We start from the raw sequence: 63711 nt of genomic DNA on the forward strand, positions 1-63711 counted from the left end.
GAGACCAATGTGAATTCAGCTCAGATGGCTTTAAATCTTGAAACCACGCTTACTTTATCTTATATGAATCCTGATTCTGAATTATATTTCTTTATGCTTTTCCAATTTATTTAACAAAATCTCATAAAGCTCTTAATATACAATGTGAAAGAAGCTGAGGAATAAATAAACATCCTAGCAGCAATATATTTATTTTTGTTGGTCTTGGCCACATGTAGATGTCATTAGAATCTTATCTGCAAGAGAAATTGCTTAGAGGGAGGGGTCAGACAAAAAGTCTTCTTAGATTCTTCCTAGATTCTACTGTGCTAATCAGGATCATGAAGGAAATGTATATAGAAAAATGGGCATATTGGCTCAGTGATAAAAATGAAGTAGCCTCCCTGTGGGGGAATACAATCTTTATACATGGGAAAAACAGAAAAGATGCCAAAAGAGCACACACTAGTCTACCAATCACTATGATTAAACATAAACTATTGTTAGACTAACTAAAATATTAATTTATTACCAATTCTGTAAAAAAAAAATCCTTGTCAGGGCTGTCACTGTGGAGTGGTGGGTAAAGCCACCTACAGTGTGGGCGTCCATATGGGCAATTTGAGTCCCAGCTACTCCACTTCTGCTCTAGCTCTCTGCTATGGACTGGGAAAGCAGTGGATGAGCACCTAAGTCCTTGGGCCCTGTGCACTCACATGGGAGACCTGTAAGAAGCTCCAGGCTATTGGCTTCAGATCAGCCCAGCTCCAGCCATTGAGGACATGTGGGAGTGAACCAGCAGATGGAAGACCTCTCTCTCTTCCTCTGTCTCTCTGTAACTCAGCCTTTCAAATAAATAAATAAATCATATAGAAATAATTTATAATATTCATCACAATTGTTCAAATAAGTAACAGTACACCAAAAAAAATTATGATTTCACTAGAATCTATATTTCATAGAAAATTACTCAGGCAGTACTGTTTTCCTTAAGACATCTCTTGCTTTTATGTATCTCAAATTCCGTAAAAGTATCCAGCTTGAAAATTTGTTTTTGGCCACAATTGTATGTACAGGAAAAATTAACAGAATCTACTAGCACAGCTTTCTGTAACTTCCATGTGACACTCCTCCCTGTATCCAAATCTTGACCTAATTCTCCACCACACAGAACCCTGACATTTTCTAGTTCACTTGATCTAGCCCATGAGATGACCATAAATATGATATCAACATAGTTTGTAAAGTATTTTACCTTTGGGAGTGTGCCTTCTTGTATAGTAATCATGTGGGGAACCCTGAGACTTACCTGATGGACACCTGGGGCCTAGGTCAAAGCTGTGCAAATCAGGCATTGGAAGGGTAGGCATTAAGATGCAGTAGGCTTACCTACTTCTCTGGACATACCACATCACAGAGTGCCTGGTTTGTGTCCTGGCTATTCCACACCTCCAACTCAACTTCCTGCAAGTGTTGTTTTTCAGTTTTTTTTTTTTAAATATATTTATTTATTTACTTGAAAGGCAGAGCAACAGAGAGGCAGAGGCAGAGAGAGATAGGCCTTCCACCTGCTGGTTCACTTCCCAAATGGCCATATGGCCAGAGCTAAACAGATCCAAAATCAGGAGCCAGGAGCTTCCTCCAGGTCTCCCATGAAGGTGCAGGGGCCCAAGGACTTGAGCTATCTTCTACTGCTTTCTCAGGCCATAGCAGAGAGCTGCATTGGAAGTGGGCAGCCAGGACTGGAACCAGTGCCCATGGGATGCTGGCACTGCAGGTTACGACTTTTCTATTACAGCACAGCACCAGCCCAAAAGTGTTCTCTTGAGTCAACAGATCATGGCTCAAAAACTTGGTTTCCTGCCATCTGAATGGGAAACCCACATAGAGTTCCTACCTCCTGGCTTTCTTAGATATAACACTCGCTATTGTGGGCTTTTGCAGAGTGATCCAGCAGATGGAGGACCTTTTTCTCTGCCTTTCAAATAAACAAATCAGTAAAAAATCTTCAGTATGTGATATGGAACAATGGGTCACTACCACCACTGGTTAAAGCCAGAGTTGCTCCACTTCCAATCCAGTTCCCTACTAATGCACCTGGGAAAATATCTGAAGACAGTCCAACTACTTGGACCATTTCTATCCACCTGGGAAACCCGGGTAGAGTTCCTGTCTTCTGGCTTTGGCTTGGTCCAGTCCTAGCCACTGAAACCATTTGAAGAGTGAACCAACAGAAGGTATTAGATAGTAAGATAGATCTGTCTATCTATGAATCTGCCTTTCAACTGAACAAATAAATAAATTTTAAAAAATATATTGGTGTGTGTGGGGGGAAGCCTTTGTAATACATAAGCTGTACTTTGGAAATTTATATTCATTAAATAAAAATATATATATATATATATTGGTGTGAGTTAAGCAATCTTGAAGGCAACAGCCTCAATTAAAGCAGTAGCTAACTAAAACCTCATTTGTGATTCCAGATACCACCAGCATATGGATGGCCTAGCAGAGGCCACCCCAAAATGCTTACTAAGAATTACAAATGAAATGGTTGAATTTTATACCTGCACAATTTTTCTCCATTTTGAGTGGCAAGAGCCCAAAAACTTGGACCATCTTCCTGTTTTTTCCCAGATTAGCAGGGGGCTGGATCAAAATTGGGGCAGCCAGGACATTAACTGGCACCATATAGGATGCCAGGGTCAGGCAGTGGCTTCACCTGCTCTGCCTCAACACAGGCTGCAAAACTTTTAATCTTATACATCTATTTGAGCACTGTACTGCGATTTATTTGTATTTTACAAACCAACAAGCTGTAAAAGTGTGATTTATTCACATGTTAAATAATGGAAAATAGATTCACATTAAATTTTGTAGCATATAAGTAGCTGATAATAAGTGTGAAAAACTTATATAATGCCCACTTTTGGATACACAATCCATAGAGATTATTAGGGAAACAGTGTAACCATGAACAAGGAAAAGTCTTCCAAAACAGTGTTTGTTCCAAATCAACTGTGGTTTCTGAAATGGGTCTCAAAATATGACTTTTAAAATAAATGTGGTAAATTAAATAACACTATTCAAAAATAAATAAATAAGCCAGAGTTTGTGACATCTACAAATCATTTGATATTTGCCAATGCACTTCACCATAGCTCTAGATATCAAATATGACAAACTACATTTCACATTAATTGGAAAACAATAATTTTTTTAAAAAAATCACAGTAGACAACACACACACCCTGGTATTTGATGTGAGCATCCCAATCAGCAGCTTAAACTGATGCAGCACAATCCCTGCCCCACAGCTCCTGGTTTTGATTTAGTGCAGACTCAGTTGTGAGCCTTGGAGGATGAAAGCACTGTATCTGTGTCTCTGCCTAAAAGAAATAAAAGAATAAATTAAAGAAATTTACTACGCCCCTCATAAGCAGGATGCAGCTACAGAAGAGATGTTGACTCTACGCCCCTCAACGTCCCTTAGGATTAAGAGAATGGGGTCTCTGAGGGGAGAATGTTGTAGGCAGGCATATAGAATAAAATTGATTAGGTAGGTGAGCTAAAAGACCACACTTTCACCATGCCCCTGTGTGACCTCAAACCCCTACCTGGCCACACCTGTGTACCCACCAGCCAATCAGGTTGATTAACTGCTCCCCTTTGGAAGTGGATTAAAAGTCTGGGACACGGTGTCCTTCTCTCTCCTTTCCTTGGCCTTTTGCCAGTATGGGGCTTGCTACGGCCCTGCACCTCCAGGGCTCGTGGCCTTTGGGCCACCCACCCCATGCTTCCTGGCCTAGATGTTCCTCCATGTGGCTGGTTCCTAGTACTCAGCATGAATCCAGATTTGCTTCTCTCTTGTAGATAGGGTTCTCACTCTCCTATGCATTTCTTTCACTAAATAAAAGCTTAAAAATGTAAAAAAAATTTGGCTGCCTTCTGCTCTTTTCCCTATTTCTAAACTTTGCAATACAAGCAACCACAAATGTGCTCCATTAAAATAGATTTGCTTATTGTGGACATTGCAGGGATGTTTGAGGGTAAGAAATGCCACTCATGAAAATGTCATTGCATACTGGAGTGCCTTGTTGGAGCCTGCTTATCCTACCTGACCCATCTTCCTGCTAATGTTCATCCTGAGATGATTCAAGTACTTGAGTCCCCCCCATAAACATGGTAGCTGCAAATGCAGTTTTTGGATGCTGGATTTATCCTGTCCTAGCGACAGCTGTTGCAGGCCCTTGGGCAGTGAGCCAGCAGATGAGGTCTTTCTGTCTCTGCCTTTCAAATAAATGAAAATAAATAAGACATTAAAGAAAAATGACAACAAAAAAGAACAATTAAAATATGCTATTTTAATGAATTCTACTATATAAATTATTGTGTTCAATGTGGATTATCTAAATATACCAATTAAAAGAGGTTGAAACAGGCAAAATAAAACCAAGACCAAACTATGTGTGATCCATAAGGAAACCATTTTAAATATAAAGACACAAAAAGACAATCTGATTCTGGGTTAATTAAAGAAAAAAATTGGATGCCAGCATTATAGCGCTGTATCAAGATTAAGTTCCTCCTTATGATGCTGGCATCCAACAGAGTATCAACTTAAATATCAGCTGCTCTGTTTTCAATTGAGCTCCTTTCTAATGTCTAGGAAAGCAGTGATGATTGTTCAAGTACCTGGACTCTGCCACCCATGTGGGAAACCCAAATGGAGCTCTGGTATCCTCCAGATGAAGAGTTAGGGTCCTGGCTTAGGCCCAGCCCAGTCCAGCCCATTGCAGCCATTTGCAGAGTGAACCAGAGGATGGAAGATCTCTTTCTCTGTCACTCTCCCATTCAAATAAATAAATATTTAAGAAAGAATAAATTTCACTTGCATATGAAATGTGAAAGATCTGCATTACAACATGGTGACTCTGCTATGAATAATAACTTAGATTAGGTTTTAAGTGTTCCACTATCATCAAAAACAACTACATGATAGAATGCATATGGTGGTGAGGTTTATTTCACTTCTACATATATATTTATCACCATTAATGTGTTAAATTATTCCATTTTTTTCAACTGAAAATATATAAGAACATTAAGAGTAGGATAAACACAAAGATAGCTTCAGTTCTGATTAGGATTTAGGTCAGAAAAATTTTAAGTGTTACACAATGAAACTTAAGGCAGTTTTCCAAAAGGGTAGTACACTGTTTCCTTAGCATCAATCTATGTAAAGTAAAATCCATACAACTGAATGGGCATTACAGATACATCAGTGGTAATCAGTACAAATAAATATAAAAGTGGAAATACCAAATCACTGGAAATTGGTATTTAGTAATGAATAATCAGAGATGCCAGTTACTACTAGATGGAATAAGGAAATAAGTTTATCCCAGTGTTGACAAATCACAAAATACACATCAGTGAAAATTTGGTTAATCCCTCCACCCTATGAATACTTCATATAAATTTGAATTTATCCACAACCTGCAGCCTAATATTTTTCTCAGTTATTTAAAATATTTGCCATGCATTAGCACTGGTGGGGAATTTAAAAAAGTAACAGTCACAGACATCGAATAATAATCCAGAAGAAAGCAATGTTCCATAACTCCTGGAACCACTGACATGAACTGCCTGAACTACAAGCTAGAATAGAAACATCTGGGGAAAAAGCACTCAATGCAAAAAAGGAAAATATCTTTTTAGTGTAAAATATCAATAGTTAGTATCAGCATTATGAAAAGTTGAAAAGCCAAGAGACAAACACAAGCAAAATTCTTCTTTGGAAGAAGTAGATCGTAAACTACAAAAAGAACCACAAAGAATTAGACCTGGTCACTTCTGAGGGCAGTGAGGGAAGAAATCAGGAAGACACCTGAACTGACAAATGCCCATTCATTCACTTGGGTAAGCATTCTGTGGGTGTTTATACTTTTTATGTAAAGTTAGCAGAAAACAAGTGCTACTGAACAAATAATCAGGCCCTTGCTTTTCGACAATTGGATTCACCAGAGAGGAAAGCGTATATTTCCAAGAAGCTGGCATCTTGGGGAGAAAGAGATCTCTTCATCTAAAACATGCTCTTTCCACCCAACAAGCCAGCAAGAGCTGTTTCTAAGAACATGGGTCGAGGGGCAGACACTGTGGTATATGGGGTAAAGGCACAGCCAGCAGTACCACTGTCACATATGGGCACCAGCTGCTCTGCTTCTGATCCAACTCACTGTGAATGCAGCTGGGAAATCAGTGGAAGATCACCCATGTGCTTGGGCCCCTGCCACCCCCTTAGGAGACCTGGGAGATGCTTCTGACTCCTGGATTTCATCTGGGCCAGCTCAGGTGATTGCAGCCATGTGGGGAATGAACTAGCTGATGGAAAATCTCTCTCCATCTCTTCCTCTCTCTCTCTCTGTACCTCTTCCTTTCAAATAAAATAAATAAATCTTTTCTTAAAAAATGGGTAGCTTCAGATGGAGGTTAGAAATCAAAGTGATTCTATTTAGTTGACAATTTGGCAGCTGTTCAGGCTTTGCTCTAGTAAGTGCTCATCTGGGGAAAGCCAAGGCATCAACCAGGTGAAGATGTTTTGCTGGGGCTGAGGCTCCTTTGTTAGCTGGGTCAAAGTCTGCTATTCTGGGCTGGTGCTGTGGCACAGCAGGTTAAAGACCCGGCCTGTGGCATTGGCTCCTTTTCTGATCCAGCTCTCTGCTGTGGCCTGGGAAAGCAGTAGAAGATGGCCCAAGTCCTTGGGCTCCTGAACCCATGTGGGAGACCCAGAAGAGGCCCCTGGATCCTGATCAGCTCAGATCTGGCCATTGCGGTCATTTGGGGAGTGAACCAGTGGATGGAAGACCACATAGGATCCCTGATCATTATGAGATAATAATCACTTACATAATATTAAGTCAAATTATGTATAAATATATTAAGTATATTGAATATTTAATCAATAGATACCGACATTTAAAATATATTAAAATCTCAACTCTTAAAACAGTTTTCTAAACCCAAAGTCAGAGAATACATGAGATAATCTTGACAAAACACAAAATTTCTTTCCCTTCTGTAATAACCAAAAGGTAAAGAAAATTCTTTTGTGCTGTTTTTCTAATGGGAAGCTCCTCCAGATTACTTAGAAGTTAAACCCAATGGAAAGGTACCCAAACTTAGACACTGGAGGCTGTGAGCATTCAACATTATAAAAGAATGAAAAAACTTAGAAAAGATTACACCTGTTGCCGGTATTGTGGCTTAGCAAGTAAAGCCACCGCCTGCAGTACTGTGATCCCATATGGGTGTCAGTTCACATCCTGGCTGCTCCACTTCTGATCCAGCTCTCTGCTATGGCCTGGGAAAGCAGCAGAAAATGGCCCAAGTCCTTAGGCCCCTGCATCCCTGTGGGAGACCCAAAAGAAGCTCCTGGCTGCAGCTCAGTGCAGCTTTGGCCATTGTGGTCATCTGGGGAGTGCACTATCACATGGAAGACCTCTCTCTCTCTCTCTCTCTGCCTCTCTGTAACTCTGCATTTCAAATAAATAAATACATAAAAATTAAAGAAAATAATACACATTAGAAACAAAAGCAGAAAAAAAAATCCCATAGAACAATTTAAATATATCTAGAAAAGTCAGGTGTAGGGGCCAGTGTTGTGGCGTGGTGTGTAAAAACCACCACCTGTGACACAGGCATTCCACATGCACACTGATTCTAGTCCTGACTAGTCCATTTCTGATACAGTTCCCTGCTAATGTGCCTAGAAAACCAGTAAAAAATGGCCAAAGTCCTTGGGCCCCTGACAGTGAGGTGGGAGACCCAGAAGAAGTTCCTGATTCCTGGCCATTGTGGCTCAAGTTCAGCCATTGTGGCCATTTGGGGAATGAAGCAGTAGACCAAAGATCTCTGCCTCTCCTTCTCTCTGTAAAGTCTGCCTTTCAAATAAAAAGAAAGCTTAAAAAATATTAGGTGTAGGGGTTGGTGCTGTGGTGTAGCAGGTCAACCACTGCCCGCAATGCCAGCGTCTCATATGGGCATTGGTTTGAGTCCTGGCTGCTCCACTTCCTATCCAGCTCTCTGCTATGGCCTGGGAAAGCATCAGAAGATGACCCAAGTTCTTGGGTTTCTGCACTCACTTGGGAGACTTGGAAGAAGCTCCTGGCTCCTGGCTTCACATCAGCACAGCTCTGGCTGTTGTGGCCATCTGGGGAGTGAACCAGCAGATGGAAGACTTGTCTCTCTCTCTGCCTCTCCTCTCTCTGGATAACTCTGACTCAAATAAATAAATAAAGCTTTTTAAAAAATTAGGTGTAAAGATCAAGTACTCTTACTATCCCTAGTCTCCTAAGATAAATATTTCTCTTTTTTAAGATTAATTTATTTCCAAGGTAGAGTTACAGAGAGAGAGAGAAAAGTCTTCCATTGGCTAGTTCATTAGCCAAATGGCCACTACAACCAGGACTGGGCCAGGCAGAAGCCACTGCCAGGAGTCTCATCCAGGTCTCCTGCATAGGTGCAGGGTCCCAAGGACTTGGGCCAGCCTCTCCTGTTTTCCCAGGTGCATTAGCTAGGAGATGAATCAGAAGTGGGCCATGAGGAATCAAACCAGTGTCCACATGGGTTGCTGCCATCACAGGCAGCATCTTAACCCGCTGTGCCACAATGTCAGCTGTAAGGACAAGCATTTCTCATGACAGGCCATAACTAAACAATAAAGGAGGAGAAAATAGCTTGTAAGAGATGGCTAGTTGTTGGAAAGGAGTCAATCAAATGGAAACTGTAAGAAGCTGCACTTGAGAAGACGGTTGAAAATGTTATTAGAGGGGCCAGGCACTGGAGCATAGTGGGCTAATCCTAGGAAAGCAGAGCAAGATGTGCTTGAGCATGGGGGACCCACAAGAAGCTCCTGGCGCCTCTTGGATTGGCTCAGCTCCAGCCATTGCGGCCATTTGGGGAGTGAACCCGTGGATGGAAGACATTTCACTCTGCCTCTCCCTCGCTCTCTTTCTCAAAATTTTAGGCACTGTGGTATAGAAGGTTAAGCCTCCTCCTCAGTGCCAGCATCTCATATGGACTCCGGCTCAGTTGAGTCCCAGCTGCTCTACTTCTGATCCAGCTCTCTGATAGTGCACCTGGGAAAAGCAGAGGAAGGTGGCCTAAGTACTAGAGTCCCTGCACCTGCGTGGGAGACTCAGCAGGCGCTCCTAGCTCCTGCTTACGGGCTCCTGCCTGACCCAACCCGCACCCATTGAGGCCATTTGGGTAGTGAGTCATTGGATGGAAGATCTCTTTCTTTTCCTCTTTCTCACTTTGTATCTCTGCCTTTCAGATAAATAAATCTTTTTTAGAAAGTCATTAGACTTTAAAGTCAAATATTAAAAACCTCTAGCAAATACTTATCATTAATATTTATATTTTCTAAAAAAAACTTGACTGATTTAACATAGGGGACTAAATCTTAGTTTTATTTATTTGAAAGACAGAGTTACAGAAAAATAAAGACAATGAGAAAGAGATTGTCTATCTGGTTCACTCCCCAACTGTCTACAACAGCCAGAGCTGGGACAGAAGCCAGAAGCCAGGAAAGTCCAAGTGGTTCTCCTACATGTGTGGCAGGGGTTCCAGCACGTGGACCATCTTCTGCTATTCCAGGCACATTAGCAGGGTGCTGGGTTAGAAGCGGAGCAGCTCGGACTCAAAGAAGCACTCATATGGGAGGCAGGTATGATAGACTGCATTTAACCTATGATGCTGTCCCCACTTTGAAAATTTTTAATGTCAAGGCCAATGTTGTGATGTATGGGTAAGGCCACCACCTGTGATGCTGGCATCCCATATGGGCACTGGTTCATATTGCAGCTGCTCTCCTCAGATCAAGCTCCCTGCTAATGGCCTGGGAAGAGCAGAGGAAAATGGCACAAGTGTTTAGGCCCCTGCTACTGATGTAGGAGACCTGAATGGAGCTCCAGGCTCCTGCCTTCAGTCTGGCCCAGTGCTTGCTTATTGTAGACATCTGGGATTGAACCAGTAGATGGAAGATGTTGGTCTCTGTCTCTCTCACTCAGCCTTTCAAATACATAAATAAATCTTTCAAAAATTCTAAACTTTGGGATGTTGACTTAGAATTATTTCTTATTGGGGTTGGTGCTGTGGCATAGTAGGTTAAGCCTCCACCCGCAGTGCTGGAGTGCTGGCATCCCATAAGGGCACTGGTTCAAGTCCTGGTTGCTCCACTCCAATCCAGCTCCCTGCTAATGACCTAGGAAAGTAGTGGAAGGTGGCCCAAAGTCCTTTAGCCCCTGCACCCATGTGGGAGAGTGGGAGGAGGCTCCTGGCTTCTGGCTTGAGATCAGCAAGTTCCAGCCATTGCGGCCCTCTGGGGAGTGAACCAGTGGATGGAAGACTTCTCTCTCTCTCTCTGTTATTCTGCTTTGCAAACATTTAAGTAAATAAATATTTAAAAATTATTTCTTATCCTTGGTAACTTACTGTTTAGTGGAAACTTGGCAGGTAATTTTGAATAGTTATATGTTAACAACTTATGAAAATATTTACCAAAAGGCCCAATGCCTTCTATATATTTTAAGAAGCCAAGAGTACATGTATTTAGAAAAATCTATCTTTTACATTTAGCAATTCAAAAAAAGTCATCCTACTGCAGAGTAGCCCTTGGTCTCTCTAGCTGCTACACTGCTTTATCTCTCTTCAGCCACTGTAAGTCAAAGATGCTCTTATCCCTGGCAGGAAAACCTGAGGTTTATTACCTCATGTCAAATTGGATAGGGCCCCCAAATCAGTAATCCATCCCATGATCACCTTGAGGAGAGGATCTGGGTTGTGCAAGGCACAAGCATCATGAGCCATCAGGGGTGGGATTCCCTTTGTACCCAGACATCCTCCCCACCTTGCACAGCTTGTACTGGGCATTCTCTTCAGTGTGTGTTCAGTTTGTATACCACCTCCAACTCATGTCTGCCACCACGTGGCTTCTGCTGTGATGTAGTAAACAGCAAGATGGGCCCGTGGTGTCAAAGATTGGCAGAAATGCTCACCTGTCAGCTTGATGCTGATGTTTGCTCCAGCTCACACATATCCATGAGTCCAGCAAGGCTTGCAGCATCAGTTTGAACCTTGCTGTGGATTCTGACCCAGCACTGCATACATTATCTTCTCTACCTCCTCTCCAGTCAGTGTATACTTGAGTCTTTCTCAGGAAGATGATGAGAGGGAGACATTCCTTAGGTTGTAGGGACCTGATGATGCACAAGGTGCCACAGCAAAGACCACCAATTCATTTTTTTAGCAATTATACTTACATTGCTTGAGAAACTAAAATATTAGAAAAGTATGGTTATTCTCTTAAGTCATGATCTTGCCAAAGAACAACTTTAAATTGAACTTCATAGGAAGCAATGAATACTGCATCATTCTTCTCATCTATTGTTTGTGCTTACGTGAAAATTACGTTTTGATTTTAAATAACACAAATAAGCACAACAAACTTACACATACAACAGTACACACATATAATGCATAGCATACATTATGACACAGAAAATACAGAAATCTCTGCAACGGTTTTTACATCTTTTAATCAGGCCCTATGGCTCGCCATGTGGGTAGCCAACTGCACAGGGATGAATGTTGATAAGAGGAAAGAAAGAACTTATTTCTAGAAGCTGGCATCTTGAGGAAAGAAATTTCTCTCTTTTTTTAAGATTTTACTTATTCATTTGAAAGACAGAGCCACAGAGAGTGGGAGAGCCAGAGAGAAAGGTCCTCCACCAGCTGGACCCCCCCCCCCCAAAAATGGCCACAATGGCTGAGGCTGGGCTGATCCAAAGCCAGGATCCAGGGCCTTCCCCATATCTCCCACATGGGTACTGGGTTCCAAGCCCCCCTGGACATCTCCCACTGCATTCCCAGGCCACAAAGCAGAGAGCCAGATCAGGAGAGGACCAACAGGGACATGAAATGGTGCCCACATGGGATGGCGGCACTACAGGCGAAGGTCCAGCTCTATATGCCACAGTACAGCCCCAAGAGAGAGCTCTTGATATAATATGTTCTATCTCTGTTAAAGGGTTGGGTTAACTTTTTTAAGATTTATCTATTTATTTGAAAGTCAGAGTTACACAGAGAGAGAAGGAGAGGTAGAGAGAGAGAGAGAGGTCTTCCATCCAAAGGTTCACTCCTCAATTGGCTGCGACGGCCAGAGCTGTGTCAATCCGAGGCAAGGAGCCAGAGATTATTCTGGGTCTCCCACTTGGGTGCAGGAGCCCAAGGACTTGGGCCATCTTCTACTGCTATCCCAGGCCATAACTGCTAATGGGTCTCTTTTCTTTCTTTCTTTCTTTTTTTTTTAGATAGGCAGAGTGGACACTGAGAGAGAGAGACAGAGAGAAAGGTCTTTCTTTTTTGCCATTAGTTCACCCTCTAATGGCTACTGTGGCCAGCGCACCATGCTGATCCGAAGGCAGGAGCCAGGTGCTTATCCTGGTCTTCCATGGGGTGCAGGGCCCAAGCACTTGGGCAATCCTCCACTATACTCCTGGGCCACAGCAGAGAGCTGGCCTGGAAGAGGGGCAACCGGGACAGAATCTGGCACCCCAACTGGGACTAGAACCTGGTGTGCTGGCGTCACAAGGTGGAGGATTAGCCTAATGAGCCGTGGTGCCGGCCTAAAGGGTTTCTTACAGGACAAGGGTAGCTTCAGGAGGAGGTAAATAAAACAATGAGTCAGCTTAATTTACAATATGTAAATGTCCAAGCTTTTTTCTGATGAGACCTCTTAACCAGGGGGCTCAGCAGCAGTTGGGTGAAGGCTTCTTTGTTAGCTGGGTCAAAAGTCCACCATTATACAAATGATACTATTCACCAGAGTACTTCAGGCAATATACAATATCAGTAATTACACTAGAACACCATTTTTTTCTTAGTCATAGGATCATAACTATAAGCTGCCCAATCAGCCATGATGCAACTCAAGGTGATTTTGGATGGAAATTAAATTGAACCACTCATATTTCACCAAAGGGAAGAAATTCCCATACAAACAACCAAGTGAGTACTCTTCCAAAAAATATCCAAATTTCCTCACAGGGAGACTGAAGTAAAAATCTTAGAATCCATCTCCCACACACCAGAACCACAAAAATGACCTAAACCAGGTCCAAATGCCATGAACCCAAAGAGCAGAGACAGAAATTTCAGGTATGCCCCTGGTTCAACTTACCCAGTCTCAGAGCTGTAGACTCTGTACACAAAGGGGAGCCATTGACTCCCTGCAAGGTAGCTAATGTCACAGCAGGAAGAGAAAGGAAAGTCCCGGAGAGGAAGTGCTCTCAGAAGCTGCTGGGATGTCCCCAGAGTCCCCTCCAAAATGTTAGCTCAAAAGCAGCTCTGGCATGGAGATACAAGTGACCATTGCCCTCCTTACTAATGTGAAAGGGTTAAGCCACTTGAAAAATATATTCCAGGGGCCAGCGCTGTGGCTCAGTGGGTTAATGCCCTGGCCTGAAGTGCCAGCATCCCATATGGGCACCGGTTCTAGTCCTGGCTGCTCTTCTTCCCATCCAGCTCTGTGCTATGGCCTGGGAAAGCAGTAGAAGATGGCCCAAGTCCTTGGGCCCCTAACTTGCATGGGAGACCTGGAAGAAGCTCCTGGCTCCTGGCTTCAGATCAGTGCTGCTCCAGCTATTATGGCCAATTGAGGAGTGAATCATTGGGATGGAAGGCCTCTCTCTGCCTCTCCTCTCTGTGTAACTCTGATTGTTGAATAAATAAAATTTAAAAAAAAGAAAAATACCTCGCAGACTTCTGGGCTAGCTCACCGATGTTGTTTGCAGACAATAATCCGGCTCCTGATGCTCACAGCTTTAATTCGCCACAGCTGAGTGCTGGCCAGAGGAAAGGCTGTATTTCCAGAAGTCAGCTGCAGTCTCCGGAAAGAAAGTCCTCCCAACCCAAAGAAGCCTTTTGCTACCAAACCACGCAGCACAGAGCGTGTTTAAAGGGACAGGGTAATTGGAGCACCAGGCTTCAAATAAAACAAAGAGTCTATTCAATTGACAGTTATGCAGATTTTCAGGCTTTGTTCTGAGGAAGGTCTCACCTGCCAGTCAGGGGAGTCCAGGGTGTCAGGTGGGAGGTGCTTTCTGCCTCAGCTGGGGGAGGGTTCTCTGTCAGCTGGGGCAAAAGCCTGCCCTTCCAAATCATCTCCTTTTTTTCAGTAGGCTTCTGAAATTCTTCTGCAAATATTACTCACAGGATTAGGGGAAGGTAGGGTGCCTTCATTAGGACTACCATGCTGTTGGAGGAGGGTGATTGGGGGTTTATAAAGAGGTTCTAAGGCAGGGGGTGCTGGTGTTAGGACTAATGGGGAGTCCTTGTAAGAGTAGACAAGATGCTTGTTTCTCCCCAGAACCTGTCTATTAGCAAGACAAAAGTAGCAATGCTCCACCCTTCTGAGCTTCTAGTTTTATCATGAGAATAGAAAGAATTGGCCTATCCTACTAATTGGCTGGATTTTTGTTTTCACAAGAGCAAGCTAGGCAGGATTATTGATGGGTTTTGTCCCCAGCCTCTGACTGATTGTTAGCTGGTATTATTCTGCTCATCCAAATTGCAGTTAAAAGACTCCACTCCATTTTTCAGGTCTCCCTCTCTTGGAAACCCCCTAATGGCTGCTGTGGCAAGAGGTTTCTGACTTAAATAAATCTTGCTTTGCTCACTGCATGTCCACATGGAAATCCTTGTGAGACAAGCACCCCAGGCACCTTCCTTCATCACCATTCCCCCACCCCCATTACTTTGGTGTGGTGAAGTCATGGAAGAGTTGATGGTCTCTGGTTTCAGGTGTCATGGCTTGTTGCTAGACTGATGACTAGGCTTAAGTTCTGTGATTCCTCCTGATGGTCAGCACCTGTGTCCTTCAGCTCTGCCTCAGCCTAATGGTAGAACAGAGACCTGGGGCTCCCCTGCTCTCTTAAAAACCTACTGTACATTTCCACAGATTCCCCTGATGAAGTTGATTGTGAGGAGCAAAAATTAACAATGGGATTTCTTTCTTTCTTTCTTTCTTTTTTTTGACAGGCAGAGTTAGTGAGAGTGAGAGACTGAGAGAAAAGTCTTCCTTTTTCCATTGGTTCACCCCCAAGTGGCCACTCTGGCTAGCATGTTGTGGCCAGTGTGCTGTGCCAATCCTTAAGCCAGGAGCCAGATGCTTCCTCCTGGTCTCCCATGTGGGTGCAGGGCCCAAGCACTTGGGCCATCCTCCACTGCCTTCCCAGGCCACAGCAGAGAGCTGGACTGGAAGAGGAGCAACTGGGACAGAATCTGGTGCCCCGACTGGGACTAGAACCCGGGGTGCTGGTGCCACAGGTGGAGGATTAGCCTAGTGAGCCATGGCACTGGTCAATAATGGGATTTCTTTTTTTCTTTCTTCTTCTTTTTTTTTTTTTTTTGACAGGTAGAGTGGACAGTGAGAGAGATAGGAGAAAGGTCTTCCTTTGCTGTTGGTTCATCCTCCAATGGCTGCCGTGGCCGGCATGCACACACACACACACTCCTCTCCTGGACAAAAGATTTCCCAGGTACAAAATTAGATAATATTATCAGACTCAGTAGCCTTCTTTGCACCAAGCAAACAGTGTTTTCTGGGTGTGTGTTTATTGGAGGGGAAGACTAGGACCACCTACGAAGTTATTGGGATAAGGCAGGACTTTGTAGGATAAAATACTGGGCTGTTTCCCAAGGCATGCTTCTGTAGGCAGCCCATAAGCAAGTCATCGACAAGTCAAGGTCCATCTCGGCTTGTGGAATTCCTGGGATAAAAAAAGTCACATACTCCCCTGTTGAAGGGGAATGATGAAACAAGAACACTCTGCTAAAATTAACTGTGTTATGACTGTGTTGCAGAAAGCCTGATAAGTTGCTTATGTATGCTGTTATCCTCTGTGTTGCCTTGAGCTATAGCTGGTTATGCATAAATATTGCTGAGACACGGGAATAAACAAGCCTTGTCTTGGCTCCATTCTCTGCACCCTCATCCCTCTTTTCATTCCCATGCCCCCCTTCAGGTTCTGTTTGGTGAGGCTGGCCTGCTCATGCTTCTAAGACTACTGCATTCCTTCTGCAGAGCACATGTTTTATTTCCCATGGCTGCTTTCATGCACATAGGCTAACTTCTACCTTCCTATCTAAAAATATTATTGAAGAACATGAAAGCCTTGGATAGAATACCCTTAGAAACAAAAGCTGAAGGAATTGTCTGATTACATGGGAAAAATTAAACACATTAAGGAATTGTCACTGGAGAAGAAGCTAAGGGTCCTTGTATTCATGCAATAAAGAATTCAGGTGTGAGACAGAGAGCAGTGGAAAGCAAAGTAGCAAAGTTTATTAGGGTTGGGACGTACATAAGAATGGATGGGCACCTCTCCAGACAAAGCAGAGAGAGTGCCTAGTTCACATTTAGGCTGGGGTTTTTAAGGGGCTGAGTCTTGCCTTTCCACCTTTTTGCTGTCTCCTTCTCCAGAACAAAGGACTTCTTGGGTGTAAATACAAAAAATTCCTTTCGGAGTTTCCCACTGAAGTCAGACAGGGGAAGCCTGGCTAGCTTGGCCAAGGGGTTTCTCTCTAGGGTGCCCACCTTAGAGGAAGGATGCTTATCAGGCCAGGTAGAAGGGGCAGGGCCCCCTGGAAGGTTGTCAGGGTCTGAGGGCAGGACTTGGAAGTGCAGATACTGGACAGCACCTGGAATGTTTTTGGGTGACTTTGAAATGTGAATGCTGGACTGCTGTAGATGTCCCTTTCCTTAGGCCCTTGTCACACACATAGGTTAATTTCTGACTTCTTACCTAACAAAAAGACAGAAGAATCAAGTTATCCTTGTAGGCATAACCTTAGGTTTCTAAATAAAACAGTTTTAATGTCAGGTCACAACAGTCAGAACCAAGGAGGAAGAAATAACTTACAGGAGATGCCTAGAAATTTGACAAAGAAAATCATCAATTAAGTAGAAGCTACTAAAAGGGAAATTGAATTAAAAATAGATTTCAAAATGAAACATTAAGACTTATATATATATAAAGTATATATGACTTATTACAGATATGTATACATATACACATATATGTATATATACATATATGTATCTTATTAACTTTATTGCTTTAGCATGTTGCCCAAATCCATAGTTCTGTCTTTGTACTTATATAACATGAGAAACTCATAGAAATAATTTCCTTCGGAGATGCCAACATGGCAGCGGTTGGGGTTGGCGGTTCCACCGCGGCGGCCGGACCAGGGGCGGTCTCCACGGGGGCGTTGGCAGCTGGGACCGCGAGGGCGGCTCACAGACACCTCAAGTACATATCCCTAGCTGTGCTGGTGGTCCAGAATGCCTCCCTCATCCTCAGCATCCGCTATGCCCGCACGCTGCCTGGGGACCGCTTCTTTGCCACCACCGCTGTGGTCATGGCCGAAGGGCTCAAGGGCCTCACCTGCCTGCTGCTGCTCTTCGCCCAGAAGAGGGGTAATGTGAAACACCTGGTTCTCTTCCTCCACGAGGCTGTCCTGGTGCAGTACGTGGACACGCTCAAGCTTGCGGTGCCCTCCCTCATCTACACTTTGCAGAACAACCTCCATTACGTTGCCATCTCCAATCTCCCAGCGGCCACTTTCCAGGTGCCGTACCAGCTGAAGATCATGACCACGGCACTGTTCTCAGTGCTCATGCTGAACCGCAGCCTCTCCCGGCTGCAGCAGGCCTCCCTGCTGCTCCTCTTCACTGGGGTCGCCATTGTCCAGGCACAGCAAGCTGGTGGGGGCGGCCCACGGCCACTGGATCAGAACCCCAGGGGCAGGCCTCGCAGCTGTTGTGGCCTCCTGTCTCTCCTCGGCTTTGCAGGCGTCTACTTTGAGAAGATCCTCAAAGGCAGCTCAGGTTCCGTGTGGCTGCGCAACCTGCAGCTGGGCCTCTTCGGCACAGCCCTGGGCCTGGTGGGGCTCTGGTGGGCTGAGCGCACTGCTGTGGCACACCGCGGCTTCTTCTTTGGGTATACACCTGCCGTCTGGGGTGTGGCGCTCAACCAGGCCTTCGGTGGGCTCCTGGTGGCTGTCGTTGTCAAGTATGCTGACAACATCCTCAAGGGCTTTGCCACCTCCCTGTCCATTGTGCTGTCCACTGTTGCCTCGATTCGCCTCTTTGGCTTCCAACTGGACCCATTATTTGCCCTTGGCGCTGGGCTCCTCATCGGTGCCGTCTACCTCTACAGCCTTCCCCGAGGTGCAGCCAAAGCCATAGCTTCTGCCTCCTCCTCTGCCTCTGCGTCCGGGCCCTGCACTCAGCAGCAGCCGCGGGGCAGCCACCGCCGCCGCAGCTGTCTTCCCACCGTGGAGACCTCGTCACGGAGCCCTTTCTACCAAAGTCTGTGCTGGTGAAGTGAGGGCTGGAGGCAGCGGGGGGAGAGAGGGAGGGGGGCTGGGGCGGAGGGTGATGGGCATCTGCAGGACCCAAGTCACCTCCAGGGCCTGGCTCCTCTCGGGTTGGAACACCTTGGTCTTTTCTCCCAGGTCGTTGTGGCTTCCAGAGGGGTTGTGGGACTAGGGCCAGGTATCTGTGAACCCTTCCTAGTAGGCTGAGCCCCCTCCCCTTGGCGGAGGCGGGGCCATGTTTAGAGCTGCCTTCTCTGCCGCAGTCTGGCCTTTTTGAAGGACAGGGTTGGGAATGTTGTCATTCAAGGCCTTTTTTCTCTGTTACCCTCTGCTGGAGGTGTCCTGTGGCCCGTGCCTGGGAGACACCCTCCCAGCAGTCCCTCCACATTTGTAAGGACAAACTGGCCAGAACTTGTGCAGCTCTTTGGTGATGACTAATGCCTATCCTGTGGGGTTCAGTTTCCCATTGTTCGAGGCCTTCTCTCCCTCCCCCCCACCCCTGCCGGATCATATTAGCAGCTCTGGCTTTTGTGTGGCCTTCCCTGACACTGAGCACCTTTTTCGAGTATCCAGGGCATGAGAAAGAGGTGAAAGCTGAGACTTTGACATCAGGTTGTCTGGGGGAGGTCACACAGCAGCAGGGCCACCTTTGTTTTTGTTTTGTTTTGTTTTTTTAGCAGGTTTGGGATTTGTGGTGTAACAAGGTCATTAACGATCCAGGTAGTGGGGAAAAGTGTGGAGGGGCAGTCCTGGAAGTGACTCACTCACTGAATTAAAGACACTGGCAGCTGCTGGATGCAGGGTTATTTGGGGAAGTCACCCAGAGAGGGCAAATAAAGCTGCCAAGGCATACTCTGGGTACCCCATTGGCTGCAGGAGATACCCTCACTATGTGGGGGAAGGGGTCTTAGAACCAGAAGACCCATGGAACCCGCCTCCTGCACTGCCCAAAGCTTATTAACCCCTTAACCATGTCCTGGGGGGTGGGGGTATGAGTGCGCGCAGGGGAGATGCCCGGGTTGGCTCTGCTATTTGTAAATATGGCCATTGAATCTTTATTTTTGATTAATTGTTTTGATTTTTTTTGTTTTCTAAGGAACTGTAATGAAAAAAAAATGTCAGGATACCCAATGCCAAATAAAGATGTTGTATTTATTAAAAAAAAAAAAAAAAGAAATAATTTCCTTCTAAACTCAGCCAAAGAAACCTCCCACAAAATTATCTGCTACAAATCTGTAACATTCTTATATTCCCTTATATTCCTTAAGTTATTTGTTCTGCTTTGTTCCTCTCTCTCCTTGCCAAACACCAGTTTTATTTCAAGTTAGGACAAAGATCACTTGCATTCTTTGCACAAGGTGTCCAGTGTGTAAGAAATCTTCCTAGTCAAATGAATCAGTTTACAGGTTTTTATTGGGATTCCCCTCCTGGGCAAGGTGCACCAGTTCCAACAGAGTGGGGGCCAGGGAAGTCGCACTTCAGAGGTTGGGAGGGCTCCTTTTATAAATACAGGGCATGGGGGTTGAAGGTTGAGGTGCCTCTGATCCTCATTGGTTGACCTTTAGGTGCACAGGGGACCTTGGCAAGGACTTTTTGTTCCTGGAAGAGTGGGCCTTCTCTCTTGTGGATCCCAAAGCTACCACTTTGTTATTTGGAACACATCTTGGGTGCCAAGACACATTCTCATTCTCATTTTTCCCTTCCCTATCTATTGGCTCCTTAATATGCATTTTGAAATAATCCTCTAAAATAAGAGCAAAGTATTTTAATAAAAGAACATGTAGAATTTCAAATTATTTTAAAGTAGTCTAAAATGGTTTGTCTTATATCAATGATTTATGTAAACCAAAAAGTCCTTTGTCTTTTACAATTTTTAAAAAGCAAACAGTACAGGGGCCGGTGCTGTGGCACAGCAGATTAAAGCCCTGGCCTAAAGCGTCGGCATCCCATATGAGCACTGGTTTGAGACCTGGCTGCTCCACTTTTAATCCAGCTCTCTGCCCCAGGGTCAGCTCATATCCAGCAACCACAATATGAGAGCCTCACTCCCTTAGGAAGAGCTGTGCCAAGAGGACTGGGTTGTGGATTTAGTGACCTGATTCCTAACTGAGGGGAATTACATTATCCAGGAGGAAAAACAAGGGACAGGGGATCCCACAAATCAAGGCTTATCACCCAAATTTCATGCATGAAATCTGGATTCTCCCTGAGAACCTGTGCATCCTAACCACACAATTTGGAAAAATACAGAACTCTAGGGCTGAACCAGTCACAACATTTAGGAATGAAAAGATATCCAGTGTCCCATGCCAGATACCATCCTGCAAGCAAGAGGCAACTAACCCCACAAACTCCCCATATTCCAGATTCCAGGCATCCTTCTGATGGTTTTTGTAGTGAGAGAACTTCACAGATGACAAAGACTGAGCCTCGTGGAACCCCTATAAGCAGCAGACTGGAGAAGCTGTATTTAGCAGCACGAAGAAAAAGACCCCAGGTTGCTCTTCATTGTTGATCCAGTGTGTCTGATTGGACAGTTTGCTGAGCCAGTGAGAAGGCATCATGTCAGAGAAGATGCAGCCAATCAGAGTCACACCTACTAGATTTCTGTGAGGGGTGGGGAGAAGGGGTGCCATTCATCCAGGCTGTGGCTGATGGGGGTAGTGAGGGCTGAGTCTTGGGCTCAGGTCTGGAGGAGCTCACCCCCCTGGGGCCTCGCTCTCCTAAGAGCAGGGGCTGTTGTCACCTTCCTGATGACTCAACCTCATGAGATTGGGGATCTCTCCCACCCCCCAATGTCTGTGATTCTGCTGGGATCTTATGACCTGGAGCTTCCAATAAACTCCTTTACAAGAGATGAAATTTACTCAAAATTTAATGAATTCTGAGCTTTTCATTTTCTTCATGTTTTTGACTTAGTTTTGTTTTAGGTCATTTTGCTTTTTTAATGATTTCAAAAATATTTAAAGATACTCTATAGAAGTTTTCTAGTCTGTATTTTGTCCTTTAAAATGGCTTTCTATTTTTTCCTGCTGCTACATGGAAAGCCACTTGATATATATTGATCTTATACTCACTAATATCACTTAATTCTCTTGTCGGTTTATAGTTTGCTTTGGATTACCTCTGTAGATTGTAGAGTCAACCACATATATTGAAAATTTTGTTGTTTAATTGGGTGTAGAAGGGACATTCCTCAAGACAATCAAGGCAATTTATGAAAAAGCCACAGGCAGCATCATAGCGAATGGGGAAAGGTTGGAAGCATTTCCACTTCTGAGACGCCAGAGCCATGCCATGACAGGCTTCTCACAAGACAAAAAAACTGACTAGGCCCAGGATGCCCCTGGTATGAGAAGATGAAACCTGACACCGGGCAGTCCTTGGTCCTGTCCACAGGACCAGTTGGAGGCAACCAATAAGGTGGGCCATCCTCGCTCCTGCAGGGCCAGGGGAAGGAAGGAATGCAGATGTAATATTTGTTTGCCTGGGAACTATAAAAACCCTGAGAACAGAGAAGGGGGTCTTGGTCTCCCAGCACTGCATTTCATGGGAGGCTGGGGCCCCAGCATGCTGGAGCTACAAATAAAGTCCCTTCATTCTTTGCATTACAGTGAGTCTCACTGGTTCTTTCTATCTGGGCAATCTGGAACACAACACACTGAGATCTGGTACCAGACAGCAATGCCCACTCTCTCCATTGCTATTCAATATAGTACTGGAAGTTTTTGCCAGAGCCATTTGGCAAGAAAAAGAAATTACAGGGATACAAATTGGGAATGAAGAACTCAAACTGTCCCTCTTTGCAGACAATATGATTCTTTATTTAGGGGATCCAGAGAACTCCACTAAGAGACTATTTGGAACTCATAGAAGAGTTTGGCAAAGTAGCAGGATATAAAATCAGTGCAAAAAATCAACAGCCTTTGTATACACAGGCAATGCCATGGCTGTGAAAGAACTTCTAAGATCAATACTATTCATGATAGCCACAAAAACAATCAAATACCTTGAAATAAACTTAACCACGGATGTCAAAGATCTCTAGGATGAGAATTACAAAACTTTAAAGAAAGAAATAGAAGAGGATACCAAAAAATGAAAAAAATCTTCCATGTTCATGGATTAGAAGAATCAATATCTTCAAAATGTCCATTCTCCCAAAAGCGATTTATACATTCAATATGATGCCAATCAAAATACCAAAAACATTGTTCTCAGATCTGGAAAAAAATGATGCTGAAATTTATATGGAGGCACAGGAGACCTCGAATAGCTAAAGCAATCTTGTACACAAAAACAGAGCTGGAGGCATCACAATACCAGATTTCAGGACATACTACAGGGCAGTGGTAATCAAAACAGCATGGTACTGGTACAGAAACACATGGATAAACCAGTGGAACAGAATAGAAACACCATAAATCAATCCCAACATGTACATCCAACTTATATTTGATCAGGGAGCTAAAACCAATTCCTGGAACAAGGACAGTTTGTTCAACAAATTGTGCTAGGAAAACTGGATTTCCACATGCAGAAGTATGAAGCAAGACCCCTACCTTTCACCTTACACAAAAATCCACTCAACTTAGATTAAAGATCTAAGCTTACTACCCGATACCATCAAATTATTAGAGAACATGGGAGGCACAGGCAGACTTCTTGGGAAAAACCCTAGAGGCACAGGTAGTCAATGCTAAAGTTAACAATTGGGATTACAGCAAATTGAGAAGTTTCTGTACTGCAAAAGAAACAGTCAGAAAATAAAAGAGGCAACCAACAGAATGGGAAAAAATGTTTGCAAATTACACAACTGATAAAGGATTAATAACCAGAATCTATAAAGAGATCAAAAAACTCCACAACAACAAAACAAACAACCAACTTAAGAGATGGGCCAAGGACCTAAACAGACATTTTTCAAAAGAGGAAATCCAAATGGCCAACAAACACATGAAAAGATGTTCAGGATCACTAGCCATCAGGGAAATGCAAATCAAAACCACAATGAGGTTTCTTTTTGCCCCAGTTAGAAAGGCTTTCATACAGACATCAACAAACAACAGATGCTGGTGAGGATGTGGGGGAAAAGGCACACTAATCTATGGTTGGTGGGAATGCAAACTGGTAAAGCCATTATAAGACAGTTTGGAGATTCCTCAGAAATCTGAATATAGCCCTACCACATGACCCAGCCATCCCACTCCTTGGAATTTACCCAAGGGAAATTAAATTGGTAAATAAAAGAGCTATCTGTACCTCAGTATTTATTGCAGCTCAATTCACAATAGCTAAGACATGGAATCAACCTAAATGCCCATCAGCAGAAGACTGGATAAAGAAATTATGGGATATGCACTCTATAGAATACTACACAGCAATTAACAAAAATCTGGTCATTTGCAAAAAAAAAAAAAAAATGGAGGAATCTGGAAAACACCATGCTGAGTAAAATAAGCCAGTCCCAAAGGGACAAATTTCATATGTTCTCCCTGATCTGTGACAACTAACTGAGCACCTAAAAGGAAGCCTGTAGAAGTGAAACTGACACGATGAGAAACAATGACTTGATAAGCCCTTGTCCTGACTGTTGAGGAATAGCTTACTATTTTATTCTTTTTAGTATTTCATTTTTCTACTTAATACCATTGATTGAACTCTTTAATTAACATAGGTGTTTAAATTCAACTGAAAATTGATCCCTGTTAAAAACAAGAGTGGGAATAAGAGAGGGAGGAGAGGTACAGTTTGGCACATGCTCACTCAGACTTACCCCTAATGGTAGAGCTAGAAACATGCCATGGGGCTCCAAATCCCATTAAGTTGGCAGGTACCAATGCCATCTTACTAGTCAAAATGATCAGTTTAAGTTCATAATTGATCATAAAGATAGGATTAATTGTCAAAGGGATCACATAAATAAGATCAGTGCCTGCTAATAATAATTGAAAAAATTAAAAAGGAGAGAATGATCCAACATGGGAAGCAGGATACACAGCAGACTCATAGAATCACAAATGCCCTAAACAGCACTCTGGCCTCAGAATCAGCCCTTAAGGCATTCAGATCTGGCTAAAAAGCCCATGAGAGTTTCTCAGGCATGGAAAGCCAAGAGACTGTGGCAAAAAATGACCTAAATGAAAGATCTCTGTGAGTGAGATTCCTGTGAAAAGAAGGGACCATCAAAAAAGGAGGTACCATTCTCTGAAGGGAGGATGAAACTTCCACTTTGATTATAGCCTTGTCTAAATAAGGTCAGAGTTTGTGAACTCAAGAGATTTCCATAGCCTTTGCAGCTCATGACAAGAGGCTCGGGTGATAACTGACATCATAAATAAGAGTGCCAATTGTTAAATCAACAATAGGAGTCACCCTGCACTTACTTCCCATGTAAGATCTGTGTCCTTAATGTTTTGTACTATGTGAATTAATGGTAAAACTAGTATTCAAACAATACTTTACACTTTGTGTGTCTGTGCAGGTGCAATCTGTTGAAATCTTTCCTTAGTATATACTAAGTTGACCTTCTGTATATAAAGATAATTAAAAATGAATCTTATGAAGAATGGGATGGGAGAAGGAGTAGGAGATGGGATGTTTTGCAGGTGGGAGGGTGGTTATGGGGAGAAAAACTGCTATAATCCAAAAGTTGTATTTTCAAAATTTGTATTTATTAAATAAAATTTTTCTAAAAACAAAATAAAATTTTGTGGTTTAAAATTTGATCCATTTATCTAATGCTTCCATTTTGTTGTTTCCTTTTCCTGACTGTACTTCTAGTACAATGTTGCAGAAATAGAATGGAAGGAGGTAGCTTTGTCAGGGCAAACTCCCAGGAAAAGAGCTTTCATTGTCTTATCTTAATGATACTGTTTGTTATAGGCTACTCAAAGACAATTTTAATTATAATAAAAAATTCTGATATTTTACTTCTCTGCTAACAATTTCTTTAAAGCTTAGATGCTGAATTTAATCAAATGCTTTCTAGCATTAAGCTTAAATATTTATGCATTTTATTCTTTTATTTTTAATGATTTATTTGAAAGGTATACTGATAGAGAACTTTCATCCATTGGTTCACATCTCATATGATGACAACAACCAAGCTGGACTTAGCTGAAGCCATCAGACAGGAATACTAACTGGATCTCACACATGAGTGTCAGAGACTCAAGTATTTGGGCCATTTTCTGCTGCTTTCCCAGGTGGAACAGCAGGGAACTGGGCAAAATGTCAATCATTCAGAATTTAATCTAGCACTGTGATATGGGACTCCAGCATCACAGCTGGTGGGTTAACCCACTGTGCCACAAAGGTAGCCATTGATTTTGAGTGTTTTTCTTTTTCTTGTTTTTTTTTTTAGGCAGTAGCTTGATGTACTATATATATACATACATACATATATATATTTGAAAGGCAGAGTTACAAACATACACACACACACACACAGAATCTATCAGTGATGGCTAGGTCTGGGACAGATTATAGCAGGAGGCTTGAACTCCGTCTGGGTCTTCCACAAGGGTGCAGAGGCCCAAAGCTTTGTGTCATCTTTCACTGCATTCTTAGGCCTATTAGCAGGGAACTAGATCAGAAGTGCAGAAGGGGCTGGCGCTGTGGTGTAGCAGGTAAAGCCACCACCTACAGTGCCAGCATCCCATATGGATGCCAGTTTGAGTCCCGGTTGCTCCACTTCTGATCCCGCTCTCTGACTGGGAAAGCAGTAGAAGATGGCCCAAGTCATCAGGCAGCTAGCCTTTAGTGGGAGATCCAGAGAGAGTTCCTAGCTCCTGGCTTCGGATCAGCTCAGCTCCATCCATTACAGCCATCTGGAGAGTGAATCAATGGTTGGAAGACCTCTTTTTCTCTCTGTTTCTGCCTCTCTGTATATCTGCCTTTCAAATAAGTAAATAAATCTTTAAAAAAAAGAAAGAAGTGTAGCAGTTAGTACATGAAGCAGTCCCTATATAGGATGTCATCATTGCAGACAGTGGACCCGAGACATTTTTAATAACTGTAATGCTTGATATCTTGGGGATATTTGAATAGGTAAGCACACACATAAATGGCATACATCCCAGTGTTCATCCTTACCTTTTGGGTAGGGCTAAACATCAATGGCTCCTCAGCACTCCAATTCAGAACCACTCTCAGAGGGCTTATACACTGCACTGATGAGTAAACTTGCTTTGGGTGTTCCACAAAGAGAAAGTACTGAAATGTGTCAACTGGACTCTCTAGGGAGCAATAGTGATGTGCAGTGAAACTCCAAATCCAGTGAATTGTTGGCACCTGTCTGTTGGGTCTTGTGCCTACTCATATGGGTTAAGGGAGCCACAGGAAGGCTGTAAAGACTGCAGCTGACAAACCTGTCATTTGGAGGTTCAGAAAAGGGAGCAGCAGCATTTTTCTGTAACTTGGGGTCCCAGCAGGGAAATCTTGTGATGTTTCCTCCCAGTAGCACAGAGGCTGCTTCTCTCCTCTGGAGTCAGGCCCCAGATTTCAGGTCTCTACAAAATTTAAATGTTCTTTTGCACCCCCAGCCAGTGCTGAAGTCTTCTATGACCCCTTGCTAGCTGACAGCTGCTGTCATCTCAGCATCCCTTGTGACCTGGAGGATGGATGGTCTTTTGTGGCAACAGTGTCCTGTTCAGAAACTCAATCTCAGAGGAAACAGGTTTGGAGGGGTGGTGACTCGGTTTCAGAATATGAGGGACACTCGTAACATGTTGAGGTACTGAAGAGTCTGACACATACAAACCCCTTGACAAACACTTGCCATCCCAGAACACTCTCAAAACATTGGGGGGAGGACACTGTTGTGGCATAGTGGCTTAAGCCACTTTCAGTGATTCTAGCATCCCATGTGGGTGCCAGTTTGAGACTTGGCTGCTCCATTTCTGATCCATTTCAATACTAGTGTGCCTTGGAAAGCATCAGAAGATGGCCAGGGGCCAGTGCTGTGGCATAGCAGGTGAAGCTGTAGTGCTGGCATCCCACATAGGCACCAGTTCGAGTCCTGGAAGCTCCACTTCTGATCCAGCTCTTTGCTATGGCCCAGAAAAGCAGTGGGAAAATGACCTAAGTCCTTGGGCTCCTGCACCCACATGGGAAGACCTGCAGGAAACTCCTGGCTCCTGGCTTCAGATGGGTGCAGCTCCAGCCATTGTGGCCAACTGGGGAGTAAACCAGTGGATGGAAGACATTTCTCTCTCTCTCTGCCTCTCCTTTTCTCTCTGTGTAACCCTGACTTCCAACTAAGCAAAATAAGTCTTAAAAAAAAAAAGATGGCCCAAGGACTTGGGCCCCTGCCTGCCATGTGGGAGACCTGGATGAAGCTCCTGGCTTCTGGCTTCAGCTTAGCCCATCCCTGGATATTGCAGGCATTTGTGGAGTGAACCAGTGGAAGAAAGGTCTCTCTCTCTCTGTCTGTCTGTCTCTCTCTTCTCTCTCTCTGCAGCTCTATTTCAAATAAATAGATTTTTAAAAAGACTTAGAAAAAACCTACCAAACATTCTACATGCTGGGCACAGGATCAGTTCCCAGTGTCTGGGTCCCCATTCATTGTAGTGTTGTTATCACACCATTGCATTCATTGGCTAGATGATTTCACAGACACAACCAGGAAGATACTCAAAGATTTATTTTTTAGAAATAGATTGATTTATTTATTTATTTGAAAGGCAGAAGGACTGGCTTTGAGGGGTAATGGGTAAAGTTATCACCTGTGATGCTGACATCTTATATGTTTATGTTCTGGCTGATCCATTTCCAGTCCAGCTCCCTGCTAATGGCCTGGGAAAAGCAACAGAGGATGGCACAAGTGTTTGAGCTCCAGCCACTTGCATGGAGACTGGAAGAATCTCCTGACTCATGGCATTAGCCTGAACCAGCACCAGCCATTGTAGCCATCTGGAGGGAGTAAAGAAGCAGATGGAAGATTTCTCCCTCTGTCTCTGTCTCTTCCTCTCTCTGTGAAACTCTGACTTTCAAAAGAAACAAATAAATCTTTAACATATAGAAGGCTGAGTGACAGAGAAGGAGAAAGATAGATAGTTGAAAGAGAGAGAGAGAGATCTTCCATCTATTGGTCTACTCTCCAAATGGCCACAATAGCTGAAGATGAACCAGAACAAATCCAGGAGCCGGGAACTCCGTTCAGGTCTCCCATGTAGGTGAAGGGGCCCAAGTACTTGGGTGATGACTCCACTGCTTTCCAACATGTATTTATAGGGTGTTGGATTGGAAGAGGAGCAGTAAGGACTCAAATGAATGATCATACAAGATGGTGGCATGGCAGGTTGAGGCCTAATATTTGCACCATTGTGCTGGCCCTGACTTTCACAGATTTCTATTGGTCATGATGGATGTCACATAGAATGCTTGTTTTCTTGGAAATAAGCAGTTAGACAGTCACTCCAGAGACACCATGCTAATCTGTCATACAGATATAGATGTACTAGAAATCTCACATCAAATATGCCCACTGTCACAGAATTTCAGACAACAGTAACATTTACTATGACACTACAATGGATGTTAAGCAATTTAGAGTTTAAACCAAACTTTGAAAAGTTGATGAATGTTGGTGAAGAATGAAGACCTGGATAGTAGAAATTCCTGTAATTTTAGTATTTGTCTAAGAAAGATACATGCTTTCAACAGCTTGAATTAGAGCAACTCCTTTAGTCTTTTTTTTTTTTGACAGGCAGAGTGGACAGTGAGAGAGAGAAACAGAGAGAAAAGTCTTCCTTTTGCCATTGGTTCACCCTCCAATGGCCACCGCCGCTGGCGCACTGCGACCTGCGCACCACGCTGTTCCAAAGGCAGGAGCCAGGTGCTTATCCTGGTCTCCCATGGGGTGCAGGACCCAAGCATTTGGACCATCCTCCACTGTACTCCTGGGCCATAGCAGAGAGCTGGCCTAGAAGAGGGGCAGCCGGGACAGAATCCGGCACACCAACCGGGACTAGAACCCGGTGTGCTGGTGCTGCAAGGTGGAGGATTAGCCTATTGAGCCACAGCGCCAGCCCTCCCTTAGTCTTATCTTTCTGTTGAAAGGATTCTGGGATGCAACAGTGACATCACTGCTGAGGGTTTGCAATATACTTAGATTCTTGATCCACAAATCTACACATCTCAGCTGAATGGCGTGTGACTTGTCTGTGGGCTTTTTGTTGGGTCAGTCCATGTTGGGCTGTTTTGTGGCACTGGAGCTTACCCATGTCATGCAAAAGCTGGAAGTGATAAGTGATATCACATGGAGGCTGCTAAGGTGGCATGTGTGGCACTTTTCCTGCACCAAGCCAAAAGCCTATGCCCTCATTTACACAATGAGGAGAGTTAGAGACAGTGGGAGGATGTTAATAGGTGAGGAAACAAGAGCCCTTGGAACAGACAATCCAGAGAGGGGAGCACAAGGAGACTAATACATCAAAGATCCTGAGACACTGGATCATCTAGAAGAAAAGTCAACCAAAGAAACAACCTGAGATGTGTTAAATATCCTCCAGGAACAAGTCTGAGTGAAACCTACATTTGTTCTCAGGAAAATAAACTTTTCTCTGCCTTCTACTGCAGTTTAGTTCACAGGTTCAACACAAAAATGGAATAGGAAATAATCATCAAGAATATAAACATAAAACTCAGTTGCTGGGACTGGCATTGTGGCACAGCACATTAAACTATCACTTATGATGCCTGCATCCCCTATCAGAGTGCCAACTTGAATCCTAGCTGTGTTCTTTCTGATCCAATCCTCTAAACCTGTGCCTAGGAATTAGCAGATAATGGCTCAATTGCTTGATTCCTTGCCACCCACATGAAATACTCAGATGGGGTTCCTGACTGCTAGCTTCAGTCTGGCCCAGGCCCAACTGTTGCAGCCATTTAGGGGAGGGAACCAGTGAATTGAAGTCTCTCTCTCTCTCTCTTTCTCTCTCTCTCTCTCTCTCTCTCTCTGCACTCCTCCTTCATGTCTGTGAATCTCCTTCCCTGTCACTCTGCCTTTCAGCAAAATAAAATCTCCCGTCATGATCAAGCATCTGGGGATACTACACTTTAGCAGGAAATGGATTGATTTGTTCAGAGTGCTCAAAGCAGCTCTTTTATATCCCACACTTATGTTTTTATAGCACTTATTATGGCATCAGTGTGTTTTATTCATTTTTTCGTATCTAGTCTGTGACCTATTAAAAAGCAGCCTTTCTGATTGTGTCTTTTTGCTGCTCCATCCCAAATACTTAGAATAGTGTCTAGTGCCTGACATGTAAAGAACATTTGTTGAATGAGCAAACTGAGCTATTTACTAAGTGTTATGGGGGAGCTCATGTATAATCAATCCATTTATAAAATAAAGCTCAGCAGACTATGGAATGTTTATATTATATATAAAATATATATGACTTTGCAGTCTGCCTTTGAACTTGGTCATAAGCATCAGCATCCTGGTCTCCTTAATTTGTTGTGGGCAGTAAGAAGATTTCTGTCCGCTCTGTTTAAAGATCTCCATGGTTCTCAGTGTTCAAAGAGCTTTTCTGCTGGTGACCTTCCATGTCCACCTGGTTTCTCTTTGTACCCAAGCATGGACATGAGGATTGTGATTGTTGATATGGATCCCAGCTCAAAACTCAAAATAGGGACTGGTGCTGTGGTGTAGTGGGTAAAGCCACCACCTACACTGCTGGCTTTCCATATGGGTACCGGTTTGAGTCCCGGCTGCTCCACTTCTGATCTAACTCTCTGCTGTGGCCTGAGAAAGCAGCAGAAGTTAGCACAAGTTCTTGGACCCCTTCACCCATGTGGGAAATCTGGAAGAAGCTCCTGGCTCCTGGCTCCGTATTAGCTCAGCTCCGGCCATTGTGGCCATTTGGGGAATGACCAGCAGATGGAAGACCTGACTTTCTGCCTCTCCTTCTTTCTCTGTGTAACTCTGCCTTTCAAATAAATAAATAAATCTTTAAAAAAACCTCAAAATATACTCACTAAAATATTTTTTATTTCCTTTTTCATTTCACTTCAAGCCAATGGCAGTTTGACAGTGTGGATTGAGATCCACATATGTGTGACTTTTCCAGTTTTTCTCAAATAGATTTCTATTTTTATTCTATTGGGTTAGGAAAGACAATGGTATGACTTCAATTTTCTAAAAATTGTTGACACATTTTTTTCTGAATTAGATGATCTCACCTGGAGAATTTTTGACAGCTGTTGAGAAGAACACATGTTCTGCTGCTGTCGGGTAGAATGCTCTCTGGGTAACTGTTAGGAAAAATTGATTTACAGTGTTCACATCTACCACTCTCTATTGATTTCCCACCTAGATATTCTCTTTTATTTTGTAAGTGGTGTATCGGCCTCTTCTGTTTGTTCCATTGCTGTTTATTCCTTCAGAGCTGTCAACATTTGCTTTACATATTGTAGTGCTCTGTGGTTGAGTATACATGTTGTTCAACCTAGGAAAGTACACAGGTGAGCAACTCAATATCAAGAATAATATGGGAACAAAATGAGGAATTCAAAATATACATAGAACCTTGAAGAAGAATCAATAAATTTTCAAGATGTAGAAAATGATGAATAAAAAGAAAAAACTTCTATTCCAAGGAAACACAACAGAAGAAATATTTTGTTATACAGAAATGGGGTTGGGCTTGTATGATCCTCAAGCTCTGATGCTTTTCCCTGGCACAAATCCATGTCTTCTACTGAGAGCATCATCCCAGGATTTCTTCAGGGAGTGATCCATCCCACCTGTCAGTGCAAGTGGTAAGTGAGGACAGAACTAGCTCCTGCTGCAGGGGCAAGGGTCATGCTTGTTCTTCCTGCCGTGGCATTGTTGGTGCATGAGGAGTTGGGGCTCAAGTGTGCACATTTTATGAGGAAATGCACAGGCCCCAGGATTTAGCCCTGGCTGTGAACAAATGGTCTCTCTGTTCAGCACAAGGCACACCTGCTTCCAGCTAGTGTAAGATGCCAGGGGTGACCAAATTATGTTTCTCTCAAACACAGCCAGGAGGGAGGGGAGCCAGGCCTCACTCACATTAAGCATGGCTTCTGCTCTTTGTCATCAGTGTCTTTAGTGATGGAAGATGGCATCTGCTGATTCCTATTAAAAAAAATCAACATAGCAGCTCATCAAAATGGAATCAGAAAGGTTGTGGAAATGGGCAAATATAAGAGATTGCACAAAATTAGTAAGTATTAACTGCACTTCTGAGAAAGCATAACATAACTTTTATGAGATGTGTATTTGACTTTTTTCACATCAACAGTTTTTGTTTTGTTTTGTTTTAGAGATTTGTTTTGTTTATTTCAAACATAAAGTTAGAGAGGTAGAGACAGAGAGATCTTCCATCCACTGGTTCACTCCCCAAATGGCCACAATGGCCTGAGCTGGGCCAATCTGAAGCCAAGAGACAGGGGTTTCTTCCAGGTTCCCCATGTGTGTGCCGGGGCCAAGTACTTGAGACATTTCCCACTGCTTTCCCAGGCACATTAGTGAAGAGTTGGATGGAAAGTGGAGCACCCAAGACTCAAACCGGCAGCCATATAAGATGTAGGCATCACAGGCTGGAGCTGTGCCATAGCTCCAGCCCCTATTTGAACACTTTTTAAATGTACTGTTAGTGTGGTACTGACAAAACAAAATATAACTGATGAATTTTATTATTTAAGCATTTCTAAGTGTATGTTGAGTAGTGTTGAGTATAAGCATTGCTGTGTGACCAATATTCAGAACTGTTTTTCCTTATGAGAGTGAAACTCTGCCCAATGAATGAAAATTTCCTATAATTCCACTATCCCTAACTCCCAGCAACTGCCATTCTACTTGCCATTGCCCAGGCTACAGAGTCTTTAGGAGGTACAGTGATTTTTCAGGGTCACATAACAGCATTTAGAGAGAACCATGTTGGAACTCAGTTCTGTCTCTGCAAAGCTGGGTCCTGATTGTACCCAGCACTCCCTGGGGTTTTTGGATTCAGCTATGTGATTATGGACATGGCATGAGGCAGAAGGAGTATGAGACTTTGGAGAGTCTTTTCTGCTGAGGAATCCCATGAAATAGGATCCCAAGAAATGAAATTAATTTCTTGGTGAAAGTCAACAATAGAACCTGGAACTCATTGTGTCAAGCTTTCTTTGCTGAAGCCCCACTGGAGAAAGCCATCTGTTCTGCTGCTCTGTCCTGACTTTCCAGGTGCCCAGACTCAAGAAAACCTGCAGATATTGGCTCAGCTCTCACTATTGATATCCCGGACATTTGGGCAGGAAGGACCCCATGGTGACATGGGTTGTCCCAAAGAAGGAAACTCTAGGCAAGGTCACCACGCTGATCCCACTTGGGCATTGCAACACTACTTCCCCTTTTCTGGGTATTTTTTGGGAGCCTCATGTAGGCTGTCCTGTCTCATATAGGAACAATTTATTGGAAGAGTTAAAATCTGGGTCAGCCTGTTAGGTCTACACTCTAGGTCATGGCAGACAGAATGGGAAGAAGAATGATGTGGTGGTGCTCATCTTTTATGTGAATCGTAAGCTAGAGAAATGTTCAGATAGAAATATGTGCTTGACCTTGCTAACAGAAAATTACACGGAACAGAAGCAGTATTGATAGCCAGATGGGGTTATGATACCACCAGACCTACGTTTAGGACCATTGCACAGGGGCCGGCACTGTGGCACAGCGGGTTAACACCCTGGCTGTGAAGTGCTGGCATCCCATATGGATGCTGGTTTGAGTCTCAGCTGCTCAATTTCTCATCCAGCTCTCTGCTATGGCCTGGGAAAGCAGTAGAAGATGGCCAAAGTCCTTGGGCCCCTGCACCCATGTGGGAGACCTGGAGGAAGCTCCTGGCTCATGGCTTTGGATCGGTGCTGCTCTGGCCATTGGGGCCAATTGGGGAGTGAACCATCAGATGAAAGACCTCTCTCTCCCTCTCTGCTTCTCCTTTCTCTGTGTAACTCTGACTTTCAAATAAATAAATCTTAAAAAATAAAGAACCATTGCACGAAGTTGAAAATATACTTAACAGGATCGTATACTTCTCCCTGGGTGAGGAGCAATTGCACCACACTGACAACGAAGCCCAATGCTGAATCACTTTGAGTGCAGATGCAAAGAGATCTTCATAACCATGGCCTGCAAATGGCCAATAAGATCTCCTGCTCCTGTTCTTTAAAAAAATGGAACACCCAATTGTGTTGGTGAAGATACAAAGATTTTCAGCCACATGTGCATTGTTGGTGGTAACGTAAAATGGCACAACCACCACAGAAAACAGTGTCTCTTAATTACATTAAAAATAGAATTTTTATGTGATCTCATACTCTCACTTCTGAGCATACATCTAAAAGTATTGAACGTTCAACATAAGCAAAGTATAAATGTTATTCACCACAGCATAATTCACTGTAGCCAAGATTTCTAGTGTGGCCTGTACTCAGTGAAAAGTTACGCAGGCACAGAAGAAAAGGAAATCCTGTGACATGGATGAACCTTGAATATATTTTACTAAATGAAATTAGCCACAAGTATCAGTCCCCAAAGGAAAAATACTGCAAGATTCCAATCATATGAAATAAATAAAGTAGTCAGAGGGACTGGCACTGTGGGGCAGTGGGTTTAAACTCCTGCCTATAGTGCCAGCATCCCATATGGGTGCTTGTTCTAGTCCTGGCTGCTCCACTTCTGATCAAGATCTCTGCTATGGCCTGGGAAAGCAGGAGAAGATGCTCCAAGTCCTTGGGTCCCTGCACCTGAGTGGAAGCCTGGAAGAAACTCCTTCCTCCTGGCTTCAGATTGGCTCAGCTCTGGTTATCTTGGTGTTTTGGCGGGTGAACAAGTGGATGAAAGACCTCTCTCTCTGGCTCTACCACTCTCTGTAACTCTGTCTTTCAAATAAATAAAATAAATCTTTAAAATAAATAAAATAGTCAGAATACTAGAAACAGAAAGTAGAAGAGTGGTTATGGATGGTAGGAAGGGTATGCAACTCAGTAGAAATGGAATTTTTAGATGAAAAAATCCTAGAGATCTGGTGTGTGTGTGTCGATACATGTATATGTCACTTACCTTAGAATGACAACTGCCCTTGTGAGATACAGTAGTCAAGCCCTCTTCTACCTGACCCTGGATAAGAAAAGGGCTCCCTCTCTTGGTTATATGTCACTCTTCAGGTGCTTGAGGTGGGGCTGGTGGCACACTATTCCCAAGTGAGTAGAGTCATGACTGGTGTTACCTAGGAATGTTGGGAAGATTGCAATGATGTCTCCTTTCTCTCTCCAGTTTGGTCCCCTTAGTTATCACACTCTCTTTGGGTGAGAATACAGGAAGATACACCAGTCTCTGCTGAGTTTATGATGATGCAACTGCAGTTGGGGCCTATGAATTCATCCTCCTTTGTAAGAAAATGGGCAGCCTCTCATCTTGGCCCGAGACTTTGAAATGCATCCAATAAATAAAGTTCTAGCTTTATTTTGGTAGGACCCTGGTTCAGGTTTTAGCAGACCAGAGGATGATCAATAATATCTTTCCAACATTTACATTAACATTTCTTTCTCCATGAAGAATTTTCCTTTAGATAAAAAACATGAAAGACTGATTTTTCTCTTCTATATCATGGAGTTGCTAAGGAAATAATTCCCTCATTAACCATTGGAGTGATCGAAGTGAATTTAAGTGAGTGGTGAACACAGAAGATAGAGCTGAGTGAAGGCAGAAGTTCACAGTGCAGTGGGGAGACAGACACTCCTGCAGTGAGCTCAATCAATGCTAGAGGTACTGGGAGAGGCTGAGCAGCATTGAGTGAGGGAGAAATGAGAGGGTTGGATAGAAGAGCAAGATGGAGTTATCCATTTGTGGTCACCAACTTAAACTTAAAAAATTTATGGGATATATGGGGACATTTGGATAAATTCTTTTTTCTCTTTCAATATTTCCTTTATTTTATTTGCAGTTTGTATTCAATGCAAATCAATTATATAACATGAGGAATTACTATGAATCAAAGCATAAGCACACAAACATATATGCAATCTAAAATAGAGGAACAGCATTTAGATATGAAGTAAAAAGTCACGTTCATTCACACACACAGTAAACTCAGATCTGGTCGACCTGGTTGTTTCCAGGCAGGTTTGTAAAGATGATAAAGTGTGACTATGGAGAATAAGATTTCTGCCAGAGCACTCTTAGTGAAGACATTTTCTTCCTAGAACACAGAGTGTGACCTCAGGTACTGATTAAGGATAGCTTATGACTACTAACAAGAAGAGCATTAGCCCTTGTGAGAACGTAGGCTTCACAAGAACATGCAGCTGTTTTCTCAGACATGCTTGTTAGGGTTTGCAACCATGATGGAGAACTACAACCAAGACCATGCTTGTTCAGGCCTGCCACCTGGGAACGGAACCTGAAGGAGGGAGTGGGAATGAAAAGAGGGACAAGGGCTCAGAGAATGGAGCCAAGACAGCAAGGCTGATCAAGGCTCATTTATTCCAGTGTCTCAGAGATATTTATGCATAATCAGCTGCAGCTCAAGGCAACTCAGAAGTTAACAGCAAATGCAAGCAACTTATCGGGGTTTCTACAACACAGTCAGAACCTAGTTAATTTTAGCAGAGTGCTCCTGTTTAATCATCCTCCTTCAACATGGGAATACGTGACTTTCTCATCCCAGGAATTCCACAAGCCATGATTGACCTTGACTTGCCTATGGGCTGCCTACACATGCTGAGCAAAGAAAAAGTTTTATTAGAGTCAAGAACTGCCAGGAGTATCCTCAGAGGGAGAGGCTCTCTGGGCTCAGGTGTAGGGCTGGGGTGTTAGAGGGAACTTGTCCCAAGGGAGGTGGGAGATAGGTTGGAGAAGCCAAACAAAGGGGTGTGGGATGTGGGCTGGAGCAGCTGGAGAAGGTACCTGATACCAGGAGGCACAGGATGTCAGCCTGATTTATAATAGGGGCAGTTGTGGGAACAGTGAGGCACAGAGAGTCTCTCAGGCCTGATTTTGGGAATGATGAGGCTCTCCATAAGCACAGCACCTCTGTGTTTTTGCTTTCCTGATGCCAGAAAAGACTGGCGGAGATGCCTCAGACCAGTGTGCATTCAGGACTCTCACAATGTTTATCTAATATGTCTTGCTAAATGTGTTTCAGAGAAACCTTAGTTCTATGAACACATGCACGTGCTCTACAATAGGCTGTTATAATCTTTATCAGTAAAGAAACCACACCGGGCTAGTCTGTGCACACTTTTTGGAGGAAGAGACCCCTTGTCCTGTTTTTGCTTTCATTTGCACACCCCAACATGTGACCTTGGTTATCCAGACTACTGTGACCAAATTAGATACTGGAACATCTAAGCATCAGCGTGTGAGCATGCAAACTATAGATCTGAGCGCTGGTCTGGTTTTGAAAAGATTTCTGTGTATCAAGGTAGTTGTAAAAGATTTGTTGCAGAATAAAGGCAACTATTAGGCTTAAAGTTCCTTGTCATTGGTTCACTCCCCAAATATCTGCAATGGTCAAAACTGTGCCAATACTTAAGGTGGGGTCAAGAACTCTATATAGGTTTCCCAAATGGGTGGCAGGAACCCAGTTAGTTTAACCATCACCATTGCTTTCCAGGGTCTGCAGTAACAGGAAACTGGAGTATGGTTCTGGATGAAGATATCAAACTTATACACTGTAATGTAGGATTCAGGCATGTAACTACTAGACCTGCCTGCTCCTCTTATCCATATTTTTTAAATACATATAATATATGAAGAGTAATTTTATTTAGTTTTAGCTGTGGATTTAAGATTTTGTAAAATAATTATTTATTTATTTGAAAGTCAGAGTTACACAGAAAAAGGAAGAGAGAGAGAGAGAGCACAAGATCTCCTCTCCACTGTTTCACGCCTCAAATGGCCACAATGCTCTGGCTGCAACCAGGAGTCAGGAGTTTCTTTCAGATCCCTCACATGGGTACAGGGGCCCAAGCACATGGGCTATCCTCCACTGTATTTCTGGGCATATTAGCAGGGAGATGAATTGGAATTGGAGCAGCTAGGTCTTGAACCAGCACCCATAAGGGATGCTGGTGTCACAGGAAGTTTCTTTACCCACTATGCCACAATGCTGGCCCCCTGGCTGTAGATTTAAAAGGCATGTAACTATAAAAAATAATGTTACATGACAATTTTTGGAATGAATGTTGAGATGACATTAAATTGGAAATATTCTATTTCCCATTTAGCAGATAGACTGGATTAAGAGACAAGAAAATGGGACTGGCACTATGGCATAGGAAGTTAATCCTCCTCCTGTGGTACTAGCATCTCATATGGGTGCTGGTTGATGTCCTGGTTGCTCCGCTTCTGATCCAGCTCCCTGATAATGGCCTGTAAAAGCAGTGGAGATGGCTCAGGTGCTTGGGCCCCTGCACTCATGGGAGACCCAGAGGAGATACTGGCTCCTGGCTTGGGATTGGCCCAGCTCTGGCCATTGTGACCATTTGGGGAGTGGACCAGATGATGGAAGAGCTCTCTCTCTGTCTCTTATCTCTGTCTAAAATGTTGCCTCTCAAATAAATAATAATAGTAACATATACAAGGAAAATAATAACTGATGATTGGAAACCCCAGAGAAGAGAGAAGGGAGTCCTCACCACAGAAGAAATCAGGCTAAGATCATCATATTGCAGCAGTTCAGGAATCCGAGCTTGTCTGGAACTGCTTATATGTGACAATGAACACAATGGTGAGATAGAGGTGAAAGAGCTGCACCTGCTGAACCCCAGGTTTGTATTTAGACTGTTCAATCTGAATAGTGCTGGTCACTGTTTCATCATCCTCTCCACCTTAACACAAACAGACATAAATCCCATTTATTATTTGCTACATAAGAAACACCATATACTTTAGCTCTTCACCTCTTTCAATGTTCAGTCATTTTGTGGAGGAACCTAAGGTTCATATCAGAGAATAGTTAACTCATGGTCATAGTTGATATGTCAGAATTAATTCATGTTTAGCTGCCTCATAAGGAGTTAGGAGATGCATTTGAAACTGATAAGGAAATAGTTTTGTATTCTTAAGTTCAAAAATTTATAATCATGTATAATTTCCCACTTTGCTCAGACATTTACAGGTTATTTCACAGCATAGCTGTGACACTCCCATATACTGAAATCACTGACTGTTCAGACTGTGTACATATCCCAGTGATTGTCTGGGAAAGACACATGGAAGGCCAGCACAGGGAAATACTTGAGGGTAATCCCAACCATGGTTTAAATTTTCTATCAGGGCCGGTACCATGGCTCACTTGGTTAATCCTTCACCTGGGGTGCTGGCATACCATATGGGCACTGGGTTCTGGTCCTAGCTACTCCTCTTCCAGTCCAGCTCTCTGTTGTCACCCAGGAAAGCAGTGGAGGATGGCCCAAGTGCTTGGTCCCTGCACCCACATGGGAGACCAGGAGGAAGCACCTGGCTCCTGGCTTCAGATCCACACAGCACGCCAGCCATGGCAGTCATTTGGGGTGTGAGCCAACAGAGGGAAGACTTTTCTCTCTGTCTCTCTCTCTCATTGTCTAACTCTTCCTGTCAAATAAAAAAATTTCTATCCATAGAGCCTCCTGCTTGGTACAGTTATGACCTTTTCTCCTAACCATTGGTACAGATGGCCTTGGCTGAGTAAGGATGTCCATATTTTAGGAGTTAGTCACATTCAAGGATATGATTATGGACGTCACCATAGAAGCTCAGGCCCTGCTTGGGACTTCTGAGGGAAAGCTGTAGAGGATGTGATTCTGAAGAACATCTGCTTCATGAGTATTAAGACATATGGATTCTAGTTCAACAAAGAGTTTTTAGGAAAAAAAATGTAGCATTCACTTATCTAACATTTTAACCCTCAGGTATTCACCTGAAGGAAGTGAAAATACATATTATAAAACATTTTCCCAAATCTGCCAGTAGGCAAGAAGACAAGATCAGAGAGTCCTGGATTATATAAAGCAAATGGTCATAAGTGAGATTAAAATAAAATCAGAGAGATGTTTTTCAGACGCAGAATAGGATTGCAAATTGGGAGACAGATTCAGTTTAAAGTGAACCGTGGTTCTTCTGAGGTGGAGCAGGACTGAGGCTTTTATAATAAGGAAAGGGAGGGGATGTCCAGCTTTGCAATCTTTGAATATATACAGGGTAGGATGAGTGCACTGGTTTGAATTGATGCCAGGACTAGCGTGTGATTCAATAGGTCAAGCTGCTCTTCTGACATTGGCATCTCATAGAGGAGTGCAGGTTTGAGTCCTGGCAACTCCTCTTCCATTCTAGATTCTTGCTAGTCTGTGGAAAAGGCAGTGGATAATGGCCCAACCATTTCTGTCAACCATATGGAAGACCTGGATGAAGCTCCTGGCTCCTATCTTTCATCTAACTCAGTCCTGATTGTGGTGGGCATTGTGTAGTAAGCCAACAGATGAGTGATTTCTGCTACTTGTCTTTCTCAGTCTCTCTGACTTTCAAATAAAAACTAAATTAAAAATTAAGGAGTGGCCATTTGACATATGGTATGACCACTTCTCAGGATGCCTGCATCTCATGTCAGAGAGCCTGGGAAAAGTCCCAGCTCTGCTTCTTGTCCCAGCTTCATGTTGGTGTGCATTCTGAGAGACAGTGATGAGGGTTAAAGGAGTTGAGTCCATGCCACCCTTGTAGAGACCCAGATTGTGTTTCAGGTTGCTGGTTTGGGCTTGGTCCTGCCCCAGCTGTGGCATAAAGTTGGGGAGTGAACCAACAGATTTGAGATATACCCCTATGTCTACTTTTCAAGTACAAAAATAAAATAATTATTTTTAAGGAGCAACAGGGTTTTCAAAACCTTTAAAATAGAAAGATCAAGCTGTTTACAAATTATCACAAATATATTCACAACAAGATATTCATTGTGAATATTATTCTATTTTTTTGTGCAGTCTAAATACAGGCATGTAGATTCTTAGAAGGGGACAAGTTTTACAACTTTGGCCTTATAGGAATTGGGTAAGGTTTATCCTTCATAGTATTTGATGCTGTCCCTGCTTTACTAACATGATGTGGATATTGTCATCTTACAATTTGGTCATTTTAAGAGTAGTTAACTTTGGGCTAGTGCCGCGGCTCAATAGGCTAATCCTCCGCTTTGCGGCACTGGCACACCAGGTTCTAGTCCTGGTTGGGGCGCCAGATTCTGTCCCGGTTGCCCCTCTTCCAGGCCAGCTCTCTGCTGTGGCCAGAGAGTGCAATGGAGGATGGCCCAAGTGCTTGGGTCCTGCACCCCATGGGAGACCAGGATAAGCACCTGGCTCCTGCCATTGGATCAGCATGGTGAGCCGGCCACAGCATGCCAGCCACGGCAGCCATTGGAGGGTGAACCAATGGCAAAAGGAAGACCTTTCTCTCTGTCTCTCTCTCTCACTGTCCACTCTGCCTGTCAAAAAAAAAAAGTAGTTAACTTTGAAATTATTTCAAACTTACAGAAATACCATGAGTGAGTCCCATTCATTGTGAATGCCCAGTTAGTATCCTTTTAGCACTTTTCCCCTGACCTAAGATGTTTCTGCTGACTATAGGGTGGTCCCCTGATAAAAAGCATATGAACCCCAATTTAGGAAACCAACATTAGTTCAATGTTATAGCCCAACCCACATAACTATCACATCTTTTCCCAACTGTGTCAAAATATCTTTTCTCCCATTGGGATTCAATGTTCTTTTTCTGGAATTCTCCTTGACACTTCCCTAATATGTAAGCCCTCAAGAGATATCAAGAGCAGAGATGACTCAAGCTGGGCACCTCCAGTGTTCCTTTCTGAGAAAACGTGGGCCCTGTGTTCTCATCAGAAACACCCTGGTCCGATGCTGGGCTCTGCTCAGTCTCCCATCTACTCTATGATGGATGCTACCAACTTGGTACTTAGTGAATTTCTGCCAGATTGATTCACATACAACCCTCTTGTTTTTTAAAGATTTATTTATTTATTTGAAAGTCAGAGTTACAAAGCAGAGAGAGAGAGAGAGAGGTCTTCCATCTGATCGTTCACTCCCCAAATGACCACAACAGCCAGAGCTGGGTCAGAGCTGCGCCGATCTGAAGCCAGGAGCCAGGAGCTTCCTCCAGGTCTCCCACATGGGTACAGGGGCCCAAGGACTTGGGCCATCCTCTACTGCTTTCCCAGGCCATCGCAGAGAGCTGGATCAGAAAAGGAGCAGCCAAGACTAGGACCCATGCCCATATTGGATGCCGGCGCTTCAGGACAGGGCGTTAACCTGCTATGCCACAGCGCCGGCCCCACACATACAACCTTTTAAGGATTTATTTAGGTGTGTTCTCATGCGAAGGGAAGGAGTGTTGGGGATCCGGATTCTCAAGGTTGAGGCTTTTCAGCCCCAAAGGGGAAGAATCCACTTCCGCCGCTGCACCCGGCCCATGCCTGCCCTGCCTCCCTGCATGGGGCTGGCCCCACAGTGTCGCCTCTTCCTACAGTCTCCCTCCTCAGCTCTCCCCATGTGTTGCATGGTCGTCAGGCACTGGGGCTGGCAAGGAGCCCGCCAGAGGCCGGTCAGGCGGCACTGGCAGCATTTGGAAGCTTACATTAAATTTCTCCCAGTGGAACCCATGGCTTCTGGTCAAGACGCTAAAGTTGTGGCTGAACTGCAGGCACAGCAAGGCCGAGAGGGCAAGGACAGCTTTCATCTAATGAATGGTCCTATATCTCAAACCACTTCTCAAACAAGTTCCATCCCAGCTTTGAGTCAGGTACCAACAACAAAGGTTTCAGAGCTAAACCCTAATGCGAAAGTGTGGGGGACTCATGTTACATTTGGAAGCAAGTAGTGCAGCTGTCGGTTTGAGTGCTGCATGGGAGGAGACAGCCGGCCATGGTGCAGACTGCAGCCCACAGGGATTGGATGTCAATGGTGATGGTGACAAAAGTCGTGAGAATGCAGCATTACCAGATTTACCTGAGTCAAAACAGACATGAACACTTTGGCTATGGATCACACAGAATACAAATCTCTACCTGAAAATAGTGAAACAGGAGGAAATGAATCTCAACCAGAAAGCCAGGAAGATCCTGGAGAAGTACTTAAAAAATTAGAATTCTGTTTATCTAGGGAGACTGTTGCTAGTGCCACGTATCTTACATCACAGATGGACAGTGAGCAGTATGCTCTAATTACAATGGTAGCTACTCTTGACCATAACAAGAAACTCAGTACTAGTGTGGATTTGATTGTTGAAATGCTAAGATCTTTACCTTTAGTCCAGGTGGATGAGAAGGGAGAAAAAGTGAGGCCAAATCAAAATCGTTGCATAGTAATATTGTGAGAAATATCTGAATCTACCCCTGGGGAAGAAGTAGAAGCACTATTTAAAGGAAATAATTTACTGAAATTTATAAACTGTGAATTTGCCTATAATGATAATTGATTTTTTACATTTGAAACAGAAGCTGATGCACAACAAGCTTACAAATACCTGTGAAAAGTCAAAACTTTTCAAGGAAAACCAATTAAGGTGCAGCTAAAAGAAAGGCAATAGCTATAAACCTGTTTTTGCCAAAGAATGGATTTAAATCTCTCGACGATGTCTATTCTCCCAAAAGCAATTTATACATTCAATGCAATACCAATCAAGATACCGAAGACATTCTTCTCAGATCTGGAAAAAATGATGCTGAAATTCATATGGAGACACAGGAGGCCTCGAATAGCCAAAGCAATCTTGTACAACAAAAATAAAGCTGGAGGCATCACAATACCAAATTTCAGGACATACTACAGGGCAGTTGTTATCAAAACAGCATGGTACTGGTACAGAAACAGACGGATAGACCAGTGGAACAGAATAGAAACAGCAGAAATCAATCCAAACATGTACAGCCAACTTGCATTTCATCAAAGATCCAAAACCAATCCCTGGAATAAGGATAGTCTATTCAATAAATGATGCTGGGAAAATTGGATTTCCACATGCAGAAGCATGAAGCAAGACCCCTACCTTTCACCTTACACAAAAATTCACTCAACATGGATTAAAGACTTAAATCTATGACCCAAAACCATCAAATTATTAGAGAGCATTGGAGAAACCCTGCAAGATATAGGTACAGGCAAAGACTTCTTGGAAAATACCCCAGAAGCACAGGCAGCCAAAGCCAAAATTAACATTTGGGATTGCATCAAATTGAGAAGTTTCTGTACTGCAAAAGAAACAGTCAGGAAAATGAATAGGCAACTGACAGAATGGGAAAAAATATTTGCAAACTATGCTACAGATAAAGGGTTGATAACCAGAATCTACAAAGAAATCAAGAAACTCCACAACAACAAAACAAACAACCCACTTAAGAGATGGGCCAAAGACCTCAACAGACATCTTTCCAAAGAGGAAATCCAAATGGCCAACAGACACATGAAAAAAGGTTCAAGATCACTAGCAATCAGAGAAATGCAAATCAAAACCACAATGAGGTTTCATCTCACCCCAGTTAGAATGGCCCACATTCAGAAATCTACCAACAATAGATGCTGGAGAGGATGTGGGGAAAAAGGGACAATAACCCACCGTTGGTAGAAATTCAAACTGGTTAAGCCACCATGGAAGTCAGTCTGGAGATTCCTCAGAAACCTGAATATAACCCTACCATTCAACCCAGCAATCCCACTCCTTGGAATTTACCCAAAGGAAATTAAATTGGCAAACAAAAAACCCATCTGCACATTAATGTTTAGTGCAGCCCAATTCACGATAGCTAAGACCTGGAACCAACCCAAATGCCCATCAACAGTAGACTGGATAAAGAAATAATGGGACATGTACTCCATAGAATACTATATAGCAGTCAAAAACAATGAAACCCGGTCATTTGCAACAAGATGGAGGAATCTGGAAAACATCATGCTGAGTGAATTAAGCCAGTCCCAAAGAGAAAAATATTTGTTTTCCCTGATTGGCAACAACTAACTGAGCACCAAAGCGAAAACCTGTTGAAGTGAAATGGACACTATAAGAAACAATGACCTGATCAGCTCTTGTCCTGACTCTAGATGTACAATGTAATACTTTATCCTTTTTAGTATTTTGTTGTTGTTGTTCTAGTACTAGTGGTTGAACTCTGTAATTAACACACAATTATTCTTAGGTGTTTAAATTTTAACTGAAAAGTGATCCCTGTTAAATATAAGAGTGGGAAAAAGAGATGGAGGAGATGTACAATTTGGGACATGCTTAATCGGACTTGCCCCAAATGGTGGAGTTAGAAACGTGCCAGGGGATTCCAATACAATCCCATCAAGGTGGCATGTACCAATGCCATCTCACTAGTCCAAGTGACCAATTTCAGTTCACAGTTGATCACTCTGATAGGTCTAAGAGTCAAAGGGATCACACAAACAAGACTAGTGTCTGCTAATACTAACTGATAGAATCATAAAGGGAAAAACGATCCAACATGGGAAGCAGGATACACAGCAGACTCATAGAATGGCAGATGTCCTAAATAGCACTCTGGCCTCAGAATCAGCCCTTAAGGCATTCGGATCTGGCTGAAGAGCCCATGAGAGTATTGTAGGCATGGAAAGCCAAGACACTCTGGCAAAAAAAAAAAAAAAAAAAAAAAAACAAACCTAAATGAAAGATCTCTGCGAGTGAGATCCCAGTGGAAAGAATGGGGCCATCACAGAAGGAGGTACCTTTCTCTGAAGGGAGCAGAGAACTTCCATTTTGACTATGACCCTATCAGGATAAAATCAAAGTTGGCGTACCCTAAAGGCTTCCATAGCCTTGGCAACTCATGACTAGAGCCTAGGGAGATTATTGATGCCATAAACAAAAGTGTCAAATTGTTAAATCAAAAACAGGAGTCACTGTGTACTTATGTCTCATGTGGGATCTGTCCTTAATGTGTTGTCTAATGTGAAGTGAAGCTATAACTAGTACTGAAACAGTATTTTTACACTTTGTGTTTCTGTGTGGGTGCAAACTGATGAAATCGTTACTTAATATATACTGAATCGATCTTCTGTATATAAAGATAATTGAAAATGAAAAAAAAAACCTGGTGTTAAATTGGAAATTGCATACAAAATTAATCAATTTTTAAATTTTTTTTTTTTTTTGACAGGCAGAGTGGACAGTGAGAGAGAGACAGAGAGAAAGGTCTTCCTTTTGCCATTGGTTCACTCTCCAATGGCCGCTGCGGTAGCGTGCTGCGGCCGTTGCCCCGCGCTGATCCGATGGCAGGAGCCAGGTGCTTCTCCTGGTCTCCCATGGGGTGCAGGGCCCAAGCACTTGGGCCATCCTCCACTGCACTCCCTGGCCACAGCAGAGAGCTGGCCTAGAAGAGGGGCAACCGGGACAGGATTGGTGCCCCGACTGGGACTAGAACCTGGTGTGCTGGCACCGCAAGGTGGAGGATTAGCCTAGTGAGCCGCGGCGCCAGCCTAAAATTAATCAATTTTTAAAAAAATATCATGTAGAATCTCTGTCTATAATGTGCTGTACACTGTTATTTAATGCTATAACTAGTACTCCAACAGTATTTTTTCACTTTGTGTTGCTATGTGGGGGCTAACTGATGAAATCTTTACTTAATATATACTAAACTGATCTTATGTATATAAAGAGAATTGAAAATGAATCTTGATGTTAATGGAAGGGGAGAGGGAGCGGGAAAGGGGAGGGTTGTGGGTGTGAGGGAAGTTATGGGGAGGGAAGCCATTGTAACCCATAAGCTGTACTTTGGAAACTTACATTCATTAAATAAAAGTTAAAAAAAAAATAAATCTCTCGACATGAACCTTTATACACAGCAGTGTTACACATCATTTATTTACCTTCACTATACAGTCCCCAACAACAGTTTGCTCTGCACAGACTGACTGCCCCCCATTGTCAACAATGCATAACTATTTTTATCCACCCTTGGAAATTCTATTTCCAAATACTGGATTTATACATGAGTTTACGTCTCCAACCTTCAAGCCTGCAGCCTCTCCTCTGACTTCACTCAGACAGTATCCTCCCAGAAGCAGGAAAAATTCCTTGGGCTATAGGAAGAAAAGGGAGGAGAAGTTTAGAAGCAGCCAGACTCAGTCTCCAACACGACCAAAGCCTCCATCACAAACTTTGAATTAGGGCTGTCCAACTTCCCCCCATTGCCTGGAGCTGCAGGCAATTTGATGACAGGACTTGTTTGAAAACAGGCCATCTAGCTTGATAATAGGATTATCAAAGGAAAGGGGCCTCCATGCAGATGCAAGTAGGAACACTATTCCTGTAGTGGTCCCCAGAGAGCCCTCACTGCTGGCTTCTTGTGCTGTATCAGCAACATATGAATGATACCCCCCAGGCCATTTGCCTGAGGATCCCAAGGTGTAGAAAAGCAGAGGGAAACCCACATTGTGGACAGACTCTCTCTGTCCTTACTACAACTGCGTGTAAATCAGTGCAGGTGAATGGAGCTGCCACAGAAATGTGAAAGCCCAGTTACGTGGAGATTTGTCAGAGAACGAGTAAAGAGCACCTTCTTCCCCCACTGCAACCCCAAAAATAACAAAAGTCAAACCCCCGCAGTTGTAGGAAGGAGGAGAAGAAGCTCTCTGTGCCTGTGGAGAAATAGAGGGAGCCCCCGCCCTCAAGTCCACTCCCAGAGTCCCCAAAGACCAGGAGAAGCAGCCTGGGCACTGGCCCTCACCCCCAGCTGTTGGAAAGTGTCTTCACAGATGACAGAACACTGCCCCCAAGTCTCCTCAGTGAAAATCCTATGTCTAGAAGCGGTTGCATAGAGCTGTATTAGTCACAAGCGAAACACTCTTCCCACTCAGTATGAGAATGAGTCGCTGGTTAGGCACTCGCAGTGTCTGTGAGCCCCATGGAATGCTTGCAAGTTATTTTTCTTCTGTGAGTCAGATTCTCCCCCTCTTGGAAAAAAATATAGTTTTCAGGATTTAATTAACCCTATTTTTGGTTGGTGCTTAACTGGAGGTGATGTGTAAGTCTGATTTTTTTCAGGATAGAAAATGCATTTATCCCAACAGATTGGTGTTTTCTATTAAGCCTCTGTGTGGTTCTGAATACAAGCTATATATAGTGATTTTTTCTAAATTAAGGGAACTATGCTACTTTATTTTTTAAATAATATTGATCTATAAGTGCGTATCTCAGATACTCCAGCAGATGGCGGCCTTGGCCTTGAGGTGGAAGGGGGTTGGCAGTGTCAGGTCTGACACACTGGCATGGGAGCTGTACTTTCATCTAACCTGTTAACAAGTGAGTCTAGCATTTAAAAATACATATAAATGTACATATAGGCCATTTTGGATCCAGTGGGCAGAAAGAACCTGCAGAGCGCACCCTAGAGAAACCTGGAAGCTTTGAGTTTTGACATCCTGCCAGCAAGTACCCAGCTTCTCCCCTCAATTACAAGCGGCTATTAACTAAAATCAATTCAAAACACGTGAATAGAACCTAAATGAAAATATACTTTGTTGGCCACTGACACGTTGCCAGGATGTTGTACCATGGAGTGGTTTTCATCCCTGTGAGCTGGCTGCTCTGGCTCTTGGCCTACTGCACCTGCTCCATGCACATTTCTGTCCATGTTCTCCCACCCCAAGGTACTCTCTAGGAAGAGTCCTCATCTTAATTCCATGGGGATGGAAAGTGTCTTCACAGATGACAGAACACTGCCCCCAAGTCTCCTCAGTGAAAATCCTATGTCTGGGAGCGGTTGCATAGAGCTGTATTAGTCACAAGCGAAACACTCTTCCCACTCAGTATGAGAATGAGTCGCTGGTTAGGCACTTGCAGTGTCTGTGGAAACTCTTCTGGAACTAGTGATTCACTGTGGACCTGCGTGGATAGCGTGGGAGCCCAAGTTCGGGACACCAGCGGCAGACTCAACACACCAGCACTGGAATGCGAGGTGAGCCGAACCTCAATAGCCCGAGACTCCAGCGGGCAAGCGGAAAGGGAGACTAGAGGGAACGAGGCTTGAAACTCCGTGGGGAAAAGTTCACCAGGCTAACTAGAAGAGAGAGAGAAAAAAAGTGACCAATACAGAAACGAGTTTCTCTCTCTCTGCTCACCTCTCAAAGGCAAGCAAGACAAAGAGCAGGCGTGATTTTTTACATATGTCATAAGCAGGGCAACCTCAGGTCTGCACTGGCCCTGAAACTAGCAGAAAAACCTGACTCTGGGGGGGTGAAATAACAGGAGATTAGCATCTAACTTGACAACCCAGTGGGAGACTGCAGGAGAATTGGAGCCCACACTGAGGGCAGCAGAGATTCCCTGTGTGGTCCTTGGGAAAGAGCTTCCGATCTCTGACTCCTGTGGGTATATCATTCACCTGCTAACTACCTACAATTCCACTCAGCTGTGCAAAATTACTTCCCTTTTGAATAAATAAAAAAAAGAATGAAAGAGAGATTTACCACGCCTAACCTGGGAGTGTCACCTTTGACTTTTCATAGCAAACAGAAACTGAAAGAATTTGTTGCCACTCGTCCTGCTCTGCAAAAGATGCTTAAAGATGTGTTACACACAGAAACACAGAAACATGGTCATCAATATGAAAGAAGGTAAAGGAAGGAAACCTCACAGCAAAAGATCACAGGAAGCTCAATTTCTCTTTGACATAGAATTAAAATCTGATTCTCTGTTAAAGCAATGTGTTAAAGTAATCTATTATGTTCTCTTGATGCCTGTTAAATTCTAATTGTTCAAAAACAGCTGAATTTTTATTAAGAGCTATGGGTTAATTAAATATGTGCTTATTTTCAAAGATTTGAATAATCACCTTGTAACAATGATCAAATTTGGTCTATATTATGTCATGATTTTAAGGAATCTTATTTCAACCAGATATTTTGGATTTTGAGCCTTCTTGGCATTCTTGACAGGCATTCAAAAAATCAAAGTTTCAAACAATCTGGACTCTAAAATTTCCAGTAAGTCTTGGACTTTGGTTTTTCCAGCTTGGGCCCAACTGAAAAAATCGAAGGACCTATGTCTCTCATAGAGACACCAACTAATCAGGCTATTTGGATTATATTAGAAGTACTGTCAAGATGTGACGTGGTACTAAATTTTAAGTTTCTATAATGGAAAATGCTATTAATACAAATGTTTGAGAATTAAAAAGTCTAATGATCTTGTGTTACTAGACATGATAGTTATCTTAATGAGAAAGCCCCAGAGGCCTAAAGGGTTAAATACTTGTAAAATCCTCCAGGTGCTTTCAAAAATACTGTGAAGTAAGCAAGTGCCTCTTGTTGGTTGATGAGCTTATAATTTTAAACATGGCAACTTAAAGTGTTTTGTCATCCACAGTTGTACCTGATTTGCTGCTCATAAAACTAAAGCATTGTTGGTTCTGTGTTTAGCTGTCCTCCTATAGGTTCCTATGGACTTTTTCCAGTCACTTCTATTGTATTCAGTACTTTGGGATGGCTCTGTAAACAGATGAAGCCAATAATGTATTAACAGTACCAACTGAGAGAAAGTATGGTTAACTGAGGTTACTAAAAACAAAAAGCAATTCAAATCAATTGGCAATCTACAAAAAGAGTTAACGATTTTAAAAGCTATTATTAAAATTGCTATATTGGTCTATTATGATATATCTGTGTACATATTGTATGTCCACATGGGGAAATTTTAATAAGAATTTTATTTTAATTGCCTTATAGATAAGATTGTCCATAAATTTAAGCTGCTAAAATTAATCAAAGATACATTTTAATTTGTGTGACCTGAGTCTCTATATCATATGTTTTATACTTGTTGGTAGAAAGAAACTAAAAACATTTTATATGGTTGTGCTTAAGTTTATTGGTTAAACAAACTACACCATGTTAGATATTTAAGAGGTGTTTTCAACTACATGATTCTTAAAATTTATAGAAGGCATTGGACCTTCTGGTAAATGTTTCCTTAAGTTGTTATCTAATGGTTGAAACTGTTTGCTAAGTATTCATGTGATATTGCTATTGTCAGCAAGCGATCCAGGACTTACTCCCTCATTTCTCTATTCTAAGCCCAACTTGTTCTTTCATTTCTCTATTCTCCTCAAGGTAGGAAACTAACTCTATTATGAAGGAATCTGTAGGATGCACAATTTAATCTTTAGACCTTATAAAAGAGATGGCTAACATTTTTCTGTAATAGCATAGCCAAAATAAGAGCTTAAATTATAATCTCATAGCTAGATTTACTTTACCATCAGTGAAGTATACAGTAAGTAGAAAAAACCTCCCTTTCAGACCAAAGGGAAAGAAAGTCTTTAAGTGAGAATATAATTTTCCTCATGGGCATTGTCTACCTTAGAAAAACTACTACAGAACATGCCTGTGACTATAGACTTATAGTTCAGGCCACTGAAGATTAGAGATGGGACTTGGGCACTCCCTTGACTTGCATCCTCTGGTCTGCTTTAACACAAACCAGGAGGAAAAGAAAGCTAGGCATCAGAAGCAATGGGTGGCAGGCCTATTAATGGCTGATCTGTACAGTGATCTGCCCTCAGGGAGACCCAACAGGCCAGTCCACTGCAGTGGCTTTCAATGTGGTAAGCCTGGGCTTCAGCAGAAGTCAACTTGTGAAGAGCCCTGGCAGCTCTGCCAAGAGTTGGATCACTGGAAATGGACCTGCCCTGGAGTCAAAGGATGCCCAGGCCAGAGCCACAGATCTTACTGGCTCTAAGCTGAAAAGCCCTTCACTCAGCCCAACTTCCAAAGTGACCACTGCAGCTGAAGGGACGGCCAAGTAAGGTCAGCAACACTGCAGGCAGAACTGTAAATTTCCTGTTAGAGATGCCACTTGCCTTTACCTGGCCAGCTCTCCTCCCAGGCCAGCTAAGTAATGAAAGTCAACAGAGTGCCTTCCCCTAGGAGGTTCACACCTCCCTTAGGAGGTACCCCATGTGAAGAGATAGGTCTGGGCCTCTTAACTTACAAGGCCTAAAGCCCACCAGATTATTATCAAGCCCCTTCTATCAGGTTCTATTTCCCTCTCAATCAGAAAACTTAATTGTAGCTTAGACAGCACTGTTCTTATCTCTTCTAATAATGACTCTGTCCTTTGTTCTAGACCCTGTCTAGCATACTTGGGCCTCATTCCTTTGTAATCATAACCTCTACTCTACCACCAATGGCTCTACTCCCAACCTGTGTATACTGATGGTCCTCTTCCCCACTTAATGCTGTATAATTGTTCAAACCTGGTTAATGCCACTCTTAGGATCATTGGTTACTATCCTCACCCTGTCTTTTATGACCTTGTCTAAATATAATCAGAGTTGGCGAACTTGGAAGGCTTCCATAGCCTTGGCAACTCATGACGAGAGCCTAGGGTGGTTACTGGCACCATAAACTAGAGTGTCAATTTGTTGTGTCAACAACAGGAGCCACTGTGCACTTGCTCCTCATGTGGGATCTCTGTCCTTAATGTGCTGTACATTGTGATTTAATGCTATAACTAGTACTCAAACAGTATGTTTCACTTTGTGTTTCTATGTGGGTGCAAACTGTTGAAATCTTTACTTAAAGTATACTAAATTGATCTTCTGTATATAAAGAGAATTGAAAATGAACCTTGATGTGAATGGAAGGGGAGAGGGAGCAGGAGAGGGAAGTAATGGAAGGGGGAAGCCATTGTAATCCATAAGCTGTACATTGGAAATTTATATTCATTAAATAAAAGTTAAAAAAAATTGTACTCATTAAATAAAAGTTTCTTTGGAAAAACAGTATATATTAATTACTGGAACTGGTATTGAGGAATGAAAAAGCAATGGCAGGGCAGGAGCAGATAAAAAGAATTTGCTGAGCAGTATTCCATTATGGTTAAATGAGAATTAGATATTTAAAAAATGGTCAAAGAGTTAAATCAGGTGCTGGTGCTGTGGCATAGCAGGCAAAGTCACTGCCTGCATGCTGGCATTCCATATGGGTGCTGGTTCAAATCCCTGCTGCTCCACTTCTGATCCAGCTCTCTACTATGGCCTGGGAAAGCAGCAGAGGATGGCCCAAGTCTTTGGGCCCCTGCACCCTTATGGGAGACCCAGAAGAAACTCGTGGCTCCTGGCTTCAGATCAGTGCTGCTCTGGCCATTGCAGCCAATTGTGAAGTGAACTAGCAGATGGAAGAAGACCTCTCTATTTCTCTCTGTGTAACTCTGACTTCCAAATAATAAACCTTATAAAAAAGGTTAAATCAAGGAAAGATCAGGCCAATTATCAGGATAGTATTAAAATGTATATGCATCAAATTATACTTGCCAATTTCAAAACATAAGGATAATTTGAAGTCCTATGCAACTACAAAAAAGGCAAAGACTACATGATCCTGAAAGGGAGAAGTTTCATTGGTCCAAGAAAACATGTCTATGTTGCTTTCCCAATGCATTGGGACATGCCACTATTTTCAATGCCTGCATCCCATATGAAACTGAGCATTTGAGTCCCATCTACACTCTTTTGGATCCAGCTCACTTTTGGTGTGCCTAAGAGGGAACAAATGATAGCTAAAATGTTTAACTTCCTACCACTGCCTATATGGGAGGCTTATTCGATTTCACTGCTTCTGGATGGTGCAGTCATTTGTGTAGTGAATCATTAAATGAAAGATCTCTCTCTCTTCCTCTCTCTTTCCTCCCTCCCTCCATCCTTCTCCCTCTTTTTCTTTCTCCCTTAGATTTTTAAATAATAAAAAGAAATGTGAACATGAACATTGTCAGGAGAATGTGGAGAAAAATCCTCAAGTTGGTGAGGTCACAATGAAAAGCCCATGTAAGATGGTCATAGGTTCATTATTTTAGCATTGGTAGACCTTAGAATATTGATAATATACATGTGATAGCAATATTTTGAAACAAAAATAAAATAGTATTATAGCATATTTTGAATGCTCTGAATTAGGAGTAACAATAGTAGCAATAAGTAGACATAACATAATAATTTAATATGAATTATTGATTAAAATTATATATAAACATAATATTAAAAAATTAAAAAACTCAGAAAAGATCATGCTCTCAACAAAGGATTCTTAAATATGGTATATAAGTGTCCAGGTATACATCCTGGACATTTTCAAAGTCAATGATCAAGTTAGAGTTTCATAAAAAACTTTAGACTGTAATAAACATATGAGTTTCATTGAATGAATCACTACAACAGACCTAGAAATGTCTGATCAACTCTTCATAAAAGATGTCAGGACAACACAAAGAATTTTCAATGAGTTCATTATTTCCCATGGGGGGGAAAAAAACACAATGGCCACATATTCATAGTGTTAGGGTTGGCACAAGCTGTGATATTGATGGTATAGGAAAGCAATAGTAATTAGTACAAGACAAAGGTAAAAAAGACTCACATTCTCATAGACAACATATAATGTGATCACTGTCAGTAGCATTGCATAATTTGGTAAGAGATATAGTAGAGTAAGTCCCAAAGGCTCCATTCTGGTCAAGCTCCCTACTAATGCACCTGGGAAAGAAGTGGAAGACAGCCTAAATGCTTGGGCTCCTGCACTCTTGTGGGCAACCCAGAAGATGATTTTGTTTTTTGGTTTTGGCCTGGTGTAGTTCTGACTATTGTGGCCATTTGGGGAGTGAGCTAGTAAGTTAGTGGATGGAATATTCTCTCTCTCTTTGGCTCTGCCTTTCAAATAAATAAATAAACAAACAAATAAATAAATTTTTAAAAAGAAACACAATTAAAATTTTATTTTATTTTTTTTTAAAGATTTATTTATTTTCCTTGAAAGTCAGAGTTACACAGAGAGAAAAGGAGAGGCAGAGAGAGAGAGAGAGGTCTTCTATCCGATGGTTCACTCCCCAGATGGCTGCAATGGCTGGAGCTGCGCCAATCCAAAGCCAGGAGCCAGAAGCTTCTTCCAGGTCTCCCACGTGGGTGCAGGGGCCCAAAAACTTGGGCCATCTTCTGCTATTCCAGGCCAAAGCAGAGAGCTGGATCAGAAGAGGAGCAGCCGGGACTCGAACCAGCACTCATATGGGATGCCAGTGCTTCAGGCCAGGACATTAACCCACTGCACCACAGAGCCGGCCCCTAAAATTTTATTTAAGAATATTATAAAGCTTTGGCATTTGCAATCAAGGAAAATCACTATTTAATTCAATAGATAGCTATAAAACTAAGGTAACTTTGTCCAGAATGACATTGTTGAATATGTCAAAACCAATGTTAAATTGAATCTCATCACAATCCAGATTCAGTGAAAGAAAAGAAACTTGAATGGGTGAAAGAATATATTGAACATGGACAGTACTGAAAAACTGCAATTGAAAATGGACAGGAAAGCTTAGAAATTTCCATTGAGTTGATAACCTCTCAATTAGCATAGTAAACAACAACCCAAACACTTGCTTACACTAGGCACTTATTATATACTCTGGTGACCATAATAAAATCATAGAAAAATAAATAACAAGTGATGTTATATCACCTTATAAATTGGGATTAGAGAAGAGTAGTTTGGAAGGAGTGATTACCAAGTGGCAAGTAAATACAAGGGGATTTTGTGAAAATAGTCCTTTAAAATTACATTTTAAACATGATTGCATATTACAGAATCTTAAATCAAGAGACAAAAATGTCATCTTATAGAAGAATATCTATGGAAAGATCTCCTCATGTAGAATGATACTATCAAAAATGTTAGCAGAAGTGATAAATTTGGAGTTCTCTAAAAACTCCCAAATGGCAAAATTATGTGATTTTTTTTTTTATCTGCAGCCTGAGAGAGGCCCACGGTCAGGACAGCAGGCCTGGCCGCACTGAGCTTGGTCTGCCTCTCGCCTGCCCCAGGGCATGCAAGAGCCAGCCCGGTGCTCCAAATGGGCCCCAAGTCCTACCTGGAGGCTGAGGCCAGCCTCTGGAGGCCTCAGGAACACCAATTATGTGATTCTGATACCATGAAGCTGTACATTGGTATTAGACCATGCAGAGATACTGGATATACAAAAGATTCCAAGGCAACTTAGAAGAATTTCAGGAAGCTGATAATCTTGCAATTAAAAAGCCAATGAATCCATTTACATATTCATGGTGCTAGGACCAGGATACACTAAGAAAGTGAAATATTTTATAGATGATAGCATTAAATCCAAAGGCAAAAGAAAACAGGAAATTAAATGCTATGACAACAATGATGTGATAACTTTGAGTGGATACATATTTTTGAAAAAACAATGATAGCCAAAAAAGTCTGAGCAAACACAGTGAATAATTATTAATGCTATGTATAAAAATCCTATAAAATTTCTCAGAAACTAAAATTCAGAAGGGATTAATCCTTTTCATATTGATTTTAAAGGAACACCAGCATCTAGAACTGTATTATTGAAAACCTCAACATCAATGAAAAGTGCTGTCCCATAAAAATATATAAAGAGTAAAAAAAATCTTTGAAAGAGTAAGAATACCCTGACTCCAGATGGATTTGAGAAGTTTTGAAGATAAAAATTTTTTAGGTTACTTACAGAATTTTATGTGAATTGACAACACAATAGAACAGCCAACATGAAAAGAAAGCTGCATGTTCACAGTGCTAGCACTGGTACATACTATGATCTGATGCTGTAATTGGGCAATATTCATAAAATCAAATACAAATTAAAGATTAAAATCTTTCTCTTATTAGGGTATAATATATTTTCATAACTGTGACTAGAACTGTTAATAGAAATGTTAATAAAAGAAACATGTAGGGGCCAGTGCTGTCACATAGTAGGTAAAGCTACCACCTTCAGTGCTAACATCCCATATGGGCACTGGTTCATGTTCTGGCTGCTCCACTTCCAATACAGCTCTCTTCTATGAAAGAGAGAAGGTAGTACCTATCTATGTGGGGGACCTGGAGGAAGCTCCTGGCTCCAAGCTTCAGATTGGCCCAGCTCCAGCTATTGTGGCCATTTGGGGAGTTAGCCAGTGGATGGAGGACTTTCTCTTTCTCTCTCTCTCTCTCTCTCTCTGCCTCTCTGTAATGTTGCCTTTCAAATAAATATTTTTTAAAAAAAAAATAAGCATGCATATTAGCATTTATTGAAAAATAGTCCATTTAATTATCTTTCAAATGGAAAATAAGGGAAAAATGAATGGCAAAAAGGAAAGATTTTGGCAATTACAGAAAATTCTGAGGGAAATATATTTGTATCTATAGTTTTGAGAATTGAAAGTGAAAGTTTAATTTATAGTCCCCTAGAATTCCAGAAAAGATAAGACAACATATCCTTTGGGAACTGAGAAAGATTGCATCAAGATGGCTTTGGGAATTTGGGGGCATGAAATAGCTGCAAAGAAAATTCAATAATTTTCACCACATTGATGTCACAAGGAAAAAGTCACCTAAGAACTAAGTTTGAGAGAAAAAAATTGAGGGCTAGAGAGCAGCCTGCTATGCAGGGCTAAGAAGAAAAACTGCAGAGAATAGGATAGGAGGTACACGCTTGGCAAAGAAGAGAAAACCACCTGGGAAGCCCCACAACAGGAGGGGAAATAGCTTGAAATTGCATGATGAGTGTTAATGCGCACCCGGAGAATAGAAGCCACAGACAGCCTGAGCTGGCAGCACTATTGAGACAGCGAGGGCAGATTTATCTATACCAATCCATGGACACAGAGCCAGAGAGAGCATGCAGTGGGTGCAGACTGCAGCCTCGGGAGCTAGCAGTTGCTGGCAGTCACCTGAGGTCCTAGTGGAAGTAGAGGGGACAGCTGATTCAAACCAATCTCTCCAATACAAAACTCATGACCCTACCAATAGAGGGAGTAGGCATACTTTTAAACCAGTGCTACAACTCAGAAGACTGCAGGCATGCACATAACAGTTCACTGAGATGGGACACCTGGACACAGAGCTGCCAGCAGCATCAGGCAGGCTTTAGACCAGGGACCCTAGTGTGCACATGTGATCCAGAGCTACCAATGGAGGGAATGGCCCACAGCCCTCACTGCCTCAGAGCTTGGCAAGAAGGTGGCTGGGCAACTATGAGAGACAGAGGAGAACCTGCACCAACAGCACCCTATAGTCTTGGCATCTGTGGGAGCCCTATATGCTAAGACATTTTGTAGCTACACAAAAAGGTGTAGGGCATAGCTGGCTTTGGAGTTTTACCATGCCCAATGTTGGTGTTACCCCTGAAACTAGCCCCACCCTAGATCATTAACCCAAGCCTCTGGGCCACACCCACCACATGCCTCCTGGTAGTCACTGAAAAGGCAGACATTCCATGAAGCCACAGAAGCATAACCCCAAAGATAAAAACCAACACAAGAAAAAATTAAAAATCAACTCCACAAATGCCAGAAAATAAGAGCTGAAATTTAAGAAACAAGAATAAGGAAATCACCATGACCCCCAGAGGAACACAACATTTAAATATTAGTATATTAAGATGAAAAGATTGAGGAAATGCTAGAAAAGTAATTTAGAAAATTAATCATAGAATTACTCAAAAAAATCAGAAGCAAATCTATGAACTAAAGAAAACAATACAAGACATGAATGAAAACTCCCAGGAAACTGAGAATATAAAGAGAAATCAAAATAAAATTTTAGAAATGAAAGAAAATGGATCACATAAAAACTGCAGTGGAAAGTCTTTACAGCAGACTTGAAGAGGCAGAAGAAAGAATATCTGAATTAGAAGATGAATATTTGAAAATCTTACTGACAGATAAAAAAACAAAACAAAACAAGAAGAAACCTGAAAGCAGTGTTGGAGGCCAGCGCCACTGCTCACTATGCTAATCCTCTGCCTGCAGTGCCAGCACCCCAGCTTCTAGTCCTGGTTACCCCTTTTCCAGTCCAGCTCTGCTGTGGCCCGGGAGGGCAGTGGAAGATGGCCCAAGTGCTTGGGCTCTGCACCCACATGGGTGACCAGGAGGAAGCAACTGGCTCCTGGATTCAGATCGGTGCAGCACCAGCCATAGTGGCCATTTGGAGGGTGAACCAATGGAAGGAAGACCTTTCTCTCTCTCACTGTCTAACTCTGTCAAAAAGAGAGAAAGAAAGAAAGAAAGAAAGAAAGAAAGAAAGAAAGAAAGAAAGCAAGCAGTGTTGGAAATCTATGGGATACTATCAAATTACCCAACATACAAGTCTTAGGAGTTCCTGAAGGAGAGCAAAAAGAAAAGGGACTAGAAAACCAATTAAATGAAATATTTAGAGAAAATTTCCCCAATTTGAAGAAAGACAGAGATGTTCAGGTAGAGGAAGAATATAGAACTCCTAACATACATGACTGGAAAAGATATTCACCAATACACATTGTAGTCAAACTTTCTACAGCAAAACATAAAATTCTAAACTGAGCAAGGGAAAAGTGACAAATCACTTTCCAGCGTATCACTAATTAGACTCACAGCTGACTTCTTATTAGGAACCCTACAGGCAAAAGAGGAATACTGAGATATAGTCCAAGTCTTAAAAGAAAAAAAAAACCTGTCAACCCAGAATACTGTACCCCACAAATCTTGCATTTATGAATAAAGGTGAAATAAAGACCTTCCATAACAAACAGAAATTGAAAGAATTCATCAAAACTTGTCTAGCCTTACAGAAGATACTTAAGGATGTGCCATACACAGAAACACAGAAAGATAGCCATCATTATGAAAGAATGAGAAGGCAGAAAACCCCAATAGAAATACAAAATAAATCCAAAGTAAATGATAGGAATATTTATGGAAAAATGGAGGGTCAGGTCATTACTTATCAATGCTCACCTGGAATGTAAATGGCCTCAATTCTCCAGTTAAAAGATACAGACTGGCTGAATGGATTGATAATCAAGACCCATCTATTTGTTACTTGTAAGAAACACAGTTCATCAACAAAGATACATGCTAATGGAAAGTGAAAGGATGAAAAAGACAATCCATGCTAACAGAAACCAAAAATGAGCTGGTGTTGCGATTCTAATATAAGACAAAATAGACTTTAACATAACCACTGATAAAAGAGACAAAGAAGGGCATTATGTAATGATTAATGGATCAATCCAATAGGAAGATGTGACTATAATAAGTGTATATGTACCCAATTACAGGGCAGCTGGCTACGTAAAAAATGTTAGTAGACCTAAGGGAGACATGGACTTCAATACTCCACTTTCATCAATGGGCAGATCAGCCAGATAACCAGCAAGGGAACAGAGTTAATTGACACTGTAGATGCAATGGACCTAAAGGATATCTACATAATCTTTCACCCCACAGTGGCAGAATACACATTCTTCTCATCACTACATGGAACATTCTCTAAGATAGACCATAAGATAGGTCACAAAGCAAGTCTCAGCAAATTCAAAATAATTTAAATCATTCCATGTACCTTCTCAAACCACAGTGGAATGAAGCTAGAAACCAACTACTATACTATCTCTAGAACATAATTAAACATAGGGACTGAACAGCATGCTCCAGAATGAACAGTGGGTCATAAAAGAAATCAAAAGAGAAATCAAAAAATTTCTGGAAACATATGAAGATGGCAATATATTATATTGAAACCTATGAGATATAGCAAAAGTGTGTTAAGAAGGAAGTTCATAGCAATCAATGTCTACATGAAAAAACTGGAAAGGTACTAAATAAATGAGCTATCAATGCAACTCAAGGATATAGAATATCAACAACAAACCAATCACAAAAGTAGGAAGAAAGTAAAATTAGAGAAGAAATAAATAAAACTGATACAAAAATTTGAAAAATCCATGAAATGGAAAGCTAGTTTTTTAAAAAAATATAAAATTGATACACCATTGGTGCAACTGACCAAGAAAAAAAAGGAAAAGTCAAATCAATGAAATCAGAGATGAAAAAGGAAATGTAATAATAGATACCATAGAAATAAGAACCATCAGAAATTATTGTGAAGAGCTGTATGCCAACAACTAGAAAACCTAGAAGAAATGGATAGATTCCTAGAAAGATACAATCTACCAAAACAAAGTCATGAACTTATAGAAAACATAAACATGCCAATCACCAAAATAGAGATTGTATCAGTAATACTCTCCCAACTATAGATAAATATAGAAAAATATCTCTGATGAACATAGATGCAAAAATCCTTAACAAAATATTACCCAAAATATCATCAAAATATCCATTTTTCTGAAAGCAAATTACAGACTCTATGTGACACCAATCAAAATACCATGGACAGCAGGTTAATGCCCAGGCCTGAAGTGCTAGCATCCCATATGGGTGCTCGTTTGAGAACTGGCTGCTCTTCTTCTGATCCAGCTCTCTGCTATGGGCTGGGAAGGCAGTAGAGGATGGCCCAATTCCTTGAGCCTCTGCACCCACTTGGGAAACCCAGAAGAAGCACCTGGCTCCTGGCTTCAGATCACTGCAGCTCCAGCCATTTCGGCCATTTGGGGAGTGAACCAGTGGGTGGAAGACCTCTCTCTCTCTCTCTCTCTCTCTCTCTCTCTCTCTCTCTGCCTCTCCTGTCTCTGTGTAACTCTGACTTTCAAAATAAATAAATAAACTTTAAAAAAATAAAATCAATCCCTGGAAAAAGGAGTCTCTTCAACAAATGGATCTGAAAAAACTAGATCACCACATGCATTAATAGGAAGCAAGACCACTACCTTACACAAAAATCCACTCAAAATGGATTAAAGACATAAATCTATGACCTGATATCATAAAATCATTAGAGAACATTGGGGAACCTCTGCAAGACATTGGCATAGGAAAAGAGTTCCTGGAAAAGATTCCAGAGGCACAGGCAATGAAAGCCAAAATTGACATATGGGAACACATCAAATTGAGAAGCTTCTGAACTGCAAAAGAAACTTCAGCAAAGTAAAAAGGCAATGGACAGAATGAAAGAAAATATTTGCAAACTTTTTTTTAAAGATTTATTTATTTATTTGAAAGTCAGAGTTAGACAGAGAGAGAAGGAGAAGCAGAGAGGGAGAGAGAGAGAGAGGTCTTCCATCTGATGGTTCACTCTCCAATTGGCTGCAATGGCTGGAGCTGCACTGATCCAAAGCCAGGAGCCAGGAGTTTCTTCCAGTTCTCTCATGTGGGTGCAGGGACCCAGGGAGTTGGGACATCTTCTACTGCTTTCCCAGGCCATAGCAGAGAGCTGGATCAGAAGTGGAGCAGCCAGGTCTCGAACCAGCATCCATATGGGATGCTGGCACTGCAGGCAGTGGCTTTACCTGCTGAACACAGCACTGGCCCCAATATTTGCAAACTTTAAAACTGATAAAGGATTAATTATCAGAATATATAAAGAGATCAAGAAACTCAATAACAACAAAACTAACAACCCAATTAAGAAATGGGCAAATGACTTAAACAGGTGTTTTTCAAAAGAGGAAATCCAAATGGCCAACAGACACCTGAAAAAATGCTCAGGATCACTAGCTGTCAGGGAAATGCAAAACAAAACCATAATAAGGTTTTACCTCAAACCGTTAGAATGGCTTTCATACAGAAATCAACAGACAACAAGTGCAGGTGAGGGTAGGGGGGGAAATGTACCCTAATTCACTGTTGGTAGAAATGTAAACTGGTAAAGTCACTGTGCAAGACAGTATGGCAATAGCTCAGAAATCTGAATATAGACCCACCATATGACCCAGCTATCCCACTCCTGAGAATTTACTCAAGGAAAATGAAAACAGCATATGTAAGTTATCTGTATCCCCATATGTATTGCAGTTTAATTCACAATAGCTAAAACATGGAATCAATCCAAGTCCTGTCAACTGAATACTGTATAAAGAAATTATGGGATATGTATACCATAGAATATTACGCAGTGGTAAAAAAAAAAAAAGAAATCCGGTCATTTGCAACAAAATGGATGAAACTGGAAAATATACTTCGTGAAATAAGCCAGTTCCAAAATGACAAATACAATACATTCTCCCTGACCCTTGATAAGTAGTAGAGAAACTAAAAGGCAATCTGTAGGATTGAAATTGACATTTTGAGAAGAAATAACTGAGCAGCTCCTGTCATGACTGTTGAGGAATTTTTTTCTTACTATTTGTTGCACTCTTTATTTAAGAAAGGGTTGATTATATGTGCATAAAGTTAATTGAAAATAGATCATAATAAAAAATAAGATTGGGGATGAGAAAGGGAGGAGAAAGAGGGGTGGGAGTGTGGGTGAGAAGGTGGGCACAGTGGGAAGAAATGCCATGTTTCTAAAATTATAAGTATGATGTTTGGAACTGTAAAGCTG

At 42.3% G+C, this 63711-nt stretch overlaps 2 pseudogenes; both read left to right on the forward strand.

The window, feature by feature from the left end:
* The first annotated feature begins 17250 nt into the window (after positions 1–17250).
* Positions 17251–18437, forward strand: LOC133755130 (UDP-galactose translocator-like; annotated as a pseudogene).
* A 24641-nt stretch (positions 18438–43078) lies between these two features.
* On the forward strand, positions 43079–48223 carry LOC133755178 (la-related protein 4B-like; annotated as a pseudogene).
* Positions 48224–63711: the final 15488 nt, after the last annotated feature.

The sequence above is a fragment of the Lepus europaeus genome, unplaced genomic scaffold (genome assembly GCF_033115175.1).
Source record: "Lepus europaeus isolate LE1 unplaced genomic scaffold, mLepTim1.pri SCAFFOLD_3_1, whole genome shotgun sequence".
NCBI lineage: Eukaryota > Metazoa > Chordata > Mammalia > Lagomorpha > Leporidae > Lepus > Lepus europaeus.